We start from the raw sequence: 66,931 nt of genomic DNA on the forward strand, positions 1-66,931 counted from the left end.
CGGGCCGGATCCGGTCCGGTTTTTGCGCGGCGGCCTCTTTCACGGGCCGAATCCCGTCCTTTTTTTGCGCGGCGGCCCGTTCCGCGGGCCGGATCCCGTCCGGTTTTCGCTCGGCGGCCTGGTCCGTGGGCCGCGTCCGGTTTTTGCACGGCGGCCCGTTCCGTGGGCCGGATCCGGTCCGGTTTTTGCGCGGCGGCAGGATCCCTTCAGGTTTTTGCCTGGCGGCCCATTCCGCGGGCCGGATCTTGTCCAGTTTTTCCGCGGTCCGGCTCCGGTCTGGTTTTTGCGCGGCGGCCTGTTCCGCGGGCCGGATCCCGTACGGTTTTTGCGCGGCAGACCGTTCCGCGGGCCGGATCCCGTCCGGTTTTTGCGCAGCGGCCTGTTAGGCTGGCCGGATCCCGTCCGGTTTTTGCGCGGCGGCCTCTTTCGCGGGCCGAATTCCGTCCTTTTTTTGCGCGGCGGCCCGTTCCGCGGGCCGGATCCCGTCCGGTTTTTGCGCGGCAGCCTCTTAGGCGGGCCAGATCCGGTCCGGTTTTTGGGCGGCGGCCTCTTTCGCGGGCCGAATCCCGTCCTTTTTATGTGCGGTGGACTGTTCCGCGGGCAAGATCGGTCCGGTTTTTGCGCGGCGGCCCGTTCCGCGGTCCGGATCCTGTCCGGTTTTTGCACGGCGGCCCATTCCGCGGGCCGGATCCCGTCCGGTTTTTGCGCGGCGGCAGGATCCCTTCCGGTTTTTGCGCGGCGGCCCCTTCCGTGGGCCGGATCCGGTCCGGTTTGTGCGTGGCGGGACGGATCCGGTCCGGTATTTGCGCGGTGGCCCGTTCCGCGGGCCGGATCCGGTCCGGTTTTTGCACGGCGGCCCGTTCCGCAGGTCGGATCCAGTCCGGTTTTTGCGCAGCGGCCTCTTTCGCGGGCCAGATCCCGTCCTTTTTTTGCGCGGCGGACTGTTCCGCGGGCAAGGTCGTTCCGGTTTTTGCGTGGCGGCCCGTTCCGCGGGCCGGATCCCGTCCGGTTTTTGTGCAGCGGCCTGTTAGGATGGCCGGATCCCGTCCGGTTTTTGCGCGGCGGCCTCTTTCGCGGGCCGAATTCCGTCCTTTTTGCGCGGCGGCCCGTTCCGCGGGCCGGATCCCGTCCGGTTTTTGCGCGGCGGCCTCTTAGGCGGGCCAGATCCGGTCCGGTTTTTGGGCGGCGGCCTCTTTCGCGGGCCGAATCCCGTCCTCTTTATGTGCGGCGGACTGTTCCGCGGGCAAGATCGGTCCGGTTTTTGCGCGGCGGCCTGTTCCGCGGTCCGGATCCCATCCGGTTTTTGCGCGGCGGCCCATTCCGCGGGCCGGATCCCGTCTGGTTTTTCCGTGGGCCGCATCCGGTCCGGTTTTTGCGCGGCGGCCCGTTCCGCAGGCCGGATCCCGTCCGGTTTTTGCGCGGCGGCCTCTTTCACGGGCCGAATCCTGTCCTTTTTTTGCGCGGCGGACTGTTCCGCGGGCTGGATGCCGTCCGCTTTTTGCGCGGCAGCCCGTTCTGTGGGCCGGATCCGGTCCGGTTTTTGCGCGGCGGGAAGAATCCGGTCCGGTGTTTGCGCGGCGGCCCGTTCCGCGGGCTGGATCCCGTCAGGTTTTTGCGCGGCGGCCCGTTCCGCGGGCCGGATCCTGTCCGGTTTTCCCGCGGCAGCCTGTTCCGCGGGCCGGATCCCGTCCTTTTTTTGCTCGGCAGCCTGTTCCGCGGGCCAGATCCCGTCCGGTTTTTGCGCAGCGGCTCGTTAGGCTGGCCGGATCCCGTCCGGTTTTTGCGCGGCGGCCTCTTTCGCGGGCCGAATTCCGTCCTTTTTTTGCACGGCGGCCCGTTCCGCGGGCCGGATCCCGTCCGGATTTTGCGCGGCGGCCCCTTCCGTGGGCCGGATCCGGTCCGGTTTGTGCGTGGCGGGACGGATCCGGTCCGGTATTTGCGCGGTGGCCCGTTCCGCGGGCCGGATCCGGTCCGGTTTTTGCACGGCGGCCCGTTCCGCAGGTCGGATCCAGTCCGGTTTTTGCGCAGCGCCCTCTTTCGCGGGCCAGATCCGGTCCGGTTTTTGGGCGGCGGCCTCTTTCGCGGGCCGAATCCCGTCCTTTTTATGTGCGGCGGACTGTTCCGCGGGCAAGATCGGTCCGGTTTTTGCGCGGCGGCCCGTTCCGCGGTCCGGATCCCGTCCGGTTTTTGCGTGGCGGCCCATTCCGCGGGCCAGATCCCTTCCGGTTTTTCCGCGGGCCGGATCCAGTCCGCTTTTTGCGCGGCGGCCCGTTCCGCTGGCCGGATGCCGTCCGGTTTTCGCTCGGCGGCCTGTTCCGTGTGCACCTTCCGGTCCGGTTTTTGCGCGGCGGCCCGTTCCGCGGGCCGGATCCCGTCCGGTTTTTGCGCGTCGGCCTCTTTCACGGGCCGAATCCTGTCCTTTTTTTGCGCGGCGGACTGTTTCGCCGGCAAAATCCGGTCCGGTTTTTGCGCGGCAGCCCGTTCCGCGGTCCGGATCCGGTCCAGTTTTTGCGCGGCAGCAGGATCCCGTCTGGTTTTTGCATGGCGGCCCATTCCGCGGGCCGGATGCCGTCCGGTTTTTCCGCGGTCCGGAACTGATCTGGTTTTTGCACAGCGGCCCGTTCCGCGGGCCGGATCCGGTCCGGTTTTTGCGCGGCGGCCTGTTTCGTGGGCCGAATCCCGTCCTTTTTTTGCGCGGCGGACTGTTCCGCGGGCTGGATGCCGTGCGGTTTTTGCGCGGCGGACCATTCTGCGGGCCGGATCCGGTCTGGTTTTTACGCGGCGGACGTGATCCGGCCCGGCGTTTGCGCGGCGGTCCGTTCCGCGGGCCGGATCCGGTCCGGTTTTTGCGCGGCGGCAGGATCCCTTCAGGATTTTGCCTGGCGGCCCATTCCGCGGGCCGGATCTTGTCCAGTTTTTCCGCGGTCCGGCTCCGGTCCGGTTTTTGCGCGGCGGCCTCTTTCACGGGCCGAATCCCGTCCTTTTTTTGCGCGGCGGCCCGTTCCGCGGGCCGGATCCCGTCCCGTTTTCGCTCGGCGGCCTGGTCCGTGGGCCGCGTCCGGTTTTTGCGCGGCGGCCCCTTCCGTGGGCCGGATCCGGTCCGGTTTTTGCGCGGCGGCAGGATCCCTTCAGGTTTTTGCCTGGCGGCCCATTCCGCGGGCCGGATCTTGTCCAGTTTTTCCGCGGTCCGGCTCCGGTCCGGATTTTGCGCGGCGGCCTGTTAGGCTGGCCGGATCCCGTCCGGTTTTTGCGCGGCGGCCTCTTTCGCGGGCCGAATTCCGTCCTTTTTTTGCGCGGCGGCCCGTTCCGCGGGCCGGATCCCGTCCGGTTTTTGCGCGGCAGCCTCTTAGGCGGGCCAGATCCGGTCCGGTTTTTGGGCAGCGGCCTCTTTCGCGGGCCGAATCCCGTCCTTTTTATGTGCGGCGGACTGTTCCGCGGGCAAGATCGGTCCGGTTTTTGCGCGGCGGCCCGTTCCGCGGTCCGGATCCTGTCCGGTTTTTGCACGGCGGCCCATTCCGCGGGCCGGATCCCGTCCGGTTTTTGCGCGGCGGCAGGATCCCTTCCGGTTTTTGCGCGGCGGCCCCTTCCGTGGGCCGGATCCGGTCCGGTTTGTGCGTGGCAGGACGGATCCGGTCCGGTATTTGCGCGGTGGCCCGTTCCGCGGGCCGGATCCGGTCCGGTTTTTGCACGGCGGCCCGTTCCGCAGGTCGGATCCAGTCCGGTTTTTGCGCAGCGGCCTCTTTCGCGGGCCAGATCCCGTCCGGTTTTTGCGCGGCGGCCTGTTCCGCTGTCCGGATACAGTCCGGTTTTTGCGCGAAGGCCCGTTCCGCGGGACAGATCCCATCCGGTTTTTGCGTGGCAGCAGGATCCCGTCCGTTTTTTGCGTGGCGGCCCGTTCCACGGGCTGGATCAGGTCCAGTTATCGCTCGGCGGCCTTCAAGTGTGCCGGATCCGGTCAGGTTTTAGCTCGGCGGTCCATTCCGCGGGCCGGTTCCCGTCCGGTTTGTGCGTGGCGGGACGGATCCGGTCCGGTATTTGCGCGGTGGCCCGTTCCGCGGGCCGGATCCGGTCCGGTTTTTGCACGGCGGCCCGTTCTGCAGGTCGGATCCAGTCCGGTTTTTGCGCAGCGCCCTCTTTCGCGGGCCAGATCTGGTCTGGTTTTTGGGCGGCGGCCTCTTTCGCGGGCCGAATCCCGTCCTTTTTATGTGCGGCGGACTGTTCCGCGGGCAAGATCGGTCCGGTTTTTGCGCGGCGGCCCATTCCGCGGTCCGGATCCCATCCGGTTTTTGCGTGGCGGCCCATTCCGCGGGCCAGATCCCTTCCGGTTTTTCCGCGGGCCGGATCCAGTCCGCTTTTTGCGCGGCGGCCCGTTCCACCGGCCGGATGCCGTCCGGTTTTCGCTCGGCGGCCTGTTCCGTGTGCACCTTCCGGTCCGGTTTTTGCGCGGCGGCCCGTTCCGCGGGCCGGATCCCGTCCGGTTTTTGCGCGTCGGCCTCTTTCACGGGCCGAATCCTGTCCTTTTTTTGCGCGGCGGACTGTTTCGCCGGCAAAATCCGGTCCGGTTTTTGCGCGGCAGCCCGTTCCGCGGTCCGGATCCGGTCCAGTTTTTGCGCGGCAGCAGGATCCCATCTGGTTTTTGCATGGCGGCCCATTCCGCGGGCCGGATGCCGTCCGGTTTTTCCGCGGTCCGGAACTGATCTGGTTTTTGCACAGCGGCCCGTTCCGCGGGCCGGATCCCGTCCGGTTTTTGCGCGGCGGCCCCTTCCGTGGGCCGGATCCGGTCCGGTTTGTGCGTGGCGGGACGGATCCGGTCCGGTATTTGCGCGGTGGCCCGTTCCGCGGGCCGGATCCGGTCCGGTTTTTGCACGGCGGCCCGTTCCGCAGGTCGGATCCGGTCCGGTTTTTGGGCGGCGGCCTCTTTCGCGGGCCGAATCCCGTCCTCTTTATGTGCGGCGGACTGTTCCGCGGGCAAGATCGGTCCGGTTTTTGCGCGGCGGCCTGTTCCGCGGTCCGGATCCCATCCGGTTTTTGCGCGGCGGCCCATTCCACGGGCCGGATCCCGTCTGGTTTTTCCGTGGGCCGCATCCGGTCCGGTTTTTGCGCGGCGGCCCATTCCGCAGGCCGGATCCCGTCCGGTTTTTGCGCGGCGGCCTCTTTCACGGGCCGAATCCTGTCCTTTTTTTGCGCGGCGGACTGTTCCGCGGGCTGGATGCCGTCCGCTTTTTGCGCGGCAGCCCGTTCTGTGGGCCGGATCCGGTCCGGTTTTTGCGCGGCGGGAAGAATCCGGTCCGGTGTTTGCGCGGCGGCCCGTTCCGCGGGCTGGATCCCGTCAGGTTTTTGCGCGGCGGCCCGTTCCGCGGGCCGGATCCTGTCCGGTTTTCCCGCGGCAGCCTGTTCCGCGGGCCGGATCCCGTCCTTTTTTTGCTCGGCAGCCTGTTCCGCGGGCCAGATCCCGTCCGGTTTTTGCGCAGCGGCCCGTTAGGCTGGCCGGATCCCGTCCGGTTTTTGCGCGGCGGCCTCTTTCGCGGGCCGAATTCCGTCCTTCTTTTGCGCGGCGGCCCGTTCCGCGGGCCGGATCCCGTCCGGATTTTGCGCGGCGGCCCCTTCCGTGGGCCGGATCCGGTCCGGTTTGTGCGTGGCAGGACGGATCCGGTCCGGTATTTGCGCGGTGGCCCGTTCCGCGGGCCGGATCCGGTCCGGTTTTTGCACGGCGGCCCGTTCTGCAGGTCGGATCCAGTCCGGTTTTTGCGCAGCGCCCTCTTTCGCGGGCCAGATCCGGTCCGGTTTTTGGGCGGCGGCCTCTTTCGCGGGCCGAATCCCGTCCTTTTTATGTGCGGCGGACTGTTCCGCGGGCAAGATCGGTCCGGTTTTTGCGCGGCGGCCCATTCCGCGGTCCGGATCCCATCCGGTTTTTGCGTGGCGGCCCATTCCGCGGGCCAGATCCCTTCCGGTTTTTCCGCGGGCCGGATCCAGTCCGCTTTTTGCGCGGCGGCCCGTTCCACCGGCCGGATGCCGTCCGGTTTTCGCTCGGCGGCCTGTTCCGTGTGCACCTTCCGGTCCGGTTTTTGCGCGGCGGCCCGTTCCGCGGGCCGGATCCCGTCCGGTTTTTGCGCGTCGGCCTCTTTCACGGGCCGAATCCTGTCCTTTTTTTGCGCGGCGGACTGTTTCGCCGGCAAAATCCGGTCCGGTTTTTGCGCGGCAGCCCGTTCCGCGGTCCGGATCCGGTCCAGTTTTTGCGCGGCAGCAGGATCCCATCTGGTTTTTGCATGGCGGCCCATTCCGCGGGCCGGATGCCGTCCGGTTTTTCCGCGGTCCGGAACTGATCTGGTTTTTGCACAGCGGCCCGTTCCGCGGGCCGGATCCCGTCCGGTTTTTGCGCGGCGGCCCCTTCCGTGGGCCGGATCCGGTCCGGTTTGTGCGTGGCGGGACGGATCCGGTCCGGTATTTGCGCGGTGGCCCGTTCCGCGGGCCGGATCCGGTCCGGTTTTTGCACGGCGGCCCGTTCCGCAGGTCGGATCCAGTCCGGTTTTTGCGCAGCGCCCTCTTTCGCGGGCCAGATCCGGTCCGGTTTTTGGGCGGCGGCCTCTTTCGCGGGCCGAATCCCGTCCTCTTTATGTGCGGCGGACTGTTCCGCGGGCAAGATCGGTCCGGTTTTTGCGCGGCGGCCTGTTCCGCGGTCCGGATCCCATCCGGTTTTTGCGCAGCGGCCCATTCCGCGGGCCGGATCCCGTCTGGTTTTTCCGTGGGCCGCATCCGGTCCGGTTTTTGCGCGGCGGCCCATTCCGCAGGCCGGATCCCGTCCGGTTTTTGCGCGGCGGCCTCTTTCACGGGCCGAATCCTGTCCTTTTTTTGCGCGGCGGACTGTTCCGCGGGCTGGATGCCGTCCGCTTTTTGCGCGGCAGCCCGTTCTGTGGGCCGGATCCGGTCCGGTTTTTGCGCGGCGGGAAGAATCCGGTCCGGTGTTTGCGCGGCGGCCTGTTCCGCGGGCTGGATCCCGTCAGGTTTTTGCGCGGCGGCCCGTTCCGCGGGCCGGATCCTGTCCGGTTTTCCCGCGGCAGCCTGTTCCGCGGGCCGGATCCCGTCCTTTTTTTGCTCGGCAGCCTGTTCCGCGGGCCAGATCCCGTCCGGTTTTTGCGCAGCGGCCCGTTAGGCTGGCCGGATCCCGTCCGGTTTTTGCGCAGCGGCCTCTTTCGCGGGCCGAATTCCGTCCTTCTTTTGCGCGGCGGCCCGTTCCGCGGGCCGGATCCCGTCCGGATTTTGCGCGGCGGCCCCTTCCGTGGGCCGGATCCGGTCCGGTTTGTGCGTGGCGGGACGGATCCGGTCCGGTATTTGCGCGGTGGCCCGTTCCGCGGGCCGGATCCGGTCCGGTTTTTGCACGGCGGCCCGTTCCGCAGGTCGGATCCAGTCCGGTTTTTGCGCAGCGCCCTCTTTCGCGGGCCAGATCCGGTCTGGTTTTTGGGCGGCGGCCTCTTTCGCGGGCCGAATCCCGTCCTTTTTATGTGCGGCGGACTGTTCCGCGGGCAAGATCGGTCCGGTTTTTGCGCGGCGGCCCATTCCGCGGTCCGGATCCCATCCGGTTTTTGCGTGGCGGCCCATTCCGCGGGCCAGATCCCTTCCGGTTTTTCCGCGGGCCGGATCCAGTCCGCTTTTTGCGCGGCGGCCCGTTCCACCGGCCGGATGCCGTCCGGTTTTCGCTCGGCGGCCTGTTCCGTGTGCACCTTCCGGTCCGGTTTTTGCGCGGCGGCCCGTTCCGCGGGCCGGATCCCGTCCGGTTTTTGCGCGTCGGCCTCTTTCACGGGCCGAATCCTGTCCTTTTTTTGCGCGGCGGACTGTTTCGCCGGCAAAATCCGGTCCGGTTTTTGCGCGGCAGCCCGTTCCGCGGTCCGGATCCGGTCCAGTTTTTGCGCGGCAGCAGGATCCCATCTGGTTTTTGCATGGCGGCCCATTCCGCGGGCCGGATGCCGTCCGGTTTTTCCGCGGTCCGGAACTGATCTGGTTTTTGCACAGCGGCCCGTTCCGCGGGCCGGATCCCGTCCGGTTTTTGCGCGGCGGCCCCTTCCGTGGGCCGGATCCGGTCCGGTTTGTGCGTGGCGGGATGGATCCGGTCCGGTATTTGCGCGGTGGCCCGTTCCGCGGGCCGGATCCGGTCCGGTTTTTGCACGGCGGCCCGTTCCGCAGGTCGGATCCAGTCCGGTTTTTGCGCAGCGCCCTCTTTCGCGGGCCAGATCCGGTCCGGTTTTTGGGCGGCGGCCTCTTTCGCGGGCCGAATCCCGTCCTCTTTATGTGCGGCGGACTGTTCCGCGGGCAAGATCGGTCCGGTTTTTGCGCGGCGGCCTGTTCCGCGGTCCGGATCCCGTACGGTTTTTGCGCGGCGGCCCATTCCGCGGGCCGGATCCCGTCTGGTTTTTCCGTGGGCCGCATCCGGTCCGGTTTTTGCGCGGCGGCCCATTCCGCAGGCCGGATCCCGTCCGGTTTTTGCGCGGCGGCCTCTTTCACGGGCCGAATCCTGTCCTTTTTTTGCGCGGCGGACTGTTCCGCGGGCTGGATGCCGTCCGCTTTTTGCGCGGCAGCCCGTTCTGTGGGCCGGATCCGGTCCGGTTTTTGCGCGGCGGGAAGAATCCGGTCCGGTGTTTGCGCGGCGGCCTGTTCCGCGGGCTGGATCCCGTCAGGTTTTTGCGCGGCGGCCCGTTCCGCGGGCCGGATCCTGTCCGGTTTTCCCGCGGCAGCCTGTTCCGCGGGCCGGATCCCGTCCTTTTTTTGCTCGGCAGCCTGTTCCGCGGGCCAGATCCCGTCCGGTTTTTGCGCAGCGGCCCGTTAGGCTGGCCGGATCCCGTCCGGTTTTTGCGCGGCGGCCTCTTTCGCGGGCCGAATTCCGTCCTTCTTTTGCGCGGCGGCCCGTTCCGCGGGCCGGATCCCGTCCGGATTTTGCGCGGCGGCCCCTTCCGTGGGCCGGATCCGGTCCGGTTTGTGCGTGGCGGGACGGATCCGGTCCGGTATTTGCGCGGTGGCCCGTTCCGCGGGCCGGATCCGGTCCGGTTTTTGCACGGCGGCCCGTTCCGCTGGTCGGATCCAGTCCGGTTTTTGCGCAGCGCCCTCTTTCGCGGGCCAGATCCGGTCTGGTTTTTGGGCGGCGGCCTCTTTCGCGGGCCGAATCCCGTCCTTTTTATGTGCGGCGGACTGTTCCGCGGGCAAGATCGGTCCGGTTTTTGCGCGGCGGCCCATTCCGCGGTCCGGATCCCATCCGGTTTTTGCGTGGCGGCCCATTCCGCGGGCCAGATCCGTTCCGGTTTTTCCGCGGGCCGGATCCAGTCCGCTTTTTGCGCGGCGGCCCGTTCCACCGGCCGGATGCCGTCCGGTTTTCGCTCGGCGGCCTGTTCCGTGTGCACCTTCCGGTCCGGTTTTTGCGCGGCGGCCCGTTCCGCGGGCCGGATCCCGTCCGGTTTTTGCGCGTCGGCCTCTTTCACGGGCCGAATCCTGTCCTTTTTTTGCGCGGCGGACTGTTTCGCCGGCAAAATCCGGTCCGGTTTTTGCGCGGCAGCCCGTTCCGCGGTCCGGATCCGGTCCAGTTTTTGCGCGGCAGCAGGATCCCATCTGGTTTTTGCATGGCGGCCCATTCCGCGGGCCGGATGCCGTCCGGTTTTTCCGCGGTCCGGAACTGATCTGGTTTTTGCACAGCGGCCCGTTCCGCGGGCCGGATCCCGTCCGGTTTTTGCGCGGCGGCCCCTTCCGTGGGCCGGATCCGGTCCGGTTTGTGCGTGGCGGGATGGATCCGGTCCGGTATTTGCGCGGTGGCCCGTTCCGCGGGCCGGATCCGGTCCGGTTTTTGCACGGCGGCCCGTTCCGCAGGTCGGATCCAGTCCGGTTTTTGCGCAGCGCCCTCTTTCGCGGGCCAGATCCGGTCCGGTTTTTGGGCGGCGGCCTCTTTCGCGGGCCGAATCCCGTCCTCTTTATGTGCGGCGGACTGTTCCGCGGGCAAGATCGGTCCGGTTTTTGCGCGGCGGCCTGTTCCGCGGTCCGGATCCCGTACGGTTTTTGCGCGGCAGCCTGTTCTGCGGGCCGGGTCCGGTCCGGTTTTTGCACGGCGGCCCGTTCCGCGGGCTGGATCCCGTCCGGTTTTTGCATGGCGGCCGGATCCGCGGGCTGGATCCCGTACGTTTTTTGCGCGGCGGGACGAATCCTGTCCGGTGTTTGCGCGGCGGCCCCTTCCGCGGGCCAGATCCGGTCCGGTTGTTGCGCAGCGGCCCGTTCCGCGGGCCGGATCCGGTCCGGTTTATGCGCGGCGGCCTGTTTCGTGGGCCGAATCCCGTCCTTTTTTTGCGCAGCGGACTGTTCCGCGGGCAAGGTCGGTCCGGTTTTTGCGCGGCGGCCCGTTCCGTGGTGCGGATCCGGTCCGGTTTTTGCGCGGCGGACCATTCCGGGGGCCGGATCCGATCTGGTTTTTGCGCGGCGGACCTGATCCGGTCCGGGTTTTGCACGGCGGCGCGTTCCGCGGGCCGGATCCGGTCCGGTTTTTGTGCGGCGGGCCGGATCCGGACCGGTTTTAGCGTGGCGGCCCGTTCGACGGGCCAGATGCAGACCGGTTTTTGCGCGGCGGCCCGTTCCGCGGGCCAGATCCGGTCTGGTTTTTGAGCGGCGGCCGGATCCGGTCCGGTTATTGCGCGGCAGCCCGTTCCGTGGGCTGGATCCGGTCTGGATTTTGCGCGGTGGCCCGTTCCGCGGGCCGGATCCCGTCCGGTGTTTGCGCGGCAGCCTGTTCCGCGGGCCAGATCCGGTCCGGTTTTTGCTCGGCGGCCTGTTCCGTGGACCAGATCTGGTCCGGTTTTTGCGCGGCAGGACGTATCCGCTCCGGTTTTTGCGCGGCAGCCCATTCTGCAGGCCAGCTCCGTTCCGGTTTTTGCGCGGCTGCCCGTTCCGTGAGCCGGATCCGGTCTGGTTTTTGCGCGGCGGCCGGATCCGGTCTGGTTTTTGCGCGGCGGGATGTATCCGGTCTGTTTTTTGCGCGGCAGACCGGATCCGGTCCGGTTTTTGCGCGGCGTCCCGTTCCGTGGGCCGGTTCCGGTCCGGTTTGTGCGCGGCGGGCCGGATCGGGTCCGGTTTTTGCGCGGAGGCCCATTCTGCGGGCCGGCTCCGGTCCGGTTTTTGCGCGGCTGCCCCTTCCGTGAGCCGGATCCGGTCTGGTTTTTGCGCGGCGGCCGGATCCGGTCTGTTTTTTGCGCGGCGGTACGTATCCGGTCTGTTTTTTGTGCGGCAGGCCGGATCCGGTCCGGTTTTTGCGCGGCGGCCCGTTCCGCGAGCCGGATCCAGTCCAGTTTTTGCTCGGAGGCCCGTTCCGCGGGCCGGATCCCGTCCGGTTTTTGCGTGGCAGGCCAGATCCGGTCCGGTTTTTGGGCAGCGGCCCGTTCCGCAGGCCGGATCCGATCCGGTTTTCGCGCGGCAGCCCGTTCCGCCGGCCGGATCCGGTCCGGTTTTTGCGCGGCGGCCCGTTCCGCGGGCCGGATCCCATCCGGTTTTTGCGCGGCAGCCCGTTCCGCCGGCCGGATCCGGTCCGGTTTTCGCGCGGCTGCCCATTCCGTGAGCCGTATCCCGTCTGGCTTTTGCGCGGCGGCCGGATCCGGTCCGGTTTTTGCGCGGCGTCCCGTTCCGTGGGCCGGTTCCGGTCCGGTTTGTGCGCGGCCGGCCGGATCGGGCCCGGTTTTTGCGCGGAGGCCCGTTCTACGGGCCGGCTCCGTTCCGGTTTTTGCGCGGCTGCCCCTTCCGTGAGCCGGATCCGGTCTGGTTTTTGCGCGGCAGCCGGATCCGGTCTGGTTTTTGCGCGGCGGTACGTATCCGGTCTGTTTTTTGTGCGGCAGGCTGGATCCGGTCCGGTTTTTGCGCGGCAGGCCAGATCCGGTCCGGTTTTTGGGCGGCGGCCCGTTCCGCAGGCCGGATCCGGTCCGGTTTTTGGGCGGCGGCCCGTTCCGCGGGCCGGATCCGGTCCGGTTTTTGGGCGGCAGCCCGTTCCGCCGGCCGGATCCGGTCCGGTTTTTGCGCGGCAACCCGTTCCGTGGGCTGGATCCGGTCCGCTTTTTGCGCGGCGGCCTGTTCCGCGGGCCGGATCCCGTACGGTTTTTGCGCGGCAGCCTGTTCTGCGGGCCGGGTCCGGTCCGGTTTTTGCACGGCGGCCCGTTCCGTGGGCTGGATCCCGTCCGGTTTTTGCATGGCGGCCGGATCCGCGGGCTGGATCCCGTACGATTTTTGCGCGGCGGCCAGTTCCGCAGGCCGGATCCAGTCCAGTTTTTGTGCAGCGGCCCGTTCCGCGGGCCGTATCCGGTCCGGTTTTTGCGCGGCGGCCGGTTCCGCGAACCGGATCCGGTCTGGTTTTTGCTAGGCGGCCGGATCCGGTCCGGTGTTTGCGCGGCGGCCCCTTCCGCGGGCCGGATCCGGTCCGGTTGTTGCGCAGCGGCCCGTTCCGCGGGCCGGATCCGGTCCGGTTTTTGCGCGGCGGCCTGTTTCGTGGGCCGAATCCCGTCCTTTTTTTGCGCGGCGGACTGTTCCGCGGTCCGGATCCGGTCCGGTTTTTGCGCGGCGGCCCGTTCCGCAGGCCGGATCCCGTCTGTTTTTTGCACGGCAGCCTGTTCCGCGGGCTGGATCCCGTCCGTTTTTTGAGCGCGGGACGAATCCTGTCCGGTGTTTGCGCGGCAGCCCCTTCCGCGGGCAGGATCCGGTCCGGTTGTTGCGCAGCGGCCCGTTCCGCGGGCCGGATCGGGTCCTGTTTTTGCGCGGCGGCCTCTTTCACGGGCCGAATCCCGTCCTTTTTTTGCACGGCGGACTGTTCCGCGGGCAAGATCCGGTCCGGTTTTTGCGCAGCAGCCCGTTCCGCGGTCCGGATCCGGTCCGGTTTTTGCGCGGCAGCAGGATCCTGTCCGGTTTTTGCGTGGCGGCCCGTTCCGTGGAACGGATGCCGTCCGGTTTTTCCGTGGGCCGGATCCGGTCCGGTTTTTGCGCGGCGGCCCGTTCCGCGGGCAAGATCCGGTCATGTTTTTGCGCGGCGGCCTCTTTCACGGGCCGAATCCCGTCCTTTTTTTGCGCGGCGGACTGTTCCGCGGGCAAGATCGGTCCGGTTTTTGCGCGGCGGCCCGTTCCACGACCCGGATCCCGTCCAGTTTTTGCACGGCGGCCTGTTCTGTGGGCTGGATCCCGTCCGATTTTTGAGCGGCGGACCATTCCGCGGGCCGGATCCCGTACGGTTTTTGCGCGGCAGACCGTTCCGCGGGCCGGATCCCGTCCGGTTTTTGCGCGTCGGCCTCTTTCACGGGCCGAATCCTGTCCTTTTTTTGCGCGGCGGACTGTTTCGCCGGCAAAATCCGGTCCGGTTTTTGCGCGGCAGCCCGTTCCGCGGTCCGGATCCGGTCCAGTTTTTGCGCGGCAGCAGGATCCCGTCTGGTTTTTGCATGGCGGCCCATTCCGCGGGCCGGATGCCGTCCGGTTTTTCCGCGGTCCGGAACTGATCTGGTTTTTGCACAGCGGCCCGTTCCGCGGGCCGGATCCGGTCCGGTTTTTGCGCGGCGGCCTGTTTCGTGGGCCGAATCCCGTCCTTTTTTTGCGCGGCGGACTGTTCCGCGGGCTGGATGCCGTGCGGTTTTTGCGCGGCGGACCATTCTGCGGGCCGGATCCGGTCTGGTTTTTACGCGGCGGACGTGATCCGGCCCGGCGTTTGCGCGGCGGTCCGTTCCGCGGGCCGGATCCGGTCCGGTTTTTGCGCGGCGGCAGGATCCCTTCAGGATTTTGCCTGGCGGCCCATTCCGCGGGCCGGATCTTGTCCAGTTTTTCCGCGGTCCGGCTCCGGTCCGGTTTTTGCGCGGCGGCCTCTTTCACGGGCCGAATCCCGTCCTTTTTTTGCGCGGCGGCCCGTTCCGCGGGCCGGATCCCGTCCCGTTTTCGCTCGGCGGCCTGGTCCGTGGGCCGCGTCCGGTTTTTGCGCGGCGGCCCCTTCCGTGGGCCGGATCCGGTCCGGTTTTTGCGCGGCGGCAGGATCCCTTCAGGTTTTTGCCTGGCGGCCCATTCCGCGGGCCGGATCTTGTCCAGTTTTTCCGCGGTCCGGCTCCGGTCCGGATTTTGCGCGTCGGCCTGTTAGGCTGGCCGGATCCCGTCCGGTTTTTGCGCGGCGGCCTCTTTCGCGGGCCGAATTCCGTCCTTTTTTTGCGCGGCGGCCCGTTCCGCGGGCCGGATCCCGTCCGGTTTTTGCGCGGCAGCCTCTTAGGCGGGCCAGATCCGGTCCGGTTTTTGGGCAGCGGCCTCTTTCGCGGGCCGAATCCCGTCCTTTTTATGTGCGGCGGACTGTTCCGCGGGCAAGATCGGTCCGGTTTTTGCGCGGCGGCCCGTTCCGCGGTCCGGATCCTGTCCGGTTTTTGCACGGCGGCCCATTCCGCGGGCCGGATCCCGTCCGGTTTTTGCGCGGCGGCAGGATCCCTTCCGGTTTTTGCGCGGCGGCCCCTTCCGTGGGCCGGATCCGGTCCGGTTTGTGCGTGGCGGGACGGATCCGGTCCGGTATTTGCGCGGTGGCCCGTTCCGCGGGCCGGATCCGGTCCGGTTTTTGCACGGCGGCCCGTTCCGCAGGTCGGATCCAGTCCGGTTTTTGCGCAGCGGCCTCTTTCGCGGGCCAGATCCCGTCCGGTTTTTGCGCGGCGGCCTGTTCCGCTGTCCGGATACAGTCCGGTTTTTGCGCGAAGGCCCGTTCCGCGGGACAGATCCCATCCGGTTTTTGCGTGGCAGCAGGATCCCGTCCGTTTTTTGCGTGGCGGCCCGTTCCACGGGCTGGATCAGGTCCAGTTATCGCTCGGCGGCCTTCAAGTGTGCCGGATCCGGTCAGGTTTTAGCTCGGCGGTCCATTCCGCGGGCCGGTTCCCGTCCGGTTTGTGCGTGGCGGGACGGATCCGGTCCGGTATTTGCGCGGTGGCCCGTTCCGCGGGCCGGATCCGGTCCGGTTTTTGCACGGCGGCCCGTTCTGCAGGTCGGATCCAGTCCGGTTTTTGCGCAGCGCCCTCTTTCGCGGGCCAGATCCGGTCTGGTTTTTGGGCAGCGGCCTCTTTCGCGGGCCGAATCCCGTCCTTTTTATGTGCGGCGGACTGTTCCGCGGGCAAGATCGGTCCGGTTTTTGCGCGGCGGCCCATTCCGCGGTCCGGATCCCATCCGGTTTTTGCGTGGCGGCCCATTCCGCGGGCCAGATCCCTTCCGGTTTTTCCGCGGGCCGGATCCAGTCCGCTTTTTGCGCGGCGGCCCGTTCCACCGGCCGGATGCCGTCCGGTTTTCGCTCGGCGGCCTGTTCCGTGTGCACCTTCCGGTCCGGTTTTTGCGCGGCGGCCCGTTCCGCGGGCCGGATCCCGTCCGGTTTTTGCGCGTCGGCCTCTTTCACGGGCCGAATCCTGTCCTTTTTTTGCGCGGCGGACTGTTTCGCCGGCAAAATCCGGTCCGGTTTTTGCGCGGCAGCCCGTTCCGCGGTCCGGATCCGGTCCAGTTTTTGCGCGGCAGCAGGATCCCATCTGGTTTTTGCATGGCGGCCCATTCCGCGGGCCGGATGCCGTCCGGTTTTTCCGCGGTCCGGAACTGATCTGGTTTTTGCACAGCGGCCCGTTCCGCGGGCCGGATCCCGTCCGGTTTTTGCGCGGCGGCCCCTTCCGTGGGCCGGATCCGGTCTGGTTTGTGCGTGGCGGGACGGATCCGGTCCGGTATTTGCGCGGTGGCCCGTTCCGCGGGCCGGATCCGGTCCGGTTTTTGCACGGCGGCCCGTTCCGCAGGTCGGATCCGGTCCGGTTTTTGGGCGGCGGCCTCTTTCGCGGGCCGAATCCCGTCCTCTTTATGTGCGGCGGACTGTTCCGCGGGCAAGATCGGTCCGGTTTTTGCGCGGCGGCCTGTTCCGCGGTCCGGATCCCATCCGGTTTTTGCGCGGCGGCCCATTCCGCGGGCCGGATCCCGTCTGGTTTTTCCGTGGGCCGCATCCGGTCCGGTTTTTGCGCGGCGGCCCATTCCGCAGGCCGGATCCCGTCCGGTTTTTGCGCGGCGGCCTCTTTCACGGGCCGAATCCTGTCCTTTTTTTGCGCGGCGGACTGTTCCGCGGGCTGGATGCCGTCCGCTTTTTGCGCGGCAGCCCGTTCTGTGGGCCGGATCCGGTCCGGTTTTTGCGCGGCGGGAAGAATCCGGTCCGGTGTTTGCGCGGCGGCCCGTTCCGCGGGCTGGATCCCGTCAGGTTTTTGCGCGGCGGCCCGTTCCGCGGGCCGGATCCTGTCCGGTTTTCCCGCGGCAGCCTGTTCCGCGGGCCGGATCCCGTCCTTTTTTTGCTCGGCAGCCTGTTCCGCGGGCCAGATCCCGTCCGGTTTTTGCGCAGCGGCCCGTTAGGCTGGCCGGATCCCGTCCGGTTTTTGCGCGGCGGCCTCTTTCGCGGGCCGAATTCCGTCCTTCTTTTGCGCGGCGGCCCGTTCCGCGGGCCGGATCCCGTCCGGATTTTGCGCGGCGGCCCCTTCCGTGGGCCGGATCCGGTCCGGTTTGTGCGTGGCGGGACGGATCCGGTCCGGTATTTGCGCGGTGGCCCGTTCCGCGGGCCGGATCCGGTCCGGTTTTTGCACGGCGGCCCGTTCCGCAGGTCGGATCCAGTCCGGTTTTTGCGCAGCGCCCTCTTTCGCGGGCCAGATCCGGTCCGGTTTTTGGGCGGCGGCCTCTTTCGCGGGCCGAATCCCGTCCTTTTTATGTGCGGCGGACTGTTCCGCGGGCAAGATCGGTCCGGTTTTTGCGCGGCGGCCCATTCCGCGGTCCGGATCCCATCCGGTTTTTGCGTGGCGGCCCATTCCGCGGGCCAGATCCGTTCCGGTTTTTCCGCGGGCCGGATCCAGTCCGCTTTTTGCGCGGCGGCCCGTTCCACCGGCCGGATGCCGTCCGGTTTTCGCTCGGCGGCCTGTTCCGTGTGCACCTTCCGGTCCGGTTTTTGCGCGGCGGCCCGTTCCGCGGGCCGGATCCCGTCCGGTTTTTGCGCGTCGGCCTCTTTCACGGGCCGAATCCTGTCCTTTTTTTGCGCGGCGGACTGTTTCGCCGGCAAAATCCGGTCCGGTTTTTGCGCGGCAGCCCGTTCCGCGGTCCGGATCCGGTCCAGTTTTTGCGCGGCAGCAGGATCCCGTCTGGTTTTTGCATGGCGGCCCATTCCGCGGGCCGGATGCCGTCCGGTTTTTCCGCGGTCCGGAACTGATCTGGTTTTTGCACAGCGGCCCGTTCCGCGGGCCGGATCCCGTCCGGTTTTTGCGCGGCGGCCCCTTCCGTGGGCCGGATCCGGTCCGGTTTGTGCGTGGCGGGACGGATCCGGTCCGGTATTTGCGCGGTGGCCCGTTCCGCGGGCCGGATCCGGTCCGGTTTTTGCACGGCGGCCCGTTCCGCAGGTCGGATCCAGTCCGGTTTTTGCGCAGCGCCCTCTTTCGCGGGCCAGATCCGGTCCGGTTTTTGGGCGGCGGCCTCTTTCGCGGGCCGAATCCCGTCCTCTTTATGTGCGGCGGACTGTTCCGCGGGCAAGATCGGTCCGGTTTTTGCGCGGCGGCCTGTTCCGCGGTCCGGATCCCATCCGGTTTTTGCGCGGCGGCCCATTCCGCGGGCCGGATCCCGTCTGGTTTTTCCGTGGGCCGCATCCGGTCCGGTTTTTGCGCGGCGGCCCATTCCGCAGGCCGGATCCCGTCCGGTTTTTGCGCGGCGGCCTCTTTCACGGGCCGAATCCTGTCCTTTTTTTGCGCGGCGGACTGTTCCGCGGGCTGGATGCCGTCCGCTTTTTGCGCGGCAGCCCGTTCTGTGGGCCGGATCCGGTCCGGTTTTTGCGCGGCGGGAAGAATCCGGTCCGGTGTTTGCGCGGCGGCCCGTTCCGCGGGCTGGATCCCGTCAGGTTTTTGCGCGGCGGCCCGTTCCGCGGGCCGGATCCTGTCCGGTTTTCCCGCGGCAGCCTGTTCCGCGGGCCGGATCCCGTCCTTTTTTTGCTCGGCAGCCTGTTCCGCGGGCCAGATCCCGTCCGGTTTTTGCGCAGCGGCCCGTTAGGCTGGCCGGATCCCGTCCGGTTTTTGCGCGGCGGCCTCTTTCGCGGGCCGAATTCCGTCCTTCTTTTGCGCGGCGGCCCGTTCCGCGGGCCGGATCCCGTCCGGATTTTGCGCGGCGGCCCCTTCCGTGGGCCGGATCCGGTCCGGTTTGTGCGTGGCGGGACGGATCCGGTCCGGTATTTGCGCGGTGGCCCGTTCCGCGGGCCGGATCCGGTCCGGTTTTTGCACGGCGGCCCGTTCCGCAGGTCGGATCCAGTCCGGTTTTTGCGCAGCGCCCTCTTTCGCGGGCCAGATCCGGTCTGGTTTTTGGGCGGCGGCCTCTTTCGCGGGCCGAATCCCGTCCTTTTTATGTGCGGCGGACTGTTCCGCGGGCAAGATCGGTCCGGTTTTTGCGCGGCGGCCCATTCCGCGGTCCGGATCCCATCCGGTTTTTGCGTGGCGGCCCATTCCGCGGGCCAGATCCCTTCCGGTTTTTCCGCGGGCCGGATCCAGTCCGCTTTTTGCGCGGCGGCCCGTTCCACCGGCCGGATGCCGTCCGGTTTTCGCTCGGCGGCCTGTTCCGTGTGCACCTTCCGGTCCGGTTTTTGCGCGGCGGCCCGTTCCGCGGGCCGGATCCCGTCCGGTTTTTGCGCGTCGGCCTCTTTCACGGGCCGAATCCTGTCCTTTTTTTGCGCGGCGGACTGTTTCGCCGGCAAAATCCGGTCCGGTTTTTGCGCGGCAGCCCGTTCCGCGGTCCGGATCCGGTCCAGTTTTTGCGCGGCAGCAGGATCCCATCTGGTTTTTGCATGGCGGCCCATTCCGCGGGCCGGATGCCGTCCGGTTTTTCCGCGGTCCGGAACTGATCTGGTTTTTGCACAGCGGCCCGTTCCGCGGGCCGGATCCCGTCCGGTTTTTGCGCGGCGGCCCCTTCCGTGGGCCGGATCCGGTCTGGTTTGTGCGTGGCGGGACGGATCCGGTCCGGTATTTGCGCGGTGGCCCGTTCCGCGGGCCGGATCCGGTCCGGTTTTTGCACGGCGGCCCGTTCCGCAGGTCGGATCCGGTCCGGTTTTTGGGCGGCGGCCTCTTTCGCGGGCCGAATCCCGTCCTCTTTATGTGCGGCGGACTGTTCCGCGGGCAAGATCGGTCCGGTTTTTGCGCGGCGGCCTGTTCCGCGGTCCGGATCCCATCCGGTTTTTGCGCGGCGGCCCATTCCGCGGGCCGGATCCCGTCTGGTTTTTCTGTGGGCCGCATCCGGTCCGGTTTTTGCGCGGCGGCCCATTCCGCAGGCCGGATCCCGTCCGGTTTTTGCGCGGCGGCCTCTTTCACGGGCCGAATCCTGTCCTTTTTTTGCGCGGCGGACTGTTCCGCGGGCTGGATGCCGTCCGCTTTTTGCGCGGCAGCCCGTTCTGTGGGCCGGATCCGGTCCGGTTTTTGCGCGGCGGGAAGAATCCGGTCCGGTGTTTGCGCGGCGGCCCGTTCCGCGGGCTGGATCCCGTCAGGTTTTTGCGCGGCGGCCCGTTCCGCGGGCCGGATCCTGTCCGGTTTTCCCGCGGCAGCCTGTTCCGCGGGCCGGATCCCGTCCTTTTTTTGCTCGGCAGCCTGTTCCGCGGGCCAGATCCCGTCCGGTTTTTGCGCAGCGGCCCGTTAGGCTGGCCGGATCCCGTCCGGTTTTTGCGCGGCGGCCTCTTTCGCGGGCCGAATTCCGTCCTTCTTTTGCGCGGCGGCCCGTTCCGCGGGCCGGATCCCGTCCGGATTTTGCGCGGCGGCCCCTTCCGTGGGCCGGATCCGGTCCGGTTTGTGCGTGGCGGGACGGATCCGGTCCGGTATTTGCGCGGTGGCCCGTTCCGCGGGCCGGATCCGGTCCGGTTTTTGCACGGCGGCCCGTTCCGCAGGTCGGATCCAGTCCGGTTTTTGCGCAGCGCCCTCTTTCGCGGGCCAGATCCGGTCCGGTTTTTGGGCGGCGGCCTCTTTCGCGGGCCGAATCCCGTCCTTTTTATGTGCGGCGGACTGTTCCGCGGGCAAGATCGGTCCGGTTTTTGCGCGGCGGCCCATTCCGCGGTCCGGATCCCATCCGGTTTTTGCGTGGCGGCCCATTCCGCGGGCCAGATCCGTTCCGGTTTTTCCGCGGGCCGGATCCAGTCCGCTTTTTGCGCGGCGGCCCGTTCCACCGGCCGGATGCCGTCCGGTTTTCGCTCGGCGGCCTGTTCCGTGTGCACCTTCCGGTCCGGTTTTTGCGCGGCGGCCCGTTCCGCGGGCCGGATCCCGTCCGGTTTTTGCGCGTCGGCCTCTTTCATGGGCCGAATCCTGTCCTTTTTTTGCGCGGCGGACTGTTTCGCCGGCAAAATCCGGTCCGGTTTTTGCGCGGCAGCCCGTTCCGCGGTCCGGATCCGGTCCAGTTTTTGCGCGGCAGCAGGATCCCATCTGGTTTTTGCATGGCGGCCCATTCCGCGGGCCGGATGCCGTCCGGTTTTTCCGCGGTCCGGAACTGATCTGGTTTTTGCACAGCGGCCCGTTCCGCGGGCCGGATCCCGTCCGGTTTTTGCGCGGCGGCCCCTTCCGTGGGCCGGATCCGGTCCGGTTTGTGCGTGGCGGGACGGATCCGGTCCGGTATTTGCGCGGTGGCCCGTTCCGCGGGCCGGATCCGGTCCGGTTTTTGCACGGCGGCCCGTTCCGCAGGTCGGATCCAGTCCGGTTTTTGCGCAGCGCCCTCTTTCGCGGGCCAGATCCGGTCCGGTTTTTGGGCGGCGGCCTCTTTCGCGGGCCGAATCCCGTCCTCTTTATGTGCGGCGGACTGTTCCGCGGGCAAGATCGGTCCGGTTTTTGCGCGGCGGCCTGTTCCGCGGTCCGGATCCCATCCGGTTTTTGCGCGGCGGCCCATTCCGCGGGCCAGATCCCGTCTGGTTTTTCCGTGGGCCGCATCCGGTCCGGTTTTTGCGCGGCGGCCCATTCCGCAGGCCGGATCCCGTCCGGTTTTTGCGCGGCGGCCTCTTTCACGGCCCGAATCCTGTCCTTTTTTTGCGCGGCGGACTGTTCCGCGGGCTGGATGCCGTCCGCTTTTTGCGCGGCAGCCCGTTCTGTGGGCCGGATCCGGTCCGGTTTTTGCGCGGCGGGAAGAATCCGGTCCGGTGTTTGCGCGGCGGCCTGTTCCGCGGGCTGGATCCCGTCAGGTTTTTGCGCGGCGGCCCGTTCCGCGGGCCGGATCCTGTCCGGTTTTCCCGCGGCAGCCTGTTCCGCGGGCCGGATCCCGTCCTTTTTTTGCTCGGCAGCCTGTTCCGCGGGCCAGATCCCGTCCGGTTTTTGCGCAGCGGCCCGTTAGGCTGGCCGGATCCCATCCGGTTTTTGCGCGGCGGCCTCTTTCGCGGGCCGAATTCCGTCCTTCTTTTGCGCGGCGGCCCGTTCCGCGGGCCGGATCCCGTCCGGATTTTGCGCGGCGGCCCCTTCCGTGGGCCGGATCCGGTCCGGTTTGTGCGTGGCGGGACGGATCCGGTCCGGTATTTGCGCGGTGGCCCGTTCCGCGGGCCGGATCCGGTCCGGTTTTTGCACGGCGGCCCGTTCCGCAGGTCGGATCCAGTCCGGTTTTTGCGCAGCGCCCTCTTTCGCGGGCCAGATCCGGTCTGGTTTTTGGGCGGCGGCCTCTTTCGCGGGCCGAATCCCGTCCTTTTTATGTGCGGCGGACTGTTCCGCGGGCAAGATCGGTCCGGTTTTTGCGCGGCGGCCCATTCCGCGGTCCGGATCCCATCCGGTTTTTGCGTGGCGGCCCATTCCGCGGGCCAGATCCCTTCCGGTTTTTCCGCGGGCCGGATCCAGTCCGCTTTTTGCGCGGCGGCCCGTTCCACCGGCCGGATGCCGTCCGGTTTTCGCTCGGCGGCCTGTTCCGTGTGCACCTTCCGGTCCGGTTTTTGCGCGGCGGCCCGTTCCGCGGGCCGGATCCCGTCCGGTTTTTGCGCGTCGGCCTCTTTCACGGGCCGAATCCTGTCCTTTTTTTGCGCGGCGGACTGTTTCGCCGGCAAAATCCGGTCCGGTTTTTGCGCGGCAGCCCGTTCCGCGGTCCGGATCCGGTCCAGTTTTTGCGCGGCAGCAGGATCCCATCTGGTTTTTGCATGGCGGCCCATTCCGCGGGCCGGATGCCGTCCGGTTTTTCCGCGGTCCGGAACTGATCTGGTTTTTGCACAGCGGCCCGTTCCGCGGGCCGGATCCCGTCCGGTTTTTGCGCGGCGGCCTCTTTCACGGCCCGAATCCTGTCCTTTTTTTGCGCGGCGGACTGTTCCGCGGGCTGGATGCCGTCCGCTTTTTGCGCGGCAGCCCGTTCTGTGGGCCGGATCCGGTCCGGTTTTTGCGCGGCGGGAAGAATCCGGTCCGGTGTTTGCGCGGCGGCCCGTTCCGCGGGCTGGATCCCGTCAGGTTTTTGCGCGGCGGCCCGTTCCGCGGGCCGGATCCTGTCCGGTTTTCCCGCGGCAGCCTGTTCCGCGGGCCGGATCCCGTCCTTTTTTTGCTCGGCAGCCTGTTCCGCGGGCCAGATCCCGTCCGGTTTTTGCGCAGCGGCCCGTTAGGCTGGCCGGATCCCGTCCGGTTTTTGCGCGGCGGCCTCTTTCGCGGGCCGAATTCCGTCCTTCTTTTGCGCGGCGGCCCGTTCCGCGGGCCGGATCCCGTCCGGATTTTGCGCGGCGGCCCCTTCCGTGGGCCGGATCCGGTCCGGTTTGTGCGTGGCGGGACGGATCCGGTCCGGTATTTGCGCGGTGGCCCGTTCCGCGGGCCGGATCCGGTCCGGTTTTTGCACGGCGGCCCGTTCCGCAGGTCGGATCCAGTCCGGTTTTTGCGCAGCGCCCTCTTTCGCGGGCCAGATCCGGTCCGGTTTTTGGGCGGCGGCCTCTTTCGCGGGCCGAATCCCGTCCTTTTTATGTGCGGCGGACTGTTCCGCGGGCAAGATCGGTCCGGTTTTTGCGCGGCGGCCCATTCCGCGGTCCGGATCCCATCCGGTTTTTGCGTGGCGGCCCATTCCGCGGGCCAGATCCCTTCCGGTTTTTCCGCGGGCCGGATCCAGTCCGCTTTTTGCGCGGCGGCCCGTTCCACCGGCCGGATGCCGTCCGGTTTTCGCTCGGCGGCCTGTTCCGTGTGCACCTTCCGGTCCGGTTTTTGCGCGGCGGCCCGTTCCGCGGGCCGGATCCCGTCCGGTTTTTGCGCGTCGGCCTCTTTCACGGGCCGAATCCTGTCCTTTTTTTGCGCGGCGGACTGTTTCGCCGGCAAAATCCGGTCCGGTTTTTGCGCGGCAGCCCGTTCCGCGGTCCGGATCCGGTCCAGTTTTTGCGCGGCAGCAGGATCCCATCTGGTTTTTGCATGGCGGCCCATTCCGCGGGCCGGATGCCGTCCGGTTTTTCCGCGGTCCGGAACTGATCTGGTTTTTGCACAGCGGCCCGTTCCGCGGGCCGGATCCCGTCCGGTTTTTGCGCGGCGGCCCCTTCCGTGGGCCGGATCCGGTCCGGTTTGTGCGTGGCGGGACGGATCCGGTCCGGTATTTGCGCGGTGGCCCGTTCCGCGGGCCGGATCCGGTCCGGTTTTTGCACGGCGGCCCGTTCCGCAGGTCGGATCCAGTCCGGATTTTGCGCAGCGCCCTCTTTCGCGGGCCAGATCCGGTCCGGTTTTTGGGCGGCGGCCTCTTTCGCGGGCCGAATCCCGTCCTCTTTATGTGCGGCGGACTGTTCCGCGGGCAAGATCGGTCCGGTTTTTGCGCGGCGGCCTGTTCCGCGGTCCGGATCCCATCCGGTTTTTGCGCGGCGGCCCATTCCGCGGGCCGGATCCCGTCTGGTTTTTCCGTGGGCCGCATCCGGTCCGGTTTTTGCGCGGCGGCCCATTCCGCAGGCCGGATCCCGTCCGGTTTTTGCGCGGCGGCCTCTTTCACGGGCCGAATCCTGTCCTTTTTTTGCGCGGCGGACTGTTCCGCGGGCTGGATGCCGTCCGCTTTTTGCGCGGCAGCCCGTTCTGTGGGCCGGATCCGGTCCGGTTTTTGCGCGGCGGGAAGAATCCGGTCCGGTGTTTGCGCGGCGGCCTGTTCCGCGGGCTGGATCCCGTCAGGTTTTTGCGTGGCGGCCCATTCCGCGGGCCGGATCCTGTCCGGTTTTTCCGCGGGCCGGATCCAGTCCGCTTTTTGCGCGGCGGCCCGTTCCACCGGCCGGATGCCGTCCGGTTTTCGCTCGGCGGCCTGTTCCGTGTGCACCTTCCGGTCCGGTTTTTGCGCGGCGGCCCGTTCCGCGGGCCGGATCCCGTCCGGTTTTTGCGCGTCGGCCTCTTTCACGGGCCGAATCCTGTCCTTTTTTTGCGCGGCGGACTGTTTCGCCGGCAAAATCCGGTCCGGTTTTTGCGCGGCAGCCCGTTCCGCGGTCCGGATCCGGTCCAGTTTTTGCGCGGCAGCAGGATCCCGTCTGGTTTTTGCATGGCGGCCCATTCCGCGGGCCGGATGCCGTCCGGTTTTTCCGCGGTCCGGAACTGATCTGGTTTTTGCACAGCGGCCCGTTCCGCGGGCCGGATCCCGTCCGGTTTTTGCGCGGCGGCCCCTTCCGTGGGCCGGATCCGGTCCGGTTTGTGCGTGGCGGGACGGATCCGGTCCGGTATTTGCGCGGTGGCCCGTTCCGCGGGCCGGATCCGGTCCGGTTTTTGCACGGCGGCCCGTTCCGCAGGTCGGATCCAGTCCGGTTTTTGCGCAGCGCCCTCTTTCGCGGGCCAGATCCGGTCCGGTTTTTGGGCGGCGGCCTCTTTCGCGGGCCGAATTCCGTCCTCTTTATGTGCGGCGGACTGTTCCGCGGGCAAGATTGGTCCGGTTTTTGCGCGGCGGCCTGTTCCGCGGTCCGGATCCCATCCGGTTTTTGCGCGGCGGCCCATTCCGCGGGCCGGATCCCGTCTGGTTTTTCCGTGGGCCGCATCCGGTCCGGTTTTTGCGCGGCGGCCCGTTCCGCAGGCCGGATCCCGTCCGGTTTTTGCGCGGCGGCCTCTTTCACGGGCCGAATCCTGTCCTTTTTTTGCGCGGCGGACTGTTCCGCGGGCTGGATGCCGTCCGCTTTTTGCGCGGCAGCCCGTTCTGTGGGCCGGATCCGGTCCGGTTTTTGCGCGGCGGGAAGAATCCGGTCCGGTGTTTGCGCGGCGGCCCGTTCCGCGGGCTGGATCCCGTCAGGTTTTTGCGCGGCGGCCCGTTCCGCGGGCCGGATCCTGTCCGGTTTTCCCGCGGCAGCCTGTTCCGCGGGCCGGATCCCGTCCTTTTTTTGCTCGGCAGCCTGTTCCGCGGGCCAGATCCCGTCCGGTTTTTGCGCAGCGGCCCGTTAGGCTGGCCGGATCCCGTCCGGTTTTTGCGCGGCGGCCTCTTTCGCGGGCCGAATTCCGTCCTTCTTTTGCGCGGCGGCCCGTTCCGCGGGCCGGATCCCGTCCGGATTTTGCGCGGCGGCCCCTTCCGTGGGCCGGATCCGGTCCGGTTTGTGCGTGGCGGGACGGATCCGGTCCGGTATTTGCGCGGTGGCCCGTTCCGCGGGCCGGATCCGGTCCGGTTTTTGCACGGCGGCCCGTTCCGCAGGTCGGATCCAGTCCGGTTTTTGCGCAGCGCCCTCTTTCGCGGGCCAGATCCGGTCTGGTTTTTGGGCGGCGGCCTCTTTCGCGGGCCGAATCCCGTCCTTTTTATGTGCGGCGGACTGTTCCGCGGGCAAGATCGGTCCGGTTTTTGCGCGGCGGCCCATTCCGCGGTCCGGATCCCATCCGGTTTTTGCGTGGCGGCCCATTCCGCGGGCCAGATCCCTTCCGGTTTTTCCGCGGGCCGGATCCAGTCCGCTTTTTGCGCGGCGGCCCGTTCCACCGGCCGGATGCCGTCCGGTTTTCGCTCGGCGGCCTGTTCCGTGTGCACCTTCCGGTCCGGTTTTTGCGCGGCGGCCCGTTCCGCGGGCCGGATCCCGTCCGGTTTTTGCGCGTCGGCCTCTTTCACGGGCCGAATCCTGTCCTTTTTTTGCGCGGCGGACTGTTTCGCCGGCAAAATCCGGTCCGGTTTTTGCGCGGCAGCCCGTTCCGCGGTCCGGATCCGGTCCAGTTTTTGCGCGGCAGCAGGATCCCATCTGGTTTTTGCATGGCGGCCCATTCCGCGGGCCGGATGCCGTCCGGTTTTTCCGCGGTCCGGAACTGATCTGGTTTTTGCACAGCGGCCCGTTCCGCGGGCCGGATCCCGTCCGGTTTTTGCGCGGCGGCCCCTTCCGTGGGCCGGATCCGGTCCGGTTTGTGCGTGGCGGGATGGATCCGATCCGGTATTTTCGCGGTGGCCCGTTCCGCGGGCCGGATCCGGTCCGGTTTTTGCACGGCGGCCCGTTCCGCAGGTCGGATCCAGTCCGGTTTTTGCGCAGCGCCCTCTTTCGCGGGCCAGATCCGGTCCGGTTTTTGGGCGGCGGCCTCTTTCGCGGGCCGAATCCCGTCCTCTTTATGTGCGGCGGACTGTTCCGCGGGCAAGATCGGTCCGGTTTTTGCGCGGCGGCCTGTTCCGCGGTCCGGATCCCATCCGGTTTTTGCGCGGCAGCCTGTTCTGCGGGCCGGGTCCGGTCCGGTTTTTGCACGGCGGCCCGTTCCGCGGGCTGGATCCCGTCCGGTTTTTGCATGGCGGCCGGATCCGCGGGCTGGATCCCGTACGTTTTTTGCGCGGCGGGACGAATCCTGTCCGGTGTTTGCGCGGCGGCCCCTTCCGCGGGCCAGATCCGGTCCGGTTGTTGCGCAGCGGCCCGTTCCGCGGGCCGGATCCGGTCCGGTTTATGCGCGGCGGCCTGTTTCGTGGGCCGAATCCCGTCCTTTTTTTGCGCAGCGGACTGTTCCGCGGGCAAGGTCGGTCCGGTTTTTGCGCGGCGGCCCGTTCCGCGGTGCGGATCCGGTCCGGTTTTTGCGCGGCGGACCATTCCGGGGGCCGGATCCGATCTGGTTTTTGCGCGGCGGACCTGATCCGGTCCGGGTTTTGCACGGCGGCGCGTTCCGCGGGCCGGATCCGGTCCGGTTTTTGTGCGGCGGGCCGGATCCGGACCGGTTTTAGCGTGGCGGCCCGTTCGACGGGCCAGATGCAGACCGGTTTTTGCGCGGCGGCCCGTTCCGCGGGCCAGATCCGGTCTGGTTTTTGAGCGGCGGCCGGATCCGGTCCGGTTATTGCGCGGCAGCCCGTTCCGTGGGCTGGATCCGGTCTGGATTTTGCGCGGTGGCCCGTTCCGCGGGCCGGATCCCGTCCGGTGTTTGCGCGGCAGCCTGTTCCGCGGGCCAGATCCGGTCCGGTTTTTGCTCGGCGGCCTGTTCCGTGGACCAGATCTGGTCCGGTTTTTGCGCGGCAGGACGTATCCGCTCCGGTTTTTGCGCGGCAGCCCATTCTGCAGGCCAGCTCCGTTCCGGTTTTTGCGCGGCTGCCCCTTCCGTGAGCCGGATCCGGTCTGGTTTTTGCGCGGCGGCCGGATCCGGTCTGGTTTTTGCGCGGCGGGATGTATCCGGTCTGTTTTTTGCGCGGCAGCCCGGATCCGGTCCGGTTTTTGCGCGGCGTCCCGTTCCGTGGGCCGGTTCCGGTCCGGTTTGTGCGCGGCGGGCCGGATCGGGTCCGGTTTTTGCGCGGAGGCCCATTCTGCGGGCCGGCTCCGGTCCGGTTTTTGCGCGGCTGCCCCTTCCGTGAGCCGGATCCGGTCTGGTTTTTGCGCGGCGGCCGGATCCGGTCTGGTTTTTGCGCGGCGGTACGTATCCGGTCTGTTTTTTGTGCGGCAGGCCGGATCCGGTCCGGTTTTTGCGCGGCGGCCCGTTCCGCGAGCCGGATCCAGTCCGGTTTTTGCTCGGAGGCCCGTTCCGCGGGCCGGATCCCGTCCGGTTTTTGCGTGGCAGGCCAGATCCGGTCCGGTTTTTGGGCAGCGGCCCGTTCCGCAGGCCGGATCCGATCCGGTTTTCGCGCGGCAGCCCGTTCCGCCGGCCGGATCCGGTCCGGTTTTTGCGCGGCGGCCCGTTCCGCGGGCCGGATCCCATCCGGTTTTTGCGCGGCAGCCCGTTCCGCCGGCCGGATCCGGTCCGGTTTTCGCGCGGCTGCCCCTTCCGTGAGCCGTATCCCGTCTGGCTTTTGCGCGGCGGCCCGGATCCGGTCCGGTTTTTGCGCGGCGTCCCGTTCCGTGGGCCGGTTCCGGTCCGGTTTGTGCGCGGCCGGCCGGATCGGGCCCGGTTTTTGCGCGGAGGCCCGTTCTACGGGCCGGCTCCGTTCCGGTTTTTGCGCGGCTGCCCCTTCCGTGAGCCGGATCCGGTCTGGTTTTTGCGCGGCAGCCGGATCCGGTCTGGTTTTTGCGCGGCGGTACGTATCCGGTCTGTTTTTTGTGCGGCAGGCCGGATCCGGTCCGGTTTTTGCGCGGCAGGCCAGATCCGGTCCGGTTTTTGCGCAGCAGCCCGTTCCGCGGTCCGGATCCGGTCCGGTTTTTGCGCGGCAGCAGGATCCTGTCCGGTTTTTGCGTGGCGGCCCGTTCCGTGGAACGGATGCCGTCCGGTTTTTCCGTGGGCCGGATCCGGTCCGGTTTTTGCGCGGCGGCCCGTTCCGCGGGCAAGATCCGGTCATGTTTTTGCGCGGCGGCCTCTTTCACGGGCCGAATCCCGTCCTTTTTTTGCGCGGCGGACTGTTCCGCGGGCAAGATCGGTCCGGTTTTTGCGCGGCGGCCCGTTCCACGACCCGGATCCCGTCCAGTTTTTGCACGGCGGCCTGTTCTGTGGGCTGGATCCCGTCCGATTTTTGAGCGGCGGACCATTCCGCGGGCCGGATCTGGTCCGCTTTTTGCGCGGCGGCCCCTTCCGCGGGCCGGATCCGGTCCGGTTTTTGCGCGGCGGCCAGTTCCGCAGGACAGATCCGGTCCGGTTTTTGCGCGGCGGCCCGTTCCGCGGGCCGGATCCGGTCTGGTTTTTCCGCGGCGGGGCGGATCCGGTCGGGTTTTTGCGCGGCAGCCCGTTCCACGGGCCGGATCCCGTCCGGTTTTTGCGCGGCAGCCCGTTCCGCGGGCCGGATCCGGTCTGGTTTTTGAGCGGCGGCCGGATCCGGTCCGGGTTTTGCACGGCGGCGCGTTCCGCGGGCCGGATCCGGTTCGGTTTTTGTGCGGCGGGCCGGATCCGGACCGGTTTTAGCGTGGCGGCCCGTTCGACGGGCCAGATGCAGACCGGTTTTTGCGCGGCGGCCCGTTCCGCGGGCCGGATCCGGTCTGGTTTTTGAGCGGCGGCCGGATCCGGTCCGGTTTTTGCGCGGCAGCCCGTTCCGTGGGCTGGATCCGGTCTGGATTTTGCGCGGTGGCCCGTTCCGCGGGCCGGATCCCGTCCGGTGTTTGCGCGGCAGCCTGTTCCGCGGGCCGGATCCGGTCCGGTTTTTGCTCGGCGGCCTGTTCCGTGGACCAGATCTGGTCCGGTTTTTGCGCGGCGGGACGTATCCGCTCCGGTTTTTGCGCGGCAGCCCATTCTGCAGGCCAGCTCCGTTCCGGTTTTTGCGCGGCTGCCCCTTCCGTGAGCCGGATCCGGTCTGGTTTTTGCGCGGCAGCCGGATCCGGTCTGGTTTTTGCGCGGCGGTACGTATCCGGTCTGTTTTTTGTGCGGCAGGCCGGATCCGGTCCGGTTTTTGCGCGGCAGGCCAGATCCGGTCCGGTTTTTGGGCGGCGGCCCGTTCCGCAGGCCGGATCCGGTCCGGTTTTTGGGCGGCGGCCCGTTCCGCGGGCCGGATCCGGTCCGGTTTTTGGGCGGCAGCCCGTTCCGCCGGCCGGATCCGGTCCGGTTTTTGCGCGGCAACCCGTTCCGTGGGCTGGATCCGGTCCGCTTTTTGCGCGGCGGCCTCTTCCGCGGGCCGGATCCCGTACGGTTTTTGCGCGGCAGCCTGTTCTGCGGGCCGGGTCCGGTCCGGTTTTTGCACGGCGGCCCGTTCCGTGGGCTGGATCCCGTCCGGTTTTTGCATGGCGGCCGGATCCGCGGGCTGGATCCCGTACGATTTTTGCGCGGCGGCCAGTTCCGCAGGCCGGATCCAGTCCAGTTTTTGTGCAGCGGCCCGTTCCGCGGGCCGTATCCGGTCCGGTTTTTGCGCGGCGGCCGGTTCCGCGAACCGGATCCGGTCTGGTTTTTGCTCGGCGGCCGGATCCGGTCCGGTGTTTGCGCGGCGGCCCCTTCCGCGGGCCGGATCCGGTCCGGTTGTTGCGCAGCGGCCCGTTCCGCGGGCCGGATCCGGTCCGGTTTTTGCGCGGCGGCCTGTTTCGTGGGCCGAATCCCGTCCTTTTTTTGCGCGGCGGACTGTTCCGCGGTCCGGATCCGGTCCGGTTTTTGCGCGGCGGCCCGTTCCGCAGGCCGGATCCCGTCTGTTTTTTGCACGGCAGCCTGTTCCGCGGGCTGGATCCCGTCCGTTTTTTGAGCGCGGGACGAATCCTGTCCGGTGTTTGCGCGGCAGCCCCTTCCGCGGGCCGGATCCGGTCCGGTTGTTGCGCAGCGGCCCGTTCCGCGGGCCGGATCGGGTCCTGTTTTTGCGCGGCGGCCTCTTTCACGGGCCGAATCCCGTCCTTTTTTTGCACGGCGGACTGTTCCGCGGGCAAGATCCGGTCCGGTTTTTGCGCAGCAGCCCGTTCCGCGGTCCGGATCCGGTCCGGTTTTTGCGCGGCAGCAGGATCCTGTCCGGTTTTTGCGTGGCGGCCCGTTCCGTGGAACGGATGCCGTCCGGTTTTTCCGTGGGCCGGATCCGGTCCGGTTTTTGCGCGGCGGCCCGTTCCGCGGGCAAGATCCGGTCATGTTTTTGCGCGGCGGCCTCTTTCACGGGCCGAATCCCGTCCTTTTTTTGCGCGGCGGACTGTTCCGCGGGCAAGATCGGTCCGGTTTTTGCGCGGCGGCCCGTTCCACGACCCGGATCCCGTCCAGTTTTTGCACGGCGGCCTGTTCTGTGGGCTGGATCCCGTCCGATTTTTGAGCGGCGGACCATTCCGCGGGCCGGATCTGGTCCGCTTTTTGCGCGGCGGCCCCTTCCGCGGGCCGGATCCGGTCCGGTTTTTGCGCGGCGGCCAGTTCCGCAGGACAGATCCGGTCCGGTTTTTGCGCGGCGGCCCGTTCCGCGGGCCGGATCCGGTCTGGTTTTTCCGCGGCGGGGCGGATCCGGTCGGGTTTTTGCGCGGCAGCCCGTTCCACGGGCCGGATCCCGTCCGGTTTTTGCGCGGCAGCCCGTTCCGCGGGCCGGATCCGATCTGGTTTTTGCGCGGCGGACCTGATCCGGTCCGGGTTTTGCACGGCGGCGCGTTCCGCGGGCCGGATCCGGTTCGGTTTTTGTGCGGCGGGCCGGATCCGGACCGGTTTTAGCGTGGCGGCCCGTTCGACGGGCCAGATGCAGACCGGTTTTTGCGCGGCGGCCCGTTCCGCGGGCCGGATCCGGTCTGGTTTTTGAGCGGCGGCCGGATCCGGTCCGGTTTTTGCGCGGCAGCCCGTTCCGTGGGCTGGATCCGGTCTGGATTTTGCGCGGTGGCCCGTTCCGCGGGCCGGATCCCGTCCGGTGTTTGCGCGGCAGCCTGTTCCGCGGGCCGGATCCGGTCCGGTTTTTGCTCGGCGGCCTGTTCCGTGGACCAGATCTGGTCCGGTTTTTGCGCGGCGGGACGTATCCGCTCCGGTTTTTGCGCGGCAGCCCATTCTGCAGGCCAGCTCCGTTCCGGTTTTTGCGCGGCTGCCCCTTCCGTGAGCCGGATCCGGTCTGGTTTTTGCGCGGCAGCCGGATCCGGTCTGGTTTTTGCGCGGCGGTACGTATCCGGTCTGTTTTTTGTGCGGCAGGCCGGATCCGGTCCGGTTTTTGCGCGGCAGGCCAGATCCGGTCCGGTTTTTGGGCGGCGGCCCGTTCCGCAGGCCGGATCCGGTCCGGTTTTTGGGCGGCAGCCCGTTCCGCCGGCCGGATCCGGTCCGGTTTTTGCGCGGCAACCCGTTCCGTGGGCTGGATCCGGTCCGCTTTTTGCGCGGCGGCCTGTTCCGCGGGCCGGATCCCGTACGGTTTTTGCGCGGCAGCCTGTTCTGCGGGCCGGGTCCGGTCCGGTTTTTGCACGGCGGCCCGTTCCGTGGGCTGGATCCCGTCCGGTTTTTGCATGGCGGCCGGATCCGCGGGCTGGATCCCGTACGATTTTTGCGCGGCGGCCAGTTCCGCAGGCCGGATCCAGTCCAGTTTTTGTGCAGCGGCCCGTTCCGCGGGCCGTATCCGGTCCGGTTTTTGCGCGGCGGCCGGTTCCGCGAACCGGATCCGGTCTGGTTTTTGCTCGGCGGCCGGATCCGGTCCGGTGTTTGCGCGGCGGCCCCTTCCGCGGGCCGGATCCGGTCCGGTTGTTGCGCAGCGGCCCGTTCCGCGGGCCGGATCCGGTCCGGTTTTTGCGCGGCGGCCTGTTTCGTGGGCCGAATCCCGTCCTTTTTTTGCGCGGCGGACTGTTCCGCGGTCCGGATCCGGTCCGGTTTTTGCGCGGCGGCCCGTTCCGCAGGCCGGATCCCGTCTGTTTTTTGCACGGCAGCCTGTTCCGCGGGCTGGATCCCGTCCGTTTTTTGAGCGCGGGACGAATCCTGTCCGGTGTTTGCGCGGCAGCCCCTTCCGCGGGCCGGATCCGGTCCGGTTGTTGCGCAGCGGCCCGTTCCGCGGGCCGGATCGGGTCCTGTTTTTGCGCGGCGGCCTCTTTCACGGGCCGAATCCCGTCCTTTTTTTGCACGGCGGACTGTTCCGCGGGCAAGATCCGGTCCGGTTTTTGCGCAGCAGCCCGTTCCGCGGTCCGGATCCGGTCCGGTTTTTGCGCGGCAGCAGGATCCTGTCCGGTTTTTGCGTGGCGGCCCGTTCCGTGGAACGGATGCCGTCCGGTTTTTCCGTGGGCCGGATCCGGTCCGGTTTTTGCGCGGCGGCCCGTTCCGCGGGCAAGATCCGGTCATGTTTTTGCGCGGCGGCCTCTTTCACGGGCCGAATCCCGTCCTTTTTTTGCGCGGCGGACTGTTCCGCGGGCAAGATCGGTCCGGTTTTTGCGCGGCGGCCCGTTCCACGACCCGGATCCCGTCCAGTTTTTGCACGGCGGCCTGTTCTGTGGGCTGGATCCCGTCCGATTTTTGAGCGGCGGACCATTCCGCGGGCCGGATCTGGTCCGCTTTTTGCGCGGCGGCCCCTTCCGCGGGCCGGATCCGGTCCGGTTTTTGCGCGGCGGCCAGTTCCGCAGGACAGATCCGGTCCGGTTTTTGCGCGGCGGCCCGTTCCGCGGGCCGGATCCGGTCTGGTTTTTCCGCGGCGGGGCGGATCCGGTCGGGTTTTTGCGCGGCAGCCCGTTCCACGGGCCGGATCCCGTCCGGTTTTTGCGCGGCAGCCCGTTCCGCGGGCCGGATCCGATCTGGTTTTTGCGCGGCGGACCTGATCCGGTCCGGGTTTTGCACGGCGGCGCGTTCCGCGGGCCGGATCCGGTTCGGTTTTTGTGCGGCGGGCCGGATCCGGACCGGTTTTAGCGTGGCGGCCCGTTCGACGGGCCAGATGCAGACCGGTTTTTGCGCGGCGGCCCGTTCCGCGGGCCGGATCCGGTCTGGTTTTTGAGCGGCGGCCGGATCCGGTCCGGTTTTTGCGCGGCAGCCCGTTCCGTGGGCTGGATCCGGTCTGGATTTTGCGCGGTGGCCCGTTCCGCGGGCCGGATCCCGTCCGGTGTTTGCGCGGCAGCCTGTTCCGCGGGCCGGATCCGGTCCGGTTTTTGCTCGGCGGCCTGTTCCGTGGACCAGATCTGGTCCGGTTTTTGCGCGGCGGGACGTATCCGCTCCGGTTTTTGCGCGGCAGCCCATTCTGCAGGCCAGCTCCGTTCCGGTTTTTGCGCGGCTGCCCCTTCCGTGAGCCGGATCCGGTCTGGTTTTTGCGCGGCGGCCGGATCCGGTCTGGTTTTTGCGCGGCGGGATGTATCCGGTCTGTTTTTTGCGCGGCAGCCCGGATCCGGTCCGGTTTTTGCGCGGCGTCCCGTTCCGTGGGCCGGTTCCAGTCCGGTTTTTGCGCGGCGGGCCGGATCGGGTCCGGTTTTTGCGCGGAGGCCCATTCTGCGGGCCGTCTCCGGTCCGGTTTTTGCGCGGCTGCCCCTTCCGTGAGCCGGATCCGGTCTGGTTTTTGCGCGGCAGCCGGATCCGGTCTGGTTTTTGCGCGGCGGTACGTATCCGGTCTGTTTTTTGCGCGGCAGTCCGGATCCGGTCCGGTTTTTGCGCGGCGGCCCGTTCCGCGAGCCGGATCCAGTCCGGTTTTTGCTCGGAGGCCCGTTCCGCGGGCCGGATCCCGTCCGGTTTTTGCGTGGCAGGCCAGATCCGGTCCGGTTTTTGGGCGGCGGCCCGTTCCGCAGGCAGGATCCGATCCGGTTTTCGCGCGGCAGCCCGTTCCGCCGGCCGGATCCGGTCCGGTTTTTGCGCGGCGGCCCGTTCCGCGGGCCGGATCCGGTCCGGTTTGTGCGCGGCCGGCCGGATCGGGCCCGGTTTTTGCGCGGAGGCCCGTTCTACGGGCCGGCTCCGTTCCGGTTTTTGCGCGGCTGCCCCTTCCGTGAGCCGGATCCGGTCTGGTTTTTGCGCGGCAGCCGGATCCGGTCTGGTTTTTGCGCGGCGGTACGTATCCGGTCTGTTTTTTGTGCGGCAGGCCGGATCCGGTCCGGTTTTTGCGCGGCAGGCCAGATCCGGTCCGGTTTTTGGGCGGCGGCCCGTTCCGCGGGCCAGATCCGGTCCGGTTTTTGGGCGGCGGCCCGTTCCGCGGGCCGGATCCGGTCCGGTTTTTGGGCGGCAGCCCGTTCCGCCGGCCGGATCCGGTCCGGTTTTTGCGCGGCAACCCGTTCCGTGGGCTGGATCCGGTCCGCTTTTTGCGCGGCGGCCTGTTCCGCGGGCCGGATCCCGTACGGTTTTTGCGCGGCAGCCTGTTCTGCGGGCCGGGTCCGATCCGGTTTTTGCACGGCGGCCCGTTCCGCGGGCTGGATCCCGTCCGGTTTTTGCACGGCGGCCGGATCCGCGGGCTGGATCCCGTACGTTTTTTGCGCGGCGGCCAGTTCCGCAGGCCGGATCCAGTCCAGTTTTTGTGCAGCGGCCCGTTCCGCGGGCCGGATCCAGTCCGGTTTTTGCGCGGCGGCCCGTTCCGCGAACCGGATCCGGTCTGGTTTTTGCTCGGCGGCCGGATCCGGTCCGGTGTTTGCGCGGCGGCCCCTTCCGCGGGCCGGATCCGGTCCGGTTGTTGCGCAGCGGCCCGTTCCGCGGGCCGGATCCGGTCCGGTTTTTGCGCGGCGGCCTGTTTCGCGGGCCGAATCCCGTCCTTTTTTTGCGCGGCGGACTGTTCCGCGGTCCGGATCCGGTCCGGTTTTTGCGCGGCGGCCCGTTCCGCAGGCCGGATCCCGTCTGTTTTTTGCACGGCAGCCTGTTCCGCGGGCTGGATCCCGTCCGTTTTTTGAGCGCGGGACGAATCCTGTCCGGTGTTTGCGCGGCGGCCCCTTCCGCGGGCCAGATGCGGTCCGGTTGTTGCGCAGCGGCCCGTTCCGCGGGCCGGATCCGGTCCGGTTTTTGCGCAGCGGCCTGTTTCGTGGGCCGAATCCCGTCCTTTTTTTGCACGGCAGACTGTTCCGCGGGCAAGGTCGGTCCGGTTTTTGCGCAGCAGCCCATTCCGCGGTCCGGATCCGGTCCGGTTTTCGCGCGGCGGACCATTCCGGGGGCCGGATCCGGTGTGGTTTTTGCGCGGCGTCCTGTTCCGTGGGCCGGATCTGGTCCGGTTTTCGCGCGGCAGCCCGTTCCGCCGGCCGGATCCGGTCCGGTTTTTGCGCGGCGGCCCGTTCCGTGAGCCGTATCCCGTCTGGCTTTTGCGCGGCGGCCGGATCCGGTCTGGTTTTTGCGCGGCGGGACGTATCCGGTCTCTTTTTTGCGCGGCAGCCCGGATCCGGTGTGGTTTTTGCGCGGCGTCCCGTTCCGTGGGCCGGTTCCGGTCCGGTTTGTGCGCGGCCGGCCGGATCGGGCCCGGTTTTTGCGCGGAGGCCCGTTCTGCGGGCCGGATCCAGTCCGGTTTTTGCGCGGCTGCCCCTTCCGTGAGCCGGATCCGGTCTGGTTTTTGCGCGGCGGTACGTATCCGGTCTGGTTTTTGCGCGGCGGTACGTATCCGGTCTGTTTTTTGTGCGGCAGGCCGGATCCGGTCCGGTTTTTGCGCGGCGGCCCGTTCCACGGGCCGGATCCCGTCCGGTTTTTGCTCGGAGGCCTGTTCCGCGGGCCGGATCCCGTTCGGTTTTTGCGCGACGGCCCGTTCCGCGGGCCGGACCCCGTCCGGTTTTTGCGTGGCAGGCCAGATCCGGTCCGGTTTTTGGGCGGCGGCCCGTTCCGCGGGCCGGATCCGATCCGGTTTTTGTGCGGCAGCCCGTTCCGCCGGCCGGATCCGGTCCGCTTTTTGCACGGCGGCCTGTTCCGCGGGCAGGATCCCGTACGGTTTTTGCGCGGCAGCCTGTTCTGCGGGCCGAGTCCGGTCCGGTTTTTGCGCGGCGGCCCGTTCCGCGGGCTGGATCCCGTCCGGTTTTTGCACGGCGGCCGCTTTCACGGGCCGAATCCTGTCCTTTTTTTGCGCGGCGGACTGTTCCGTGGTCCGGATCCGGTCCGGTTTTTGCGCAGCAGCCCGTTCCGCGGTCCGGATCCGGTCCGGTTTTTGCGCGGCGGCAGGATCCTGTCCGGTTTTTCCGTGGCGGCCCGTTCCGCGGGCCGGATCCCGTCCGGTTTTTGCGCGGCGGCAGGATCCGGTCCGGTTTTCGCGCGGCGGCCTGTTCCGTGGGCCGGATCCCGTCCTGTTTTTGCAAACCGGGCCGGATCCGGTCCGGTTTTTACGCGTCGGCCCATTCCGCGGGCCGGATCCCGTCCGGTTTTTGCGCGGTGGCCCCTTCCATGGGCCGGATCCGGTCCGGTTTTTGAGCGGCGGGCCGGATCAGGTCCGGTTTTTGAGCGGCGGTCTGTCTAGCGGCGGGCCGGAATCCGTCTATTTTTTGCACGGCGGACTGTTCCGCTGGCCGGATCGGGTCCGGTTATTGCGCAGCGGCCTGTTCCGTGGGCCGGTTCCGGTCTGGTTTTTGCTCGGCGGCCGGATCCGGTCCGGTGTTTGCGCGGCGGCCCCTTCCGCGGGCCAGATCCGGTCCGGTTGTTGCTCAGCGGCCCGTTCCGCGGGCCGGATCCGGTCCGGTTTTTGCGCGGCGGCCTGTTTCGTGGGCCGAATCCCGTCCTTTTTTTGCGCGGCGGACTGTTCCGCGGTCCGGATCCGGTCCGGTTATTGCGCGGCGTCCCGTTCCGCGGGCCGGATCCCGTCTGTTTTTTGCGCGGCAGCCTGTTCCGCGGGCCGGATCCGGTCCGCTTTTTGCGCGGCGGACCTGATCCGGTCCGGGTTTTGCACGGCGGCGCGTTCCGCGGTCCGGATCCGGTCCGATTTTTGTGCGGCGGGCCGGATCCGGACCGGTTTTAGCGTGGCGGCCCGTTCGACGGGCCAGATGCAGACCGGTTTTTGCGCGGCAGCCTGTTCCGCGGGCCGGATCCCGTCCGGTGTTTGCGCGGCAGCCTGTTCCACGGGCCGGATCCGGTCCGGTTTTTGCTCGGCGGCCTGTTCCGTGGACCAGATCTGGTCCGGTTTTTGCGCGGCAGGACGTATCCGCTCCGGTTTTTGCGCGGCAGCCCATTCTGCAGGCCAGCTCCGTTCCGGTTTTTGCGCGGCTGCCCCTTCCGTGAGCCGGATCCGGTCTGGTTTTTGCGCGGTGGCCGGATCCGGTCTGGTTTTTGCGCGGCGGGACGTATCCGGTCTGTTTTTTGCGCGGCAGCCCGGATCCGGTCCGGTTTTTGCGCGGCGTCCCGTTCCGTGGGCCGGTTCCGGTCCGGTTTGTGCGCGGTGGGCCGGATCGGGTCCGGTTTTTGCGCGGAGGCCCATTCTGCGGGCCAGCTCCGGTCCGGTTTTTGCGCGGCTGCCCCTTCCGTGAGCCGGATCCGGTCTGGTTTTTGCGCGGCGGTACGTATCCGGTCTGTTTTTTGCGCGGCAGGCCGGATCCAGTCCGGTTTTTGCTCGGAGGCCCGTTCCGCGGGCCGGATCCCGTCCGGTTTTTGCGCGACGGCCCGTTCCGCGGGCCGGATCCCGTTCGGTTTTTGCGTGGCAGGCCAGATCCGGTCCGGTTTTTGGGCGGCGGCCCGTTCCGCAGGCCGGATCCGATCCGGTTTTCGCGCGGCAGCCCGTTCCGCCGGCCGGATCCGGTCCGGTTTTTGCGCGGCGGCCCGTTCCGTGAGCCGTATCCCGTCTGGCATATGCGCGGCGGCCGGATCCGGTCCGGTTTTTGCGCGGCGGCAGGATCCCTTCAGGTTTTTGCCTGGCGGCCCATTCCGCGGGCCGGATCTTGTCCAGTTTTTCCGCGGTCCGGCTCCGGTCTGGTTTTTGCGCGGCGGCCTGTTCCGCGGGCCGGATCCCGTACGGTTTTTGCGCGGCAGACCGTTCCGCGGGCCGGATCCCGTCCGGTTTTTGCGCAGCGGCCTGTTAGGCTGGCCGGATCCCGTCCGGTTTTTGCGCGGCGGCCTCTTTCGCGGGCCGAGTTCCGTCCTTTTTTTGCGCGGCGGCCCGTTCCGCGGGCCGGATCCCGTCCGGTTTTTGCGCGGCAGCCTCTTAGGCGGGCCAGATCCGGTCCGGTTTTTGGGCGGCGGCCTCTTTCGCGGGCCGAATCCCGTCCTTTTTATGTGCGGTGGACTGTTCCGCGGGCAAGATCGGTCCGGTTATTGCGCGGCGTCCCGTTCCGCGGGCCGGATCCCGTCTGTTTTTTGCGCGGCAGCCTGTTCCGCGGGCCGGATCCGGTCCGCTTTTTGCGCGGCGGACCTGATCCGGTCCGGGTTTTGCACGGCGGCGCGTTCCGCGGTCCGGATCCGGTCCGATTTTTGTGCGGCGGGCCGGATCCGGACCGGTTTTAGCGTGGCGGCCCGTTCGACGGGCCAGATGCAGACCGGTTTTTGCGCGGCAGCCTGTTCCGCGGGCCGGATCCCGTCCGGTGTTTGCGCGGCAGCCTGTTCCACGGGCCGGATCCGGTCCGGTTTTTGCTCGGCGGCCTGTTCCGTGGACCAGATCTGGTCCGGTTTTTGCGCGGCAGGACGTATCCGCTCCGGTTTTTGCGCGGCAGCCCATTCTGCAGGCCAGCTCCGTTCCGGTTTTTGCGCGGCTGCCCCTTCCGTGAGCCGGATCCGGTCTGGTTTTTGCGCGGTGGCCGGATCCGGTCTGGTTTTTGCGCGGCGGGACGTATCCGGTCTGTTTTTTGCGCGGCAGCCCGGATCCGGTCCGGTTTTTGCGCGGCGTCCCGTTCCGTGGGCCGGTTCCGGTCCGGTTTGTGCGCGGTGGGCCGGATCGGGTCCGGTTTTTGCGCGGAGGCCCATTCTGCGGGCCAGCTCCGGTCCGGTTTTTGCGCGGCTGCCCCTTCCGTGAGCCGGATCCGGTCTGGTTTTTGCGCGGCGGTACGTATCCGGTCTGTTTTTTGTGCGGCAGGCCGGATCCGGTCCGGTTTTTGCGCGGCAGCCCGTTCCGCGAGCCGGATCCAGTCCGGTTTTTGCTCGGAGGCCCGTTCCGCGGGCCGGATCCCGTCCGGTTTTTGCGCGACGGCCCGTTCCGCGGGCCGGATCCCGTTCGGTTTTTGCGTGGCAGGCCAGATCCGGTCCGGTTTTTGGGCGGCGGCCCGTTCCGCAGGCCGGATCCGATCCGGTTTTCGCGCGGCAGCCCGTTCCGCCGGCCGGATCCGGTCCGGTTTTTGCGCGGCGGCCCGTTCCGTGAGCCGTATCCCGTCTGGCATATGCGCGGCGGCCGGATCCGGTCTGGTTTTTGCGCGGCGGGACGTATCCGGTCTGTTTTTTGCGCGGCAGCCCGGATCCGGTCCGGTTTTTGCGCGGCGTCCCGTTCCGTGGGCCGGTTCCGGTCCAGTTTGTGCGCGGCCGGCCGGATCGGGCCCGGTTTTTGCGCGGAGGCCCGTTCTACGGGCCGGCTCCGTTCCGGTTTTTGCGCGGCTGCCCCTTCCGTGAGCCGTATCCGGTCTGGTTTTTGCGCGGCGGCCGGATCTGGTCTGGTTTTTGCGCGGCGGTACGTATCCGGTCTGTTTTTTGTGCGGCAGGCCGGATCCGGTCCGGTTTTTGCGCGGCGGCCGGTTCCGCGGGCTGGATCCCGTCCGGTTTTTGCTCGGAGGCCCGTTCCGCGGGCCGGATCCCGTTCGGTTTTTGCGTGGCAGGCCATATCCGGTCCGGTTTTTGGGCGGCGGGCCGGATCCGATCCGGTTTTTGTGCGGCAGCCCGTTCCGCCGGCCGGATCCGATCCGCTTTTTGCGCGGCGGCCTGTTCCGCGGGCCGGATCCCGTACGGTTTTTGCGCGGCGGACTGTTCCGCGGGCAAGGTCGGTCCGGTTTTTGCGCGGCGGCCCGTTCTGCGGTCCGGATCCAGTCCGGTTTTCGCGCGGCGGACCATTCCGGGGGCCGGATCCGGTCTGGTTTTTGCGCGGCGTCCTGTTCCGTGGGCCGGATCGGTCCGGTTTTTGCGTGGTGATCGGATCCGCTCCGGTTTTTGCGCGTCGGCCCGTTCCGTGGGCTGGATCCGGTCCGGTATTTGTGCGGTGGCCTGTTCCGCGGGCTCGATCCCGTCCGTTATCTGCGCGGCGGCCCGTTCCGCGGGCCAGATCCGGTCATGTTTTTGCGCGGCGGCCTCTTTCACGAGCCGAATCCCGTCCTTTTTTTGCGCGGCGGACTGTTCCGCGGGCAAGATCCGGTCCCGTTTTTGCGCGGCGGCCCGTTCCGCGATCCGGATCCGGTCCGGTTTTTGCGCGGCGGCCTGTTCTGTGGGCTGGATCCCGTCCGGTTTTTGCGCAGCGGACCATTCCGCGGGCCGGATCTGGTCCGGTTTTTGCACGGCAGCCCGTTCCGCAGGCCGGATCCGGTCCTGTTTTTGCGCGGCGGCCAGTTCCGCAGGACGGATCCGGTCTGGTTTTTGCGCCGCGGCCCGTTCCACCGGCCGGATCCGGTCCGGTTTTTCCGCGGCGGGGCGGATGCCGTGCGCTTTTTGCGTGGCGGACCATTCTGCGGGCCGGATCCGGTCCGGTTTTTACGCGGCGGACGTGATCCGGCCCGGCGTTTGCGCGGCGGTCCGTTCCGCGGGCCGGATCCGGTCCGGTTTTTGCGCGGCGGCCTCTTTCACGGGCCGAATCCCGTCCTTTTTTTGCGCGGCGGCCCGTTCCGCGGGCCGGATCCCGTCCGGTTTTCGCTCGGCGGCCTGGTCCGTGGGCCGCGTCCGGTTTTTGCACGGCGGCCCGTTCCGTGGGCCGGATCCGGTCCGGTTTTTGCGCGGCGGCAGGATCCCTTCAGGTTTTTGCCTGGCGGCCCATTCCGCGGGCCGGATCTTGTCCAGTTTTTCCGCGGTCCGGCTCCGGTCTGGTTTTTGCGCGGCGGCCTGTTCCGCGGGCCGGATCCCGTACGGTTTTTGCGCGGCAGACCGTTCCGCGGGCCGGATCCCGTCCGGTTTTTGCGCAGCGGCCTGTTAGGCTGGCCGGATCCCGTCCGGTTTTTGCGCGGCGGCCTCTTTCGCGGGCCGAATTCCGTCCTTTTTTTGCGCGGCGGCCCGTTCCGCGGGCCGGATCCCGTCCGGTTTTTGCGCGGCAGCCTCTTAGGCGGGCCAGATCCGGTCCGGTTTTTGGGCGGCGGCCTCTTTCGCGGGCCGAATCCCGTCCTTTTTATGTGCGGTGGACTGTTCCGCGGGCAAGATCGGTCCGGTTATTGCGCGGCGTCCCGTTCCGCGGGCCGGATCCCGTCTGTTTTTTGCGCGGCAGCCTGTTCCGCGGGCCGGATCCGGTCCGCTTTTTGCGCGGCGGACCTGATCCGGTCCGGGTTTTGCACGGCGGCGCGTTCCGCGGTCCGGATCCGGTCCGATTTTTGTGCGGCGGGCCGGATCCGGACCGGTTTTAGCGTGGCGGCCCGTTCGACGGGCCAGATGCAGACCGGTTTTTGCGCGGCAGCCTGTTCCGCGGGCCGGATCCCGTCCGGTGTTTGCGCGGCAGCCTGTTCCACGGGCCGGATCCGGTCCGGTTTTTGCTCGGCGGCCTGTTCCGTGGACCAGATCTGGTCCGGTTTTTGCGCGGCAGGACGTATCCGCTCCGGTTTTTGCGCGGCAGCCCATTCTGCAGGCCAGCTCCGTTCCGGTTTTTGCGCGGCTGCCCCTTCCGTGAGCCGGATCCGGTCTGGTTTTTGCGCGGTGGCCGGATCCGGTCTGGTTTTTGCGCGGCGGGACGTATCCGGTCTGTTTTTTGCGCGGCAGCCCGGATCCGGTCCGGTTTTTGCGCGGCGTCCCGTTCCGTGGGCCGGTTCCGGTCCGGTTTGTGCGCGGTGGGCCGGATCGGGTCCGGTTTTTGCGCGGAGGCCCATTCTGCGGGCCAGCTCCGGTCCGGTTTTTGCGCGGCTGCCCCTTCCGTGAGCCGGATCCGGTCTGGTTTTTGCGCGGCGGTACGTATCCGGTCTGTTTTTTGCGCGGCAGGCCGGATCCGGTCCGGTTTTTGCGCGGCAGCCCGTTCCGCGAGCCGGATCCAGTCCGGTTTTTGCTCGGAGGCCCGTTCCGCGGGCCGGATCCCGTCCGGTTTTTGCGCGACGGCCCGTTCCGCGGGCCGGATCCCGTTCGGTTTTTGCGTGGCAGGCCAGATCCGGTCCGGTTTTTGGGCGGCGGCCCGTTCCGCAGGCCGGATCCGATCCGGTTTTCGCGCGGCAGCCCGTTCCGCCGGCCGGATCCGGTCCGGTTTTTGCGCGGCGGCCCGTTCCGTGAGCCGTATCCCGTCTGGCATATGCGCGGCGGCCGGATCCGGTCTGGTTTTTGCGCGGCGGTACGTATCCGGTCTGTTTTTTGCGCGGCAGGCCGGATCCGGTCCGGTTTTTGCGTGGCAGCCCGTTCCGCGAGCCGGATCCAGTCCGGTTTTTGCTCGGAGGCCCGTTCCGCGGGCCGGATCCCGTCCGGTTTTTGCGCGACGGCCCGTTCCGCGGGCCGGATCCCGTTCGGTTTTTGCGTGGCAGGCCAGATCCGGTCCGGTTTTTGGGCGGCGGCCCGTTCCGCAGGCCGGATCCGGTCCGGTTTTTGCGCGGCGGCCCGTTCCGTGAGCCGTATCCCGTCTGGCTTTTGCGCGGCGGCCGGATCCGGTCTGGTTTTTGCGCGGCGGTACGTATCCGGTCTGTTTTTTGCGCGGCAGCCCGGATCCGGTCCGGTTTTTGCGCGGCGTCCCGTTCCGTGGGCCGGTTCCGGTCCGGTTTGTGCGCGGCCGGCCGGATCGGGCCCGGTTTTTGCGCGGAGGCCCGTTCTACGGGCCGGCTCCGTTCCGGTTTTTGCGCGGCTGCCCCTTCCGTGAGCCGTATCCGGTCTGGTTTTTGCGCGGCGGCCGGATCTGGTCTGGTTTTTGCGCGGCGGTACGTATCCGGTCTGTTTTTTGTGCGGCAGGCCGGATCCGGTCCGGTTTTTGCGCGGCGGCCGGTTCCGCGGGCTGGATCCCGTCCGGTTTTTGCTCGGAGGCCCGTTCCGCGGGCCGGATCCCGTTCGGTTTTTGCGTGGCAGGCCATATCCGGTCCGGTTTTTGGGCGGCGGGCCGGATCCGATCCGGTTTTTGTGCGGCAGCCCGTTCCGCCGGCCGGATCCGATCCGCTTTTTGCGCGGCGGCCTGTTCCGCGGGCCGGATCCCGTACGGTTTTTGCGCGGCGGACTGTTCCGCGGGCAAGGTCGGTCCGGTTTTTGCGCGGCGGCCCGTTCTGCGGTCCGGATCCAGTCCGGTTTTCGCGCGGCGGACCATTCCGGGGGCCGGATCCGGTCTGGTTTTTGCGCGGCGTCCTGTTCCGTGGGCCGGATCGGTCCGGTTTTTGCGTGGTGATCGGATCCGCTCCGGTTTTTGCGCGTCGGCCCGTTCCGTGGGCTGGATCCGGTCCGGTATTTGTGCGGTGGCCTGTTCCGCGGGCTGGATCCCGTCCGTTATCTGCGCGGCGGCCCGTTCCGCGGGCCAGATCCGGTCATGTTTTTGCGCGGCGGCCTCTTTCACGAGCCGAATCCCGTCCTTTTTTTGCGCGGCGGACTGTTCCGCGGGCAAGATCCGGTCCCGTTTTTGCGCGGCGGCCCGTTCCGCGATCCGGATCCGGTCCGGTTTTTGCGCGGCGGCCTGTTCTGTGGGCTGGATCCCGTCCGGTTTTTGCGCAGCGGACCATTCCGCGGGCCGGATCTGGTCCGGTTTTTGCACGGCAGCCCGTTCCGCAGGCCGGATCCGGTCCTGTTTTTGCGCGGCGGCCAGTTCCGCAGGACGGATCCGGTCTGGTTTTTGCGCCGCGGCCCGTTCCACCGGCCGGATCCGGTCCGGTTTTTCCGCGGCGGGGCGGATGCCGTGCGCTTTTTGCGTGGCGGACCATTCTGCGGGCCGGATCCGGTCCGGTTTTTACGCGGCGGACGTGATCCGGCCCGGCGTTTGCGCGGCGGTCCGTTCCGCGGGCCGGATCCGGTCCGGTTTTTGCGCGGCGGCCTCTTTCACGGGCCGAATCCCGTCCTTTTTTTGCGCGGCGGCCCGTTCCGCGGGCCGGATCCCGTCCGGTTTTCGCTCGGCGGCCTGGTCCGTGGGCCGCGTCCGGTTTTTGCACGGCGGCCCGTTCCGTGGGCCGGATCCGGTCCGGTTTTTGCGCGGCGGCAGGATCCCTTCAGGTTTTTGCCTGGCGGCCCATTCCGCGGGCCGGATCTTGTCCAGTTTTTCCGCGGTCCGGCTCCGGTCTGGTTTTTGCGCGGCGGCCTGTTCCGCGGGCCGGATCCCGTACGGTTTTTGCGCGGCAGACCGTTCCGCGGGCCGGATCCCGTCCGGTTTTTGCGCAGCGGCCTGTTAGGCTGGCCGGATCCCGTCCGGTTTTTGCGCGGCGGCCTCTTTCGCGGGCCGAATTCCGTCCTTTTTTTGCGCGGCGGCCCGTTCCGCGGGCCGGATCCCGTCCGGTTTTTGCGCGGCAGCCTCTTAGGCGGGCCAGATCCGGTCCGGTTTTTGGGCGGCGGCCTCTTTCGCGGGCCGAATCCCGTCCTTTTTATGTGCGGTGGACTGTTCCGCGGGCAAGATCGGTCCGGTTTTTGCGCGGCGGCCCGTTCCGCGGTCCGGATCCTGTCCGGTTTTTGCACGGCGGCCCATTCCGCGGGCCGGATCCCGTCCGGTTTTTGCGCGGCGGCAGGATCCCTTCTGGTTTTTGCGCGGCGGCCCCTTCCGTGGGCCGGATCCGGTCCGGTTTGTGCGTGGCGGGACGGATCCGGTCCGGTATTTGCGCGGTGGCCCGTTCCGCGGGCCGGATCCGGTCCGGTTTTTGCACGGCGGCCCGTTCCGCAGGTCGGATCCAGTCCGGTTTTTGCGCAGCGGCCTCTTTCGCGGGCCAGATCCCGTCCTTTTTTTGCGCGGCGGACTGTTCCGCGGGCAAGGTCGGTCCGGTTTTTGCGTGGCGGCCCGTTCCGCGGGCCGGATCCCGTCCGGTTTTTGTGCAGCGGCCTGTTAGGATGGCCGGATCCCGTCCGGTTTTTGCGCGGCGGCCTCTTTCGCGGGCCGAATTCCGTCCTTTTTGCGCGGCGGCCCGTTCCGCGGGCCGGATCCCGTCCGGTTTTTGCGCGGCGGCCTCTTAGGCGGGCCAGATCCGGTCCGGTTTTTGGGCGGCGGCCTCTTTCGCGGGCCGAATTCCGTCCTCTTTATGTGCGGCGGACTGTTCCGCGGGCAAGATCGGTCCGGTTTTTGCGCGGCGGCCTGTTCCGCGGTCCGGATCCCATCCGGTTTTTGCGCGGCGGCCCATTCCGCGGGCCGGATCCCGTCTGGTTTTTCCGTGGGCCGCATCCGGTCCGGTTTTTGCGCGGCGGCCCGTTCCGCAGGCCGGATCCCGTCCGGTTTTTGCGCGGCGGCCTCTTTCACGGGCCGAATCCTGTCCTTTTTTTGCGCGGCGGACTGTTCCGCGGGCTGGATGCCGTCCGCTTTTTGCGCGGCAGCCCGTTCTGTGGGCCGGATCCGGTCCGGTTTTTGCGCGGCGGGAAGAATCCGGTCCGGTGTTTGCGCAGCGGCCCGTTCCGCGGGCTGGATCCCGTCAGGTTTTTGCGCGGCGGCCCGTTCCGCGGGCCGGATCCTGTCCGGTTTTCCCGCGGCAGCCTGTTCCGCGGGCCGGATCCCGTCCTTTTTTTGCTCGGCAGCCTGTTCCGCGGGCCAGATCCCGTCCGGTTTTTGCGCAGCGGCCCGTTAGGCTGGCCGGATCAGGTCCGGTTTTTGCGCGGCGGCCTCTTTCGCGGGCCGAATTCCGTCCTTTTTTTGCGCGGCGGCCCGTTCCGCGGGCCGGATCCCGTCCGGATTTTGCGCGGCGGCCCCTTCCGTGGGCCGGATCCGGTCCGGTTTGTGCGTGGCGGGACGGATCCGGTCCGGTATTTGCGCGGTGGCCCGTTCCGCGGGCCGGATCCGGTCCGGTTTTTGCACGGCGGCCCGTTCCGCAGGTCGGATCCAGTCCGGTTTTTGCGCAGCGCCCTCTTTCGCGGGCCAGATCCGGTCCGGTTTTTGGGCGGCGGCCTCTTTCGCGGGCCGAATCCCGTCCTTTTTATGTGCGGCGGACTGTTCCGCGGGCAAGATCGGTCCGGTTTTTGCGCGGCGGCCCGTTCCGCTGTGCGGATCCCGTCCGGTTTTTGCGTGGCGGCCCATTCCGCGGGCCAGATCCCTTCCGGTTTTTCCGCGGGCCGGATCCAGTCCGCTTTTTGCGCGGCGGCCCGTTCCGCCGGCCGGATGCCGTCCGGTTTTCGCTCGGCGGCCTGTTCCGTGTGCACCTTCCGGTCCGGTTTTTGCGCGGCGGCCCGTTCCGCGGGCCGGATCCCGTCCGGTTTTTGCGCGTCGGCCTCTTTCACGGGCCGAATCCTGTCCTTTTTTTGCGCGGCGGACTGTTTCGCCGGCAAAATCCGGTCCGGTTTTTGCGCGGCAGCCCGTTCCGCGGTCCGGATCCGGTCCAGTTTTTGCGCGGCAGCAGGATCCCGTCTGGTTTTTGCATGGCGGCCCATTCCGCGGGCCGGATGCCGTCCGGTTTTTCCGCGGTCCGGAACTGATCTGGTTTTTGCACAGCGGCCCGTTCCGCGGGCCGGATCCGGTCCGGTTTTTGCGCGGCGGCCTGTTTCGTGGGCCGAATCCCGTCCTTTTTTTGCGCGGCAGACTGTTCCGTGGGCTGGATGCCGTGCGGTTTTTGCGCGGCGGACCATTCTGCGGGCCAGATCCGGTCTGGTTTTTACGCGGCGGACGTGATCCGGCCCGGCGTTTGCGCGGCGGTCCGTTCCGCGGGCCGGATCCGGTCCGGTTTTTGCGCGGCGGCAGGATCCCTTCAGGATTTTGCCTGGCGGCCCATTCCGCGGGCCGGATCTTGTCCAGTTTTTCCGCGGTCCGGCTCCGGTCCGGTTTTTGCGCGGCGGCCTCTTTCACGGGCCGAATCCCGTCCTTTTTTTGCGCGGCGGCCCGTTCCGCGGGCCGGATCCCGTCCGGTTTTCGCTCGGCGGCCTGGTCCGTGGGCCGCGTCCGGTTTTTGCGCGGCGGCCCGTTCCGTGGGCCGGATCCGGTCCGGTTTTTGCGCAGCGGCAGGATCCCTTCAGGTTTTTGCCTGGCGGCCCGTTCCGCGGGCCGGATCTTGTCCAGTTTTTCCGCGGTCCGGCTCCGGTCCGGTTTTTGCGCGGCGGCCTGTTCCGCGGGCCGGATCCCGTACGGTTTTTGCGCGGCAGACCGTTCCGCGGGCCGGATCCCGTCCGGATTTTGCGCAGCGGCCTGTTAGGCTGGCCGGATCCCGTCCGGTTTTTGCGCGGCGGCCTCTTTCGCGGGCCGAATTCCGTCCTTTTTTTGCGCGGCGGCCCGTTCCGCGGGCCGGATCCCGTCCGGTTTTTGCGCGGCAGCCTCTTAGGCGGGCCAGATCCGGTCCGGTTTTTGGGCGGCGGCCTCTTTCGCGGGCCGAATCCCGTCCTTTTTATGTGCGGCGGACTGTTCCGCGGGCAAGATCGGTCCGGTTTTTGCGCGGCGGCCCGTTCCGCGGTCCGGATCCTGTCCGGTTTTTGCACGGCGGCCCATTCCGCGGGCCGGATCCCGTCCGGTTTTTGCGCGGCGGCAGGATCCTGTCCGGTTTTTGCGCGGCGGCCCCTTCCGTGGGCCGGATCCGGTCCGGTTTGTGCGTGGCGGGACGGATCCGGTCCGGTATTTGCGCGGTGGCCCGTTCCGCGGGCCGGATCCGGTCCGGTTTTTGCACGGCGGCCCGTTCCGCAGGTCGGATCCAGTCCGGTTTTTGCGCAGCGGCCTCTTTCGCGGGCCAGATCCCGTCCGGTTTTTGCGCGGCGGCCTGTTCCGCTGTCCGGATACAGTCCGGTTTTTGCGCGAAGGCCCGTTCCGCGGGACAGATCCCATCCGGTTTTTGCGTGGCGGCAGGATCCCGTCCGTTTTTTGCGTGGCGGCCCGTTCCACGGGCTGGATCAGGTCCAGTTATCGCTCGGCGGCCTTCAAGTGTGCCGGATCCGGTCAGGTTTTAGCTCGGCGGTCCATTCCGCGGGCCGGTTCTCGTCCGGTTTGTGCGTGGCGGGACGGATCCGGTCCGGTATTTGCGCGGTGGCCCGTTCCGCGGGCCGGATCCGGTCCGGTTTTTGCACGGCGGCCCGTTCTGCAGGTCGGATCCAGTCCGGTTTTTGCGCAGCGCCCTCTTTCGCGGGCCAGATCCGGTCTGGTTTTTGGGCGGCGGCCTCTTTCGCGGGCCGAATCCCGTCCTTTTTATGTGCGGCGGACTGTTCCGCGGGCAAGATCGGTCCGGTTTTTGCGCGGCGGCCCATTCCGCGGTCCGGATCCCATCCGGTTTTTGCGTGGCGGCCCATTCCGCGGGCCAGATCCCTTCCGGTTTTTCCGCGGGCCGGATCCAGTCCGCTTTTTGCGCGGCGGCCCGTTCCACCGGCCGGATGCCGTCCGGTTTTCGCTCGGCGGCCTGTTCCGTGTGCACCTTCCGGTCCGGTTTTTGCGCGGCGGCCCGTTCCGCGGGCCGGATCCCGTCCGGTTTTTGCGCGTCGGCCTCTTTCACGGGCCGAATCCTGTCCTTTTTTTGCGCGGCGGACTGTTTCGCCGGCAAAATCCGGTCCGGTTTTTGCGCGGCAGCCCGTTCCGCGGTCCGGATCCGGTCCAGTTTTTGCGCGGCAGCAGGATCCCGTCTGGTTTTTGCATGGCAGCCCATTCCGCGGGCCGGATGCCGTCCGGTTTTTCCGCGGTCCGGAACTGATCTGGTTTTTGCACAGCGGCCCGTTCCGCGGGCCGGATCCCGTCCGGTTTTTGCGCGGCGGCCCCTTCCGTGGGCCGGATCCGGTCCGGTTTGTGCGTGGCGGGACGGATCCGGTCCGGTATTTGCGCGGTGGCCCGTTCCGCGGGCCGGATCCGGTCCGGTTTTTGCACGGCGGCCCGTTCCGCAGGTCGGATCCAGTCCGGTTTTTGCGCAGCGCCCTCTTTCGCGGGCCAGATCCGGTCCGGTTTTTGGGCGGCGGCCTCTTTCGCGGGCCGAATTCCGTCCTCTTTATGTGCGGCGGACTGTTCCGCGGGCAAGATCGGTCCGGTTTTTGCGCGGCGGCCTGTTCCGCGGTCCGGATCCCATCCGGTTTTTGCGCGGCGGCCCATTCCGCGGGCCGGATCCCGTCTGGTTTTTCCGTGGGCCGCATCCGGTCCGGTTTTTGCGCGGCGGCCCGTTCCGCAGGCCGGATCCCGTCCGGTTTTTGCGCGGCGGCCTCTTTCACGGGCCGAATCCTGTCCTTTTTTTGCGCGGCGGACTGTTCCGCGGGCTGGATGCCGTCCGCTTTTTGCGCGGCAGCCCGTTCTGTGGGCCGGATCCGGTCCGGTTTTTGCGCGGCGGGAAGAATCCGGTCCGGTGTTTGCGCGGCGGCCCGTTCCGCGGGCTGGATCCCGTCAGGTTTTTGCGCGGCGGCCCGTTCCGCGGGCCGGATCCTGTCCGGTTTTCCCGCGGCAGCCTGTTCCGCGGGCCGGATCCCGTCCTTTTTTTGCTCGGCAGCCTGTTCCGCGGGCCAGATCCCGTCCGGTTTTTGCGCAGCGGCCCATTAGGCTGGCCGGATCCCGTCCGGTTTTTGCGCGGCGGCCTCTTTCGCGGGCCGAATTCCGTCCTTCTTTTGCGCGGCGGCCCGTTCCGCGGGCCGGATCCCGTCCGGATTTTGCGCGGCGGCCCCTTCCGTGGGCCGGATCCGGTCCGGTTTGTGCGTGGCGGGACGGATCCGGTCCGGTATTTGCGCGGTGGCCCGTTCCGCGGGCCGGATCCGGTCCGGTTTTTGCACGGCGGCCCGTTCCGCAGGTCGGATCCAGTCCGGTTTTTGCGCAGCGCCCTCTTTCGCGGGCCAAATCCGGTCCGGTTTTTGGGCGGCGGCCTCTTTCGCGGGCCGAATCCCGTCCTTTTTATGTGCGGCGGACTGTTCCGCGGGCAAGATCGGTCCGGTTTTTGCGCGGCGGCCTGTTCCGCGGTCCGGATCCCGTCCGGTTTTTGCGTGGCGGCCCATTCCGCGGGCCAGATCCCTTCCGGTTTTTCCGCGGGCCGGATCCAGTCCGCTTTTTGCGCGGCGGCCCGTTCCGCCGGCCGGATGCCGTCCGGTTTTCGCTCGGCGGCCTGTTCCGTGTGCACCTTCCGGTCCGGTTTTTGCGCGGCGGCCCGTTCCGCGGGCCGGATCCCGTCCGGTTTTTGCGCGTCGGCCTCTTTCACGGGCCGAATCCTGTCCTTTTTTTGCGCGGCGGACTGTTTCGCCGTCAAAATCCGGTCCGGTTTTTGCGCGGCAGCCCGTTCCGCGGTCCGGATCCGGTCCAGTTTTTGCGCGGCAGCAGGATCCCGTCTGGTTTTTGCATGGCGGCCCATTCCGCGGGCCGGATGCCGTCCGGTTTTTCCGCGGTCCGGAACTGATCTGGTTTTTGCACAGCGGCCCGTTCCGCGGGCCGGATCCCATCCGGTTTTTGCGCGCAGCCCGTTCCGTGGGCTGGATCCGGTCTGGATTTTGCGCGGTGGCCCGTTCCGCGGGCCGGATCCCGTCCGGTGTTTGCGCGGCAGCCTGTTCCGCGGGCCGGATCCGGTCCGGTTTTTGCTCGGCGGCCTGTTCCGTGGACCAGATCTGGTCCGGTTTTTGCGCGGCAGGACGTATCCGCTCCGGTTTTTGCGCGGCAGCCCATTCTGCAGGCCAGCTCCGTTCCGGTTTTTGCGCGGCTGCCCCTTCCGTGAGCCGGATCCGGTCTGGTTTTTGCGCGGCGGTCGGATCCGGTCTGGTTTTTGCGCGGCGGGATGTATCCGGTCTGTTTTTTGCGCGGCAGCCCGGATCCGGTCCGGTTTTTGTGCGGCGTCCCGTTCCGTGGGCCGGTTCCAGTCCGGTTTGTGCGCGGCGGGCCGGATCGGGTCCGGTTTTTGCGCGGAGGCCCATTCTGCGGGCCGGCTCCGGTCCGGTTTTTGCGCGGCTGCCCCTTCCGTGAGCCGGATCCGGTCTGGTTTTTGCGCGGCAGCCGGATCCGGTCTGGTTTTTGCGCGGCGGTACGTATCCGGTCTGTTTTTTGCGCGGCAGTCCGGATCCGGTCCGGTTTTTGCGCGGCGGCCCGTTCCGCGAGCCGGATCCAGTCCGGTTTTTGCTCGGAGGCCCGTTCCGCGGGCCGGATCCCGTCCGGTTTTTGCGTGGCAGGCCAGATCCGGTCCGGTTTTTGGGCGGCGGCCTGTTCCGCAGGCCGGATCCGATCCGGTTTTCGCGCGGCAGCCCGTTCCGCAGGCCGGATCCGGTCCGGTTTTTGCGCGGCGGCCCATTCCGCGGTCCGGATCCCATCCGGTTTTTGCGTGGCGGCCCATTCCGCGGGCCAGATCCCTTCCGGTTTTTCCGCGGCTGCCCCTTCCGTGAGCCGTATCCCGTCTGGCTTTTGCGCAGCGGCCGGATCCGGTCCGGTTTTTGCGCGGCGTCCCGTTCCGTGGGCCGGTTCCGGTCCGGTTTGTGCGCGGCCGGCCGGATCGGGCCCGGTTTTTGCGCGGAGGCCCGTTCTACGGGCCGGCTCCGTTCCGGTTTTTGCGCGGCTGCCCCTTCCGTGAGCCGGATCCGGTCTGGTTTTTGCGCGGCAGCCGGATCCGGTCTGGTTTTTGCGCGGCGGTACGTATCCGGTCTGTTTTTTGTGCGGCAGGCCGGATCCGGTCCGGTTTTTGCGCGGCAGGCCAGATCCGGTCCGGTTTTTGGGCGGCGGCCCGTTCCGCGGGCCAGATCCGGTCCGGTTTTTGGGCGGCGGCCCGTTCCGTGGGCCGGATCCGGTCCGGTTTTTGGGCGGCAGCCCGTTCCGCCGGCCGGATCCGGTCCGGTTTTTGCGCGGCAACCCGTTCCGTGGGCTGGATCCGGTCCGCTTTTTGCGCGGCGGCCTGTTCCGCGGGCCGGATCCCGTACGGTTTTTGCGCGGCAGCCTGTTCTGCGGGCCGGGTCCGATCCGGTTTTTGCACGGCGGCCCGTTCCGCGGGCTGGATCCCGTCCGGTTTTTGCACGGCGGCCGGATCCGCGGGCTGGATCCCGTACGTTTTTTGCGCGGCGGCCAGTTCCGCAGGCCGGATCCAGTCCAGTTTTTGTGCAGAGGCCCGTTCCGCGGGCCGGATCAGTCCGGTTTTTGCGCGGCGGACCGTTCCGCGAACCGGATCCCGTCTGGTTTTTGCTCGGCGGCCGGATCCGGTCCGGTGTTTGCGCGGCGGCCCCTTCCGCGGGCCGGATCCGGTCCGGTTGTTGCGCAGCGGCCCGTTCCGCGGGCCGGATCCGGTCCGGTTTTTGCGCGGCAGCCTGTTTCGTGGGCCGAATCCCGTCCTTTTTTTGCGCGGCGGACTGTTCCGCGGTCCGGATCCGGTCCGGTTTTTGCGCGGCGGCCCGTTCCGCGGGCCGGATCCCGTCTGTTTTTTGCACGGCAGCCTGTTCCGCGGGCTGGATCCCGTCCGTTTTTTGAGCGTGGGACGAATCCTGTCCGGTGTTTGCGCGGCGGCCCCTTCCGCGGGCCAGATTCGGTCCGGTTGTTGCGCAGCGGCCCGTTCCGCGGGCCGGATCCGGTCCGCTTTTTGCGCGGCGGCCTGTTTCGTGGGCCGAATCCCGTCCTTTTTTTGCACGGCAGACTGTTCCGCGGGCAAGGTCGGTCGGGTTTTTGCGCGGCGGCCCGTTCCGCGGTGCGGATCCGGTCCGGTTTTCGCGCGGCGGACCATTCCGGGGGCGGGATCCGGTGTGGTTTTTGCGCGGCGTCCTGTTCCGTGGGCCGGATCTGGTCCGGTTTTCGCGCGGCAGCCCGTTCCGCCGGCCGGATCCGGTCCGGTTTTTGCGCGGCGGCCCGTTCCGTGAGCCGTATCCCGTCTGGCTTTTGCGCGGCGGCCGGATCCGGTCTGGTTTTTGCGCGGCGGGACGTATCCGGTCTGTTTTTTGCGCGGCAGCCCGGATCCGGTCCGGTTTTTGCGCGGCGTCCCGTTCCGTGGGCCGGTTCCGGTCCGGTTTGTGCGCGGCCGGCCGGATCGGGCCCGGTTTTTGCGCGGAGGCCCGTTCTGCGGGCCGGATCCAGTCCGGTTTTTGCGCGGCTGCCCCTTCCGTGAGCCGGATCCGGTCTGGTTTTTGCGCGGCGGTACGTATCCGGTCTGGTTTTTGCGCGGCGGTACGTATCCGGTCTGTTTTTTGTGCGGCAGGCCGGATCCGGTCCGGTTTTTGCTCGGAGGCCTGTTCCGCGGGCCGGATCCCGTTCGGTTTTTGCGCGACGGCCCGTTCCGCGGGCCGGACCCCGTCCGGTTTTTGCGTGGCAGGCCAGATCCGGTCCGGTTTTTGGGCGGCGGCCCGTTCCGCGGGCCGGATCCGATCCGGTTTTTGTGCGGCAGCCCGTTCCGCCGGCCGGATCCGGTCCGCTTTTTGCACGGCGGCCTGTTCCGCGGGCAGGATCCCGTACGGTTTTTGCGCGGCAGCCTGTTCTGCGGGCCGAGTCCGGTCCGGTTTTTGCGCGGCGGCCCGTTCCGCGGGCTGGATCCCGTCCGGTTTTTGCACGGCGGCCGCTTTCACGGGCCGAATCCTGTCCTTTTTTTGCGCGGCGGACTGTTCCGTGGTCCGGATCCGGTCCGGTTTTTGCGCAGCAGCCCGTTCCGCCGTCCGGATCCCGTCCGGTTTTTGCGCGGCGGCAGGATCCCGTCCGGTTTTTTCCGTGGCGGCCCGTTCTGCCGGCTGGATCCCGTCCGGTTTTTGCGCGGCAGCCTGTTCCGTGGGCTGGATCCGGTCCGGTTTTTGCGCGGCGGACCGGATCCCGTCCGGTTTTGGCGCGGCGGCCTCATTCGCGGGCCGAATCCGGTCATTTTTTTGCGCGGCAGACTGTTCCGCGGGCAAGATCGGTCCGGTTTTTGCGCGGCGGCCCATTCCACGGTCCGGATCCAGTCCGTTTTTTTCGCGGCGGACCGTTCCGCGAACCGGATCCCGTCCGGTTTTTGCGCGGGGGCAGGATCCCGTCCGGTTTTCGCGCGGCGGCCTGTTCCGTGGGCCGGATCCCGTCCTGTTTTTGCAAACCGGGCCGGATCCGGTCCGGTTTTTACGCGTCGGCCCATTCCGCGGGCCGGATCCCGTCCGGTTTTTGCGCGGCGGCCTCTTTCGCGGGCCGAATTCCGTCCTTCTTTTGCGCGGCGGCCCGTTCCGCGGGCCGGATCCCGTCCGGATTTTGCGCGGCGGCCCCTTCCGTGGGCCGGATCCGGTCCGGTTTGTGCGTGGCGGGACGGATCCGGTCCGGTATTTGCGCGGTGGCCCGTTCCGCGGGCCGGATCCGGTCCGGTTTTTGCACGGCGGCCCGTTCCGCAGGTCGGATCCAGTCCGGTTTTTGCGCAGCGCCCTCTTTCGCGGGCCAAATCCGGTCCGGTTTTTGGGCGGCGGCCTCTTTCGCGGGCCGAATCCCGTCCTTTTTATGTGCGGCGGACTGTTCCGCGGGCAAGATCGGTCCGGTTTTTGCGCGGCTGCCCCTTCCGCGGTCCGGATCCCGTCCGGTTTTTGCGTGGCGGCCCATTCCGCGGGCCAGATCCCTTCCGGTTTTTCCGCGGGCCGGATCCAGTCCGCTTTTTGCGCGGCGGCCCGTTCCGCCGGCCGGATGCCGTCCGGTTTTCGCTCGGCGGCCTGTTCCGTGTGCACCTTCCGGTCCGGTTTTTGCGCGGCGGCCCGTTCCGCGGGCCGGATCCCGTCCGGTTTTTGCGCGTCGGCCTCTTTCACGGGCCGAATCCTGTCCTTTTTTTGCGCGGCGGACTGTTTCGCCGTCAAAATCCGGTCCGGTTTTTGCGCGGCAGCCCGTTCCGCGGTCCGGATCCGGTCCAGTTTTTGCGCGGCAGCAGGATCCCGTCTGGTTTTTGCATGGCGGCCCATTCCGCGGGCCGGATGCCGTCCGGTTTTTCCGCGGTCCGGAACTGATCTGGTTTTTGCACAGCGGCCCGTTCCGCGGGCCGGATCCCATCCGGTTTTTGCGCGCAGCCCGTTCCGTGGGCTGGATCCGGTCTGGATTTTGCGCGGTGGCCCGTTCCGCGGGCCGGATCCCGTCCGGTGTTTGCGCGGCAGCCTGTTCCGCGGGCCGGATCCGGTCCGGTTTTTGCTCGGCGGCCTGTTCCGTGGACCAGATCTGGTCCGGTTTTTGCGCGGCAGGACGTATCCGCTCCGGTTTTTGCGCGGCAGCCCATTCTGCAGGCCAGCTCCGTTCCGGTTTTTGCGCGGCTGCCCCTTCCGTGAGCCGGATCCGGTCTGGTTTTTGCGCGGCGGTCGGATCCGGTCTGGTTTTTGCGCGGCGGGATGTATCCGGTCTGTTTTTTGCGCGGCAGCCCGGATCCGGTCCGGTTTTTGTGCGGCGTCCCGTTCCGTGGGCCGGTTCCAGTCCGGTTTGTGCGCGGCGGGCCGGATCGGGTCCGGTTTTTGCGCGGAGGCCCATTCTGCGGGCCGGCTCCGGTCCGGTTTTTGCGCGGCTGCCCCTTCCGTGAGCCGGATCCGGTCTGGTTTTTGCGCGGCAGCCGGATCCGGTCTGGTTTTTGCGCGGCGGTACGTATCCGGTCTGTTTTTTGCGCGGCAGTCCGGATCCGGTCCGGTTTTTGCGCGGCGGCCCGTTCCGCGAGCCGGATCCAGTCCGGTTTTTGCTCGGAGGCCCGTTCCGCGGGCCGGATCCCGTCCGGTTTTTGCGTGGCAGGCCAGATCCGGTCCGGTTTTTGGGCGGCGGCCTGTTCCGCAGGCCGGATCCGATCCGGTTTTCGCGCGGCAGCCCGTTCCGCAGGCCGGATCCGGTCCGGTTTTTGCGCGGCGGCCCATTCCGCGGTCCGGATCCCATCCGGTTTTTGCGTGGCGGCCCATTCCGCGGGCCAGATCCCTTCCGGTTTTTCCGCGGCTGCCCCTTCCGTGAGCCGTATCCCGTCTGGCTTTTGCGCAGCGGCCGGATCCGGTCCGGTTTTTGCGCGGCGTCCCGTTCCGTGGGCCGGTTCCGGTCCGGTTTGTGCGCGGCCGGCCGGATCGGGCCCGGTTTTTGCGCGGAGGCCCGTTCTACGGGCCGGCTCCGTTCCGGTTTTTGCGCGGCTGCCCCTTCCGTGAGCCGGATCCGGTCTGGTTTTTGCGCGGCAGCCGGATCCGGTCTGGTTTTTGCGCGGCGGTACGTATCCGGTCTGTTTTTTGTGCGGCAGGCCGGATCCGGTCCGGTTTTTGCGCGGCAGGCCAGATCCGGTCCGGTTTTTGGGCGGCGGCCCGTTCCGCGGGCCAGATCCGGTCCGGTTTTTGGGCGGCGGCCCGTTCCGTGGGCCGGATCCGGTCCGGTTTTTGGGCGGCAGCCCGTTCCGCCGGCCGGATCCGGTCCGGTTTTTGCGCGGCAACCCGTTCCGTGGGCTGGATCCGGTCCGCTTTTTGCGCGGCGGCCTGTTCCGCGGGCCGGATCCCGTACGGTTTTTGCGCGGCAGCCTGTTCTGCGGGCCGGGTCCGATCCGGTTTTTGCACGGCGGCCCGTTCCGCGGGCTGGATCCCGTCCGGTTTTTGCACGGCGGCCGGATCCGCGGGCTGGATCCCGTACGTTTTTTGCGCGGCGGCCAGTTCCGCAGGCCGGATCCAGTCCAGTTTTTGTGCAGAGGCCCGTTCCGCGGGCCGGATCAGTCCGGTTTTTGCGCGGCGGACCGTTCCGCGAACCGGATCCCGTCTGGTTTTTGCTCGGCGGCCGGATCCGGTCCGGTGTTTGCGCGGCGGCCCCTTCCGCGGGCCGGATCCGGTCCGGTTGTTGCGCAGCGGCCCGTTCCGCGGGCCGGATCCGGTCCGGTTTTTGCGCGGCAGCCTGTTTCGTGGGCCGAATCCCGTCCTTTTTTTGCGCGGCGGACTGTTCCGCGGTCCGGATCCGGTCCGGTTTTTGCGCGGCGGCCCGTTCCGCGGGCCGGATCCCGTCTGTTTTTTGCACGGCAGCCTGTTCCGCGGGCTGGATCCCGTCCGTTTTTTGAGCGTGGGACGAATCCTGTCCGGTGTTTGCGCGGCGGCCCCTTCCGCGGGCCAGATTCGGTCCGGTTGTTGCGCAGCGGCCCGTTCCGCGGGCCGGATCCGGTCCGCTTTTTGCGCGGCGGCCTGTTTCGTGGGCCGAATCCCGTCCTTTTTTTGCACGGCAGACTGTTCCGCGGGCAAGGTCGGTCGGGTTTTTGCGCGGCGGCCCGTTCCGCGGTGCGGATCCGGTCCGGTTTTCGCGCGGCGGACCATTCCGGGGGCGGGATCCGGTGTGGTTTTTGCGCGGCGTCCTGTTCCGTGGGCCGGATCTGGTCCGGTTTTCGCGCGGCAGCCCGTTCCGCCGGCCGGATCCGGTCCGGTTTTTGCGCGGCGGCCCGTTCCGTGAGCCGTATCCCGTCTGGCTTTTGCGCGGCGGCCGGATCCGGTCTGGTTTTTGCGCGGCGGGACGTATCCGGTCTGTTTTTTGCGCGGCAGCCCGGATCCGGTCCGGTTTTTGCGCGGCGTCCCGTTCCGTGGGCCGGTTCCGGTCCGGTTTGTGCGCGGCCGGCCGGATCGGGCCCGGTTTTTGCGCGGAGGCCCGTTCTGCGGGCCGGATCCAGTCCGGTTTTTGCGCGGCTGCCCCTTCCGTGAGCCGGATCCGGTCTGGTTTTTGCGCGGCGGTACGTATCCGGTCTGGTTTTTGCGCGGCGGTACGTATCCGGTCTGTTTTTTGTGCGGCAGGCCGGATCCGGTCCGGTTTTTGCTCGGAGGCCTGTTCCGCGGGCCGGATCCCGTTCGGTTTTTGCGCGACGGCCCGTTCCGCGGGCCGGACCCCGTCCGGTTTTTGCGTGGCAGGCCAGATCCGGTCCGGTTTTTGGGCGGCGGCCCGTTCCGCGGGCCGGATCCGATCCGGTTTTTGTGCGGCAGCCCGTTCCGCCGGCCGGATCCGGTCCGCTTTTTGCACGGCGGCCTGTTCCGCGGGCAGGATCCCGTACGGTTTTTGCGCGGCAGCCTGTTCTGCGGGCCGAGTCCGGTCCGGTTTTTGCGCGGCGGCCCGTTCCGCGGGCTGGATCCCGTCCGGTTTTTGCACGGCGGCCGCTTTCACGGGCCGAATCCTGTCCTTTTTTTGCGCGGCGGACTGTTCCGTGGTCCGGATCCGGTCCGGTTTTTGCGCAGCAGCCCGTTCCGCCGTCCGGATCCCGTCCGGTTTTTGCGCGGCGGCAGGATCCCGTCCGGTTTTTCCGTGGCGGCCCGTTCTGCCGGCTGGATCCCGTCCGGTTTTTGCGCGGCAGCCTGTTCCGTGGGCTGGATCCGGTCCGGTTTTTGCGCGGCGGACCGGATCCCGTCCGGTTTTGGCGCGGCGGCCTCATTCGCGGGCCGAATCCGGTCATTTTTTTGCGCGGCAGACTGTTCCGCGGGCAAGATCGGTCCGGTTTTTGCGCGGCGGCCCATTCCACGGTCCGGATCCAGTCCGTTTTTTTCGCGGCGGACCGTTCCGCGAACCGGATCCCGTCCGGTTTTTGCGCGGGGGCAGGATCCCGTCCGGTTTTCGCGCGGCGGCCTGTTCCGTGGGCCGGATCCCGTCCTGTTTTTGCAAACCGGGCCGGATCCGGTCCGGTTTTTACGCGTCGGCCCATTCCGCGGGCCGGATCCCGTCCGGTTTTTGCGCGGTGGCCCCTTCCATGGGCCGGATCCGGTCCGGTTTTTGAGCGGCGGGCCGGATCAGGTCCGGTTTTTGAGCGGCGGTCTGTTTAGCGGCGGGCCGGAATCCGTCTGTTTTTTGCACGGCGGACTGTTCCGCAGGCCGGATCGGGTCCGGTTTTTGCGCGGCAGCCCGTTCCGCAGGCCGGATCCGGTCCTGTTTTTGCGTGGCGGCCTGTTTCGTGGGCCGAATCCCGTCCTTTTTTTGCGCGGCGGACTGTTCCGCGGGCCGGATCCGGTCCGGTTATTGCGCGGCGGCCTGTTCCGTGGACCAGATCTGGTCCGGTTTTTGCGCGGCAGGACGTATCCGCTCTGGTTTTTGCGCGGCAGCCCATTCTGCAGGCCAGCTCCGTTCCGGTTTTTGCGCGGCTGCCCCTTCCGTGAGCCGGATCCGGTCTGGTTTTTGCGCGGTGGCCGGATCCGGTCTGGTTTTTGCGCGGCGGGACGTATCCGGTCTGTTTTTTGCGCGGCAGCCCGGATCCGGTCCGGTTTTTGCGCGGCGTCCCGTTCCGTGGGCCGGTTCCGGTCCGGTTTGTGCGCGGTGGGCCGGATCGGGTCCGGTTTTTGCGCGGAGGCCCATTCTGCGGACCAGCTCCGGTCCGGTTTTTGCGCGGCTGCCCCTTCCGTGAGCCGGATCCGGTCTTGTTTTTGCGCGGCGGTACGTATCCGGTCTGTTTTTTGCGCGGCAGGCCGGATCCGGTCCGGTTTTTGCGCGGCAGCCCGTTCCGCGAGCCGGATCCAGTCCGGTTTTTGCTCGGAGGCCCGTTCCGCGGGCCGGATCCCGTCCGGTTTTTGCGCGACGGCCCGTTCCGCGGGCCGGATCCCGTTCGGTTTTTGCGTGGCAGGCCAGATCCGGTCCGGTTTTTGGGCGGCGGCCCGTTCCGCAGGCCGGAGCCGGTCCGGTTTTTGCGCGGCGGCCCGTTCCGTGAGCCGTATCCCGTCTGGCTTTTGCGCGGCGGCCGGATCCGGTCTGGTTTTTGCGCGGCGGTACGTATCCGGTCTGTTTTTTGCGCGGCAGCCCGGATCCGGTCCGGTTTTTGCGCGGCGTCCCGTTCCGTGGGCCGGTTCCGGTCCGGTTTGTGCGCGGCCGGCCGGATCGGGCCCGGTTTTTGCGCGGAGGCCCGTTCTACGGGCCGGCTCCGGTCCGGTTTTTGCGCGGCTGCCCCTTCCGTGAGCCGGATCCGGTCTGGTTTTTGCGCGGCGGCCGGATCTGGTCTGGTTTTTGCGCGGCGGTACGTATCCGGTCTGTTTTTTGTGCGGCAGGCCGGATCCGGTCCGGTTTTTGCGCGGCGGCCGGTTCCGCGGGCCGGATCCCGTCCGGTTTTTGCTCGGAGGCCCGTTCCGCGGGCCGGATCCCGTTCGGTTTTTGCGTGGCAGGCCATATCCGGTCCGGTTTTTGGGCGGCGGGCCGGATCCGATCCGGTTTTTGTGCGGCAGCCCGTTCCGCCGGCCGGATCCGATCCGCTTTTTGCGCGGCGGCCTGTTCCGCGGGCCGGATCCCGTACGGTTTTTGCGCGGCGGACTGTTCCGCGGGCAAGGTCGGTCCGGTTTTTGCGCGGCGGCCCGTTCTGCGGTCCGGATCCAGTCCGGTTTTCGCGCGGCGGACCATTCCGGGGGCCGGATCCGGTCTGGTTTTTGCGCGGCGTCCTGTTCCGTGGGCCGGATCGGTCCGGTTTTTGCGTGGTGATCGGATCCGCTCCGGTTTTTGCGCGTCGGCCCGTTCCGTGGGCTGGATCCGGTCCGGTATTTGTGCGGTGGCCTGTTCCGCGGGCTGGATCCCGTCCGTTATCTGCGCGGCGGCCCGTTCCGCGGGCCGGATCCGGTCATGTTTTTGCGCGGCGGCCTCTTTCACGAGCCGAATCCCGTCCTTTTTTTGCGCGGCGGACTGTTCCGCGGGCAAGATCCGGTCCCGTTTTTGCGCGGCGGCCCGTTCCGCGATCCGGATCCGGTCCGGTTTTTGCGCGGCGGCCTGTTCTGTGGGCTGGATCCCGTCCGGTTTTTGCGCAGCGGACCATTCCGCGGGCCAGATCCGGTCCGGTTTTTGGGCGGCAGCCCGTTCCGCAGGCCGGATCCGGTCCTGTTTTTGCGCGGCGGCCAGTTCCGCAGGACGGATCCGGTCCGGTTTTTCCGCGGCGGGGCGGATGCCGTGCGCTTTTTGCGTGGCGGACCATTCTGCGGGCCGGATCCGGTCCGGTTTTTACGCGGCGGACGTGATCCGGCCCGGCGTTTGCGCGGCGGTCCGTTCCGCGGGCCGGATCCGGTCCGGTTTTTGCGCGGCGGCCTCTTTCACGGGCCGAATCCCGTCCTTTTTTTGCGCGGCGGCCCGTTCCGCGGGCCGGATCCCGTCCGGTTTTCGCTCGGCGGCCTGGTCCGTGGGCCGCGTCCGGTTTTTGCACGGCGGCCCGTTCCGTGGGCCGGATCCGGTCCGGTTTTTGCGCGGCGGCAGGATCCCTTCAGGTTTTTGCCTGGCGGCCCATTCCGCGGGCCGGATCTTGTCCAGTTTTTCCGCGGTCCGGCTCCGGTCTGGTTTTTGCGCGGCGGCCTGTTCCGCGGGCCGGATCCCGTACGGTTTTTGCGCGGCAGACCGTTCCGCGGGCCGGATCCCGTCCGGTTTTTGCGCAGCGGCCTGTTAGGCTGGCCGGATCCCGTCCGGTTTTTGCGCGGCGGCCTCTTTCGCGGGCCGAATTCCGTCCTTTTTTTGCACGGCGGCCCGTTCCGCGGGCCGGATCCCGTCCGGTTTTTGCGCGGCAGCCTCTTAGGCGGGCCAGATCCGGTCCGGTTTTTGGGCGGCGGCCTCTTTCGCGGGCCGAATCCCGTCCTTTTTATGTGCGGTGGACTGTTCCGCGGGCAAGATCGGTCCGGTTTTTGCGCGGCGGCCCGTTCCGCGGTCCGGATCCTGTCCGGTTTTTGCACGGCGGCCCATTCCGCGGGCCGGATCCCGTCCGGTTTTTGCGCGGCGGCAGGATCCCGTCCGGATTTTGCGCGGCGGCCCCTTCCGTGGGCCGGATCCGGTCCGGTTTGTGCGTGGCGGGACGGATCCGGTCCGGTATTTGCGCGGTGGCCCGTTCCGCGGGCCGGATCCCGTCCGGTTTTTGCACGGCGGCCCGTTCCGCAGGTCGGATCCAGTCCGGTTTTTGCGCAGCGGCCTCTTTCGCGGGCCAGATCCCGTCCTTTTTTTGCGCGGCGGACTGTTCCGCGGGCAAGGTCGTTCCGGTTTTTGCGTGGCGGCCCGTTCCGCGGGCCGGATCCCGTCCGGTTTTTGTGCAGCGGCCTGTTAGGATGGCCGGATCCCGTCCGGTTTTTGCGCGGCGGCCTCTTTCGCGGGCCGAATTCCGTCCTTTTTGCGCGGCGGCCCGTTCCGCGGGCCGGATCCCGTCCGGTTTTTGCGCGGCGGCCTCTTAGGCGGGCCAGATCCGGTCCGGTTTTTGGGCGGCGGCCTCTTTCGCGGGCCGAATCCCGTCCTCTTTATGTGCGGCGGACTGTTCCGCGGGCAAGATCGGTCCGGTTTTTGCGCGGCGGCCTGTTCCGCGGTCCGGATCCCATCCGGTTTTTGCGCGGCGGCCCATTCCGCGGGCCGGATCCCGTCTGGTTTTTCCGTGGGCCGCATCCGGTCCGGTTTTTGCGCGGCGGCCCGTTCCGCAGGCCGGATCCCGTCCGGTTTTTGCGCGGCGGCCTCTTTCGCGGGCCGAATTCCGTCCTTTTTTTGCGCGGCGGCCCCTTCCGTGGGCCGGATCCGGTCCGGTTTGTGCGTGGCGGGACGGATCCGGTCCGGTATTTGCGCGGTGGCCCGTTCCGCGGGCCGGATCCGGTCCGGTTTTTGCACGGCGGCCCGTTCCGCAGGTCGGATCCAGTCCGGTTTTTGCGCAGCGCCCTCTTTCGCGGGCCAGATCCGGTCCGGTTTTTGGGCGGCGGCCTCTTTCGCGGGCCGAATCCCGTCCTTTTTATGTGCGGCGGACTGTTCCGCGGGCAAGATCGGTCCGGTTTTTGCGCGGCGGCCCGTTCCGCGGTCCGGATCCCGTCCGGTTTTTGCGTGGCGGCCCATTCCGCGGGCCAGATCCCTTCCGGTTTTTCCGCGGGCCGGATCCAGTCTGCTTTTTGCGCGGCGGCCGGTTCCGCCGGCCGGATGCCGTCCGGTTTTCGCTCGGCGGCCTGTTCCGTGTGCACCTTCCGGTCCGGTTTTTGCGCGGCGGCCCGTTCCGCGGGCCGGATCCCGTCCGGTTTTTGCGCGTCGGCCTCTTTCACGGGCCGAATCCTGTCCTTTTTTTGCGCGGCGGACTGTTTCGCCGGCAAAATCCGGTCCGGTTTTTGCGCGGCAGCCCGTTCCGCGGTCCAGATCCGGTCCAGTTTTTGCGCGGCAGCAGGATCCCGTCTGGTTTTTGCATGGCAGCCCATTCCGCGGGCCGGATCCCGTCCGGTTTTTGCGCGGCGGCAGGATCCCTTCCGGTTTTTGCGCGGCGGCCCCTTCCGTGGGCCGGATCCGGTCCGGTTTGTGCGTGGCGGGACGGATCCGGTCCGGTATTTGCGCGGTGGCCCGTTCCGCGGGCCGGATCCGGTCCGGTTTTTGCACGGCGGCCCGTTCCGCAGGTCGGATCCAGTCCGGTTTTTGCGCAGCGGCCTCTTTCGCGGGCCAGATCCCGTCCTTTTTTTGCGCGGCGGACTGTTCCGCGGGCAAGATCGGTCCGGTTTTTGCGTGGCGGCCCGTTCCGCGGGCCGGATCCCGTCCGGTTTTTGTGCAGCGGCCTGTTAGGATGGCCGGATCCCGTCCGGTTTTTGCGCGGCGGCCTCTTTCGCGGGCCGAATTCCGTCCTTTTTGCGCGGCGGCCCGTTCCGCGGGCCGGATCCCGTCCGGTTTTTGCGCGGCGGCCTCTTAGGCGGGCCAGATCCGGTCCGGTTTTTGGGCGGCGGCCTCTTTCGCGGGCCGAATCCCGTCCTCTTTATGTGCGGCGGACTGTTCCGCGGGCAAGATCGGTCCGGTTTTTGCGCGGCGGCCTGTTCCGCGGTCCGGATCCCATCCGGTTTTTGCGCGGCGGCCCATTCCGCGGGCCGGATCCCGTCTGGTTTTTCCGTGGGCCGCATCCGGTCCGGTTTTTGCGCGGCGGCCCGTTCCGCAGGCCGGATCCCGTCCGGTTTTTGCGCGGCGGCCTCTTTCGCGGGCCGAATTCCGTCCTTTTTTTGCGCGGCGGCCCCTTCCGTGGGCCGGATCCGGTCCGGTTTGTGCGTGGCGGGACGGATCCGGTCCGGTATTTGCGCGGTGGCCCGTTCCGCGGGCCGGATCCGGTCCGGTTTTTGCACGGCGGCCCGTTCCGCAGGTCGGATCCAGTCCGGTTTTTGCGCAGCGCCCTCTTTCGCGGGCCAGATCCGGTCCGGTTTTTGGGCGGCGGCCTCTTTCGCGGGCCGAATCCCGTCCTTTTTATGTGCGGCGGACTGTTCCGCGGGCAAGATCGGTCCGGTTTTTGCGCGGCGGCCTGTTCCGCGGTCCGGATCCCGTCCGGTTTTTGCGTGGCGGCCCATTCCGCGGGCCAGATCCCTTCCGGTTTTTCCGCGGGCCGGATCCAGTCCGCTTTTTGCGCGGCGGCCCGTTCCGCCGGCCGGATGCCGTCCGGTTTTCGCTCGGCGGCCTGTTCCGTGTGCACCTTCCGGTCCGGTTTTTGCGCGGCGGCCCGTTCCGCGGGCCGGATCCCGTCCGGTTTTTGCGCGTCGGCCTCTTTCACGGGCCGAATCCTGTCCTTTTTTTGCGCGGCGGACTGTTTCGCCGGCAAAATCCGGTCCGGTTTTTGCGCGGCAGCCCGTTCCGCGGTCCGGATCCGGTCCAGTTTTTGCGCGGCAGCAGGATCCCGTCTGGTTTTTGCATGGCGGCCCATTCCGCGGGCCGGATGCCGTCCGGTTTTTCCGCGGTCCGGAACTGATCTGGTTTTTGCACAGCGGCCCGTTCCGCGGGCCGGATCCGGTCCGGTTTTTGCGCGGCGGCCTGTTTCGTGGGCCGAATCCCGTCCTTTTTTTGCGCGGCGGACTGTTCCGCGGGCTGGATGCCGTGCGGTTTTTGCGCGGCGGACCATTCTGCGGGCCGGATCCGGTCTGGTTTTTACGCGGCGGACGTGATCCGGCCCGGCGTTTGCGCGGCGGTCCGGTCCGCGGGCCGGATCCCGTCCGGTTTTTGCGCAGCGGCCTGTTAGGATGGCCGGATCCCGTCCGGTTTTTGCGCGGCGGCCTCTTTCGCGGGCCGAATTCCGTCCTTTTTGCGCGGCGGCCCGTTCCGCGGGCCGGATCCCGTCCGGTTTTTGCGCGGCGGCCTCTTAGGCGGGCCAGATCCGGTCCGGTTTTTGGGCGGCGGCCTCTTTCGCGGGCCGAATCCCGTCCTCTTTATGTGCGGCGGACTGTTCCGCGGGCAAGATCGGTCCGGTTTTTGCGCGGCGGCCTGTTCCGCGGTCCGGATCCCATCCGGTTTTTGCGCGGCGGCCCATTCCGCGGGCCGGATCCCGTCTGGTTTTTCCGTGGGCACCTTCCGGTCCGGTTTTTGCGCGGCGGCCCGTTCCGCAGGCCGGATCCCGTCCGGTTTTTGCGCGGCGGCCTCTTTCGCGGGCCGAATTCCGTCCTTTTTTTGCGCGGCGGCCCCTTCCGTGGGCCGGATCCGGTCCGGTTTGTGCGTGGCGGGACGGATCCGGTCCGGTATTTGCGCGGTGGCCCGTTCCGCGGGCCGGATCCGGTCCGGTTTTTGCACGGCGGCCCGTTCCGCAGGTCGGATCCAGTCCGGTTTTTGCGCAGCGCCCTCTTTCGCGGGCCAGATCCGGTCCGGTTTTTGGGCGGCGGCCTCTTTCGCGGGCCGAATCCCGTCCTTTTTATGTGCGGCGGACTGTTCCGCGGGCAAGATCGGTCCGGTTTTTGCGCGGCGGCCCGTTCCGCGGTCCGGATCCCGTCCGGTTTTTGCGTGGCGGCCCATTCCGCGGGCCAGATCCCTTCCGGTTTTTCCGCGGGCCGGATCCAGTCTGCTTTTTGCGCGGCGGCCGGTTCCGCCGGCCGGATGCCGTCCGGTTTTCGCTCGGCGGCCTGTTCCGTGTGCACCTTCCGGTCCGGTTTTTACGCGGCGGCCCGTTCCGCGGGCCGGATCCCGTCCGGTTTTTGCGCGTCGGCCTCTTTCACGGGCCGAATCCTGTCCTTTTTTTGCGCGGCGGACTGTTTCGCCGGCAAAATCCGGTCCGGTTTTTGCGCGGCAGCCCGTTCCGCGGTCCAGATCCGGTCCAGTTTTTGCGCGGCAGCAGGATCCCGTCTGGTTTTTGCATGGCGGCCCATTCCGCGGGCCGGATCCCGTCCGGTTTTTGCGCGGCGGCAGGATCCCTTCCGGTTTTTGCGCGACGGCCCCTTCCGTGGGCCGGATCCGGTCCGGTTTGTGCGTGGCGGGACGGATCCGGTCCGGTATTTGCGCGGTGGCCCGTTCCGCGGGCCGGATCCGGTCCGGTTTTTGCACGGCGGCCCGTTCCGCAGGTCGGATCCAGTCCGGTTTTTGCGCAGCGGCCTCTTTCGCGGGCCAGATCCCGTCCTTTTTTTGCGCGGCGGACTGTTCCGCGGGCAAGATCGGTCCGGTTTTTGCGTGGCGGCCCGTTCCGCGGGCCGGATCCCGTCCGGTTTTTGTGCAGCGGCCTGTTAGGATGGCCGGATCCCGTCCGGTTTTTGCGCGGCGGCCTCTTTCGCGGGCCGAATTCCGTCCTTTTTGCGCGGCGGCCCGTTCCGCGGGCCGGATCCCGTCCGGTTTTTGCGCGGCGGCCTCTTAGGCGGGCCAGATCCGGTCCGGTTTT

Source organism: Phalacrocorax carbo, chromosome 10, assembly GCF_963921805.1.
Source record: "Phalacrocorax carbo chromosome 10, bPhaCar2.1, whole genome shotgun sequence".
NCBI classification, from domain to species: Eukaryota; Metazoa; Chordata; class Aves; order Suliformes; family Phalacrocoracidae; genus Phalacrocorax; species Phalacrocorax carbo.